The sequence below is a fragment of the Pipistrellus kuhlii genome, unplaced genomic scaffold, assembly GCF_014108245.1.
Source record: "Pipistrellus kuhlii isolate mPipKuh1 unplaced genomic scaffold, mPipKuh1.p scaffold_m20_p_2, whole genome shotgun sequence".
NCBI classification, from domain to species: Eukaryota; Metazoa; Chordata; class Mammalia; order Chiroptera; family Vespertilionidae; genus Pipistrellus; species Pipistrellus kuhlii.
This window is the reverse complement of record NW_023425515.1, coordinates 68088853-68160941: the sequence shown is the minus strand read 5'-3', so window position 1 is coordinate 68160941 and position 72089 is coordinate 68088853. Positions and strand designations below refer to the sequence as shown.

The window sequence follows — 72089 nt, the reverse complement described above, 5'->3', positions numbered from 1 at the left end:
CAGGCCAGCTTGGGAGAGGGGCCATGGGCAATTGGCTGGTGAGCCCCACCCCAAGTGGGGTGGTGGAGCTGATTGGGTGTGGAGCTGATTGGGGGAAAGGGCCATGGGCCGATCAGGATAGTGGGTGCTCATCAGGAATGGAGCCTGGCAAAGGGAGGGGCGGCAGGCAATTGCCTGGCTGGCCCTGCCCCTGATTGGGGTAGTGGGGGGGGGGCGATCTGGGGTGTGGCCAGGTGGTGGAAGAGGCTGCAGGAGGTTGGCTGGTTATCCCTGTTCCCTATTGTGGAGTTAGCTGGGAGGAAGGTCTGGGGGCCAATCAGGGTAGTGGGGGCGCATCAGAGGTGGGGATGGCCAGGGGTAAGGGCTGCGGGGGGTGGGGGGGCGCAGGGGGAGGTTGGCTGGCCAGCTCCACCCCTTGATTGGGCAGGTTCATTGGCTGAAATGGGCATCATAGGAACTGGTAGTTCTGGTCATTATGGCGTTCCATTAGCTGGCTTTTTATATATACAGATAGTCTTTTTCATGCTTATAAAATTTGAGAATATATATGAGGCAGTCTGAGGGTGGTCTTTGTATACTTCCCATAGATGAGAAAATAGAGACTGTTTCAAAAAGGTGATGGGAATGCAGAGAATATATATTTTGAATGTCTTGACTCACCAAAAATACAATAAACAAGTAGAGGTCAGGGACTCTGGCATTTACTTTCTTTTCTTCTCCATAGTGATGAGCACACTAACAGACATAATCAAATCTTGATAGAGTGTGAGTTATTTCATAACATTAAGAACTATTAAAGATCACCCTGACAAAGAAACAGAGGTTAAACCCTTAATAAAATAAAATTCCTTCCTTTATTTTTTTTTTTTTTAACTGATATCTTCTGCCTGTCTCTAGTGCCAGGAGACTGTTACAATATAAATTATCTTCACATAACAGTTGGAAATACTTTCACCATAACATTCAATATATTTTAGTGTGTGTGTGTTTGTGTGTGTGTGTGTTTTAACATAAATGAACATATATTATGAATAAATAGTGTATCACAATTAAAAATCTGAATTGAACAAGGTGAAAAAGATTAAGAAGTACAAATTGTCAGTTATAAAGATAATCATGGGGATGTAAAGTGCAGCATAGAAAATATAGTCAATTATATGTGTATATATATATATATATATATATATATATATATATATATATATATGCGTAAGCGACCAATCGATCAACCAGAATGACAGGTCACTATGATGCACACTGACCACCAGGGGGCAAATATTCAATGCAGGAGCTGTGCTTTCCCACAGTGGGAGCACCCATCCCAGGGGCCCACCAGCCCAGTGGTAACCACTCACTCCCTCAGTAGTCCTGCAAATCCAATCTCCAGAGAATGGGCCAGATACCAATGGACCAACATCGCCGGCATGATCCCTACAGCGCCTCTGGCCTCCTGGAACTCAGCCTAGGGCACCATGGCCATTTCTTCTCCCTAGATGCTCTGCAAGGAAGAAAAAATATAAGAGTGGCCACCAGGTTGCTTCCAACAACCAACACAAATGTCAGCGGGACTGATCTGGATCCCAGGCTGCAAGGGCACCCCACCTTCTGCCTGGAGGGCCAATCGCATCCTGGTCTACCCCCTTAGACCCCACCTGTGCACAAATTCATGCATTGGGCCTCTGGTATTGTAATAATTATGTGTGGTGTTAGGTGGGTACTAGACTTATTGGAGTGATCACTTCACAAGGAATGTAAATTTGAATCACTATGTTGCACCCATGAAACTAATATACTGTGTGTCAACTGTAATTGAAAAATAAATTTTTAAAAATCTGAATTGATAAAACAAAACAAAACAAAACAAAACAAAACACCTAACTATAAACCTCCCCAAAGAACCACAATTGAACTGGTTATCTAAATTGACCTGAGATCAACCAAAGGACTTGTATGCATGCATATAAGCATAACCAATGAACACAAAACTTTGGGGAGGGAGGGCATGTATGGGGGGAGGTAATTGGTAAGATATGTACATGTATAATACCTTAATAAAAAAAGTGAGGGGACAAATAATAAATTGACCTGGTCCTGGTCATTTTGTGTCTGGCCAAATGAAGAACAGTATATATCTCCCTTGAGGAGATGAAAGTAAATAAATCTGATACAATGACTAGGATACATTTCTCAAAGGGTGGTCCACAAACTATGGGCATTAGCCTTGCTTTGACAAGAGAAGGGATTAGGAATGCAGATTTTGGATTTCCATCCTGGACCTCAAAATTCTTATTAGAGAGTTTGGCATATTTCACAAGTTCCCTGCTGCACCCTGAAGTTTGAGGACATCTAGCCTTAAATGCTTAAAAGTTTAAATGCTTTCTCTAAGGTCCTAGAGAAAGGTAGTTATCTGGAAATTTTGTTTGTTGATATTTTTAAATGTATCTTTATTATTGAAAGTATTATAGATGTCCACTTTGTTTTTCCCCTCCCCCAATATGTTTTAAAATCAATTTTTAAAGAATGAATATGAATAACAAATCTAAGTCATATCTTACATCATCAATTATTTTGTTTGTGGGAACTTGGATGGTAGAGTTCATCTGGAACAGATGCTACCTTAACTTAGAAATTTTAAAATCTCATATAACCAGAAAATGAGATTGTTGCTTCATCTCAACAAGTATTTCTGGTCATGATGTCTAAAGAGTAAAACCCTAGCATGTGATCACCTTGGGGATGCAAGAAGCTAGTGTGGAGGTGGAAGCTGCGTTCAGAGCAGTAATACAATTCAGCAACAGAAGCAACGCAGAGTAAGGCTGTATGTCATTATCTTCTTCTTATGTGTACCTTACAGTCAATATAAGATATAGAATTAAAAAAAAAAACCTGCTTATTTCCACAAAACTGTGGATTTCAAGCTCAATTTTCAGTAGAATATGTGTCAATTGGAAAAGAAGTTCAACATACAATGGGAAAGCATTGTACAGCTGTCAAATGCAGATTTGTTTTATTCCATGTGACCCCTTTGCTCCTGAACTTGCCAATCCACATGATGCCATGATTAAATTTCATAAAGAGTTCAATTTAAATACTACATTAATGCAACATTAAGGTTGACATTTTAATCATTAATAATTCTAAGCCAAATAATTCAGAGTTACCTTTCACAGCCACTGTCACTAAGGCAAATTTATACCTCACTGATTTTGCTAATAAATTCAGCTCCAAAATTGAACATATGCACACAAACTAAAACAGTTTTTCTTCCCAAGAAGCATGTAATTACCAGGACTTTAAAAATATAGTACAAAGCAAAAGAATAATTTCACAATTATTAAGCTCATTTGATGAACATAGATAAATCCAAAAAGCAGATTTATGGGGACCTGGTTTTATTTCTTAAATTTAACATGTAATTAATAATATTTTCTTTATTTTATTATGGCAGAAGTACTTAGCCACAGTGACAGAGGTTAGCATCTCAGGTTTTGTTTAATTTACATTTGACTGGGTAGGGTAGTAAAATACATGTTTTTATATAAAAATAGAGATAGTTTGTATATGTTAATCACTATACTTTAAAAGCACTAGCTATAGAATAATGAGGCTACAGAATGATTCATATATTAGTTCTCTCTATTTAGTCATGAAGTGATTTTCAAGTTATTTAAAGCAAATTATTTTTAGTCATTTTATTGAATGTATAGGTTGCCTAACCATAAACTATTTTCCTCATAGTCCTACCTAAATAATCTGTTTTTCTTTGCATTCTTATTTCTCTCTCAATTGGCCTATATTCTTTAGACTCATGCTATGTTATAGAGTAGCCACTGGCTACATGTGCCTATTTGAATGTAAATTAATGGAAATTAAATAATGATATAAAGTATATGTCATGTGTCCAATAGCTACATGTGGCTAATAGCATATTTACAGGACAGAACACATTGCCATCACTATAAAAAGTTCCATTGACAATGTTGTTTTTAGATATTGCTGGTAGCTCCAAGGGGAAAAACACTAGATTGAATTAAATACATACACACATATATATATGATAGATAGATAGATGATAGATAGATAGATAAATAGATAGATAGATAGATAGATAGATAGATAGATAGATATAATAGATAGATAGATATTGCTGGCAGCTCATATATATCCCATTAATACCAATGTCAAGGTGAATTTTGTAATTCTTGAGAGAAATGCTAGAAAAGTAAAACTAAGTCCTTGACAATATCATTGAGCCTTCTGAATCAAGAAGCCCTGAAGCTATCCAACCTCTGTAGTTTCCAGATAGATGACTCAATTCCTAATAATTCAGGTTTGAATTTTGATTTTTTAAAATTTAATTCTTTGAGATGACATTGGTTAATAAGATTATAGAAGTCTCAAGTATATAGTTCTAGATATTGCATTGTGTGTCCACTATCAAAGTCAAATCTCCTTCCATCACCATATATCTGACCTGCTTTACCTTTATTTCCTTCTCATGACCCTTCCATCTGGTAACTACCAAATTTGTCTGTTTCTGTAAGCTTTTATTTTATTTTACTTTTATGTTTATTTGTTGCTTTCAGTTTTATGGTTTTTAAAATTACTTATTACATTACACATCCTAGTAGTACAGTCTACTTATATTTATTTAGTACCTAATTTTATTATCATTGTTGTAAGTAGTGATGAAAATTATAAATGTAAAATAGGCATAGATATACCCTCAAAATTTTCTCTTTATCTTCAGAAGAAAGATATATTACATAGATATTAAATCTATATAATAAGCTATGAGTATACTTAAAATACATAGAGAGGTCACTGAGGGCTAGAGTGTTCATGAATATCTAAAAATGGAACTGGGACTTGACTCAGCCTTGAAGGATGGCATGGGTTGACAGAGAGCAGAAAACTCATTTTAATCTACTCTCAGTTAGCAGTTCTGGCTAATAATAAAATGACCCGTGTTAGACTCCACTAACAAAATGCATTACTTCCACAACTCACTATCAGTTCAAATTTCAAAAATATGAAACATGTTATATTATTTTCACTTTCATATTAGAAGTGAAATTGTCATTAAACATTAAAACAGAAAGAGAATAAAGGTTTAGAAGAAAAAAAATATTTTTTTAATTTTACTTTACTGTCATAAATCCTAGTGTAGGCTGACAAGCATGCAATGTAATAACAACAGTAATAACACTAACAATAATGCCACTACTAGTAAAATTAGTACATACAAACATTTTTAAATAGTTCTCAATGCATAACCAACTTTATTTAATAATGAAAACATCTACAGTGAAATATTATAGAAAAGGAGACCAAAACTCAGAGTTTAGTAACTTGCCAGGGACTACACCACCAGTACCGGTAAGTGATGGAGTTAGTTTTAACCCATAGCTGTCTGCTCTTAAAGACAACATATTGAACTATGGTGCTATAAAATGCAGATATATCATTCATTTGTTCTGATGGTTAAAATGCACATATTAATGAAAAATAATGTTATTAGTAAAACTTCAAAATGTGGTATTTAGAACTTTTGTTTCTATTAAACATATGCTTGGGCAAAGATGATTTTATTGGTACTTCTCAGAAATGCAACTTCAAAAATTTATATTTTGGACTCCTAAAAGCTTCCCTGGTACTTTTACCTATCTTCCTATGGGAGACAGAGTCTAAATTAACAGCCTCAGTGATCCTGGCTTCCTGTCTCAGCCTCCCTATCAATTTGCTTCTAATTAACATTACACCAAAGGTGATTAAACATCACTCCTATGATTAGGTTATAAGAGTTGTCATTTCTGTCTTGTTGAATCTTTTTCTTTTTTGTTGGCTTTGATGAAGCAGCTGCCCTATGAAGAGGCCATTTATCGAGAAACTGAAGGGGTTTCCAGTCAACAAGGGGCAAGATTCTGGGGCCCTCAGTTCAACAATATGCAAGGAATGGAATCCTGCCAACAACCACATCAATTTGAATGCAGATTCTTCTCCACTTGAATCTTCAAATGAGGTATCAGCCCTAGGTGGTACTTTGATTGCAGTCTTATGACAGACATTGAAGTAGAGGACCCACTTGAGTCATGCCTAAATTCCTGGCCCACAGAAACTGAGAGATGATATATGAGTGTGTTGCTTTAAGCCGCTAAGTTTGCATTTATTCAATATTTAATAATAAATAACTAGTACCATCATCATATTTGATTATTAGAAAATCCGGTGAGATAGGTCAAGAGATGCTTTCATTTCTAATTAACAAAAGAGAAAAACAAGTCAGAGAAGTGATATTAATTGTCCAAGATGTCAAGGACAAGGATACGATTGAATCCAGAGCCATTTTTAATATTTTTTACTACTCTTGTCAATTAAGCAAGGCTTGAACCACACTTTCATGTTTAGAAAATAGAAAGGTACATTTCATCTAAGGTGGAAAACATAAGTATGTTGTATGATATAAATATAAATTCAAATGGTTTGATTTAAATATCTGATTTTGACTTTAAATTTTTTCATCATAGTCATTTATTTCAATGTCCAATATCAGTGTTCAGACATCCACATAGACACAGCTGCAGAATTTAAATATGGGTTATCAGATATTCCTGACTCTTCTCAATGCTTTTTTTCTACCTCAACACCTCAGGCAGCTAGCTAGCTTATGTAATAATAGACAAACATGTAAATTTGATAGGACCTCCACAATGCCCACAGCCAATCAGGAGTGAGTATGTAAATTAACCAGACAAAGATGGTGGATTGATTTGCATATGCAGGTGCTGAGTGGCTAGGAGGGGTGGGCTTCCTGCTATGAGGGGAAGGGTGATGGAGGGAGCTACAGGAGCAGTTCTCCAGTGAGGAGCCAGGACTTCCAGGCTCCCTGGTGGCCGGGAGTGAAGCCAGGGGAAGAAAAGCCTATTCTTACCTGAATATCATGCAAAGGGCCTCTAGTCCTCATTATAATGGATGCAAGCCCATTATTAAAAAAAAAAAAAAAAAAAAAATCATCATGAATTAACCCAAAATGGATGACATATTTGTTTGGTTATAAATAGAAAACCAAGGCTGATTATTTCATGTATATTTTCTTTTAGGAAATAGGCTCTAGCTAAGTGGTAGAGGAAGGAAAAGATCTTTTTCCTAGTAAAGCAAAACTGGGTAATTCACACTATGTACTGGTAACATAACTTGCAATCTAGCTTATCTAGTTTAGCCTTTGATTAGATCAAGTGGCTAGATAGCTACCTGTATAGTTTGCTTTTTGATGGTATTGGGGCATCATGCTATAACTTTGATGGTCAAACAATGTATTAGATGCATTTTTGGAAACTCACTTTTCTTGCTGATAATTTATTAGCATTGGTATTTAATATAGCACATGATACTATATGTAAAGCATGATTGAGAAAAATCTTGGCAATTATCTGATAAATATATATTTTTTAGATTTTTAATTTTGCAGATTAATTTGTACCCATTGTCAATGGGGTGGTCAAAAGCTAATGATTGCAATTTGAACTTGGAAATCATCCTACTGGAGCCTTGTGTTATCAGGTTCTGCCTGCAAAGGGGGGATATGAGTCTCATGTATCCATCCTTACTTTTACAGAGGGAAGGGGCACAAGGCTCTTTGAATTTTTAGTACAACCAGAATCAACCTATAACTTTATTTCAACTATATATATATATATAGTTGAAATACTATGTTACTATTAGTATATATATATATATATATATATATATAGAGAGAGAGAGAGAGAGAGAGAGAGAGAGAGAGAGAGAGAGAGAGAGAGAGAGAGAGTCTGTTATAGTAAAGACTCTGTCGAATTCGTATCGGTTCTAGACAGCTTGTGAGGACAATCATTAATATCAGTTAAAAAGAATGCTTTGACATCATATAACTTACCTGTATAACTTAAGTAATAAATATGATTATTCAGTTGGACAACAATACAATTAACACTCAGTTTTTCCCCCTAACTAAAATCTTAATCTTAGCAAAGAAATAAATGATTTCTCTTCTTCATTACTGTATACTAGTATGAACTTGTGCTTTCAGTTTTAACAATATGACAAAATAATATATTTAAATATTTTGTTTTTGTTTGTTTAAGAAGAGCTGAGTCAAATAGCAGCTCCATTTTTAATTTTTTTGAGGAAATCCCGTACTGTTTTCCACAGTGTCGGCACCAGTCTGTATTCCCACCAGCAGTTCATGAGGGTTTCTTTTTAAAGAGTGGATTAAAAAACTGTGGTACATCTACCACAATGGAATACTATGTTACTATTAGTATAAACAAGAAGGAACTTTTACTATTTACAATAGCTTGGATAGTCCTGGAAAGCATTATACTAAGCGAAATAAGCCAGTCAGAGAAATATAAATATCACAGGATCTCATTCAGATGTGGGATATAATGAACAACATAAACTGATGAACAAAAATAGATCCAGAGACAAAGAAATACCAAACAGACAGTCTAACCTCAGAGGAAAGGGTCTGAATCAGGTAAGAGATTCAACCAAAAGGACTTGCATGCATGCATATTAGCATAACCAATAGACACAGACTCTGGGGTGGTGGGGCATTTCCTGAGGGGTGGGAGTGGCCGAGGAGGAACTGATGGGGGAGAAAGGAAACATAGGTAGTAATTTAAACAATAAAAAAAGGAAAAGATGAAGAAGAGCTGAATAATTATGGTACCTTTTATTTTCTCTAATACCTATTCAGTGCTTTTATATGGCTTTTGAAATGCATTCACTAGATTCTACTTTCTTAAGGCCAACATTATATCACAATATCTCAATATTTTAAATTGGAGCAGAAAAGGCAGAAAAGCAGTATAATAATAAAGTTTTTCATAAAATTGAATAATATAAATGAAAAGGAAGTGAATTGTCATAATTATTTTTAGAAATATTACAATGAAAAGTAATAAAATAATAAAGTGGCCATTTCAGGAAAGGCAAATAGAGTTGTAGTTTTGAACTGATTCTATGAAATAAAATAACATTGTAGAGTTTATATCAGTGTACTAAGATACAAAGTTATAGCTACAAAAAATATAACGAGGGAACAAATTTGCAACTTTCTGATTAGAGCAATCAATCTAAAGTCACAAACTCCATTATTAATCTTTTTTGTTAATGAAACTGAGCAAGTAATTTTGAAATGCAAGGTTCATGTATGAGCTATTTTACATTGATATTCACATATAGTTCATGTTAATGTACACTGAGTGGCCAGATTATTATGCTATCTGAATGCATAATAATCTGGCCACTCAGTGTATATCCTATATAATAAAATGCTAATATGCAAATTGTCCCCTTGACCAGGAGTTCAACCAGCAGGCAGGCCGGCCAATTGCCCATGTCCCCTCCCTCTGGCCAGGTTGGCTGGACCCCACCCATGCACACAAATTCATACACCAGGCCTCTAACACACACACTGAGTGGCCAGATTATTATGCACTCAGAAATCATAATAATCTGGTCATTCAGTATATATATATATATATATATATATATATATATATATATATATGATTTAAATTTATAACACTTTACAGAGATGATTTCATTGGCTAAGTCCCCATTTAAGTATGTTCAATCAATTTAATTAACTCTTTGCCCCATAAATATTTGGACATGGAGCTATTGATTTCCTCTTCCTCATCATTGTGAATTATATTTGTTCTGTGTTAAGGACCTGTTAGATAAGTACCAGAAATTTCATTTTCAAAATTATTTGGATTCAGACAGATTAAAAAATATTGCAATGCATCTCAACTTGTTAGTTTGGTAGTAGTCATTTTGCTAAGCAACTTTTAATTCAGTAATTTTATATTTTCTGAGATATAGTTATTCACTATTATGCTCCTATTCTGAGTGCCTATTAGTGTTTAGGAATTTAGTACACAGTGAGGTTACTAGCTCCAATCTATGCAAGCAGAGAGTATATGATAAGTAAATAAAATGCACAGACAGGTTTCTCATATATAATTTTGACAATAATATCTTAGTCTAATAATTTAATTATATTGGAAAACTAAAAGCATTGAAAAAGCATATAATATGATTATAATTTTCCTCTTCATTACCAATTAAAATTATGTTATTTTCTTCCTCTGTGACTTATAAACAGTAGACAAAATCTTTTGGGATGAAATAGCATAAAATAATAAAAGCCTTTTCTGAATATAACAGCATTTGGGATGAATTGGCCTGATTTAGCCTCCTTCTAGTCCTAATGAATAACTAAGGCAGTAGTCTCCAGTAGTTTGAATTTTTTAAAAATGGTGAAAATTTTTGTTTGCAGGAAAGTTATTTTCTCATGTATTTTTGATTAAGTAAAAATGTTCTTTTACCCTCATTTCTCCATTGGCTCATATTGTATTTTTACATCATTTCAAGAAGAATAGAGCCCATGAATCCAGGCTAGATTTTTTTCAAGTGAACAAAACCGAACTGGACCAAAGACTGCTCATTGTGAAGCTTGTAAATATCCCTTCACTTCCCACATAGTTGAATTGCTTTCAAGTCATTTGGCAAGAGTTCTATATATACATGTATTAATTCCATATATGTATTTCTAAATATGTCTATAGCAGGAAAGACATCATTATAAAAAGTTTTTGGATTAAAGAAATAATAAGGGCCCTAGCCAGTTTGACTGTGGATATAGCGCCAGCCTGTGGACTGAAGGGTCCCAGGTTCAATTCCAGTCAAGAGTATGTACCTTGGTTGCAGGCACATCCCCAGTGGGGGTTGTGCAGGAGGTGCTGATGGATGTTTCTCTTTCATCGATGTTTCTTACTCTCTATCCCTCACCCTTCCTCTCTGTAAAAAATCAATTAAAAAAAATATACATATACAGTGGTGCCTCACACAACGAACTTAATTCGTTCCAGGAGCAAGTTTGTTATGCGAAAAGTTCGTTATGTGAAACGCGTTTTCCCATAACAATACGTTAAAAAAAAATAATCCGTTCTGTAGCATAAAATATGCTAAGATGACATAAAAAAAGATAAATTTTTTGTTATTATTTTTATTTAGATACATCTAAAAACATAATTAAAAAAATAATAATACAAAAAAATATTGAGTTTAACTTAAAAGGACGACTGCCGCGATACGTGCGTGATTTAATTCGTAATGAAGAATGATTGCCGCGATACGTGCTTAAGTTAAGCGCAGTGACTAACGACTGCCTGCAGTGCCTGCGCGGAAGGATGCAATACATCGGCAGAGATCGTGGAAGCTCGGGCGAAGCAGTCTTGGAAGCTCGGGCAACTTCGTTGTGTGAAACGAAGTTCGTTGTATGAATCATGAAATGAAGTTCGTTGAGTGTAGCGTTCGCTGTGCGAGGCGTTCTTTATGCGAGGCACCACCGTATTGAAAAACAAAATAAGAAGGTATCAGGCTTCTTATGTGACAATCTCCTATATATCACAGCTTTGGGAATTCACAAAGAGGCATTATTGGAGAAGTGTTAGGTATTAAAACAGCTTCATTATGTGACCAAGAGTTATTCAATTCTTTCCTTTAAGTGAAGTGAAGGGATGTTGATAGAATCTAAAATAAGGTTCTCACCCTGACTGATTTAGTGTGTGACTTGAAGGCTGCCATAGATTTGTTCAGTGGACCTTGATGGATGTTTCCAATCATTGTTTTTTTCTAGCTGTATCAAGGCCAAGGTCCACCAGATGTCAGTACAATATAAATAATCCAGATTCTTTTACTTAAAGCCAAATATAGAAAACAAAAAATGGTCATAAAACATAGCCATTTCTTTGAATCTTAAAAGATTTGCCTATACCAAATAGGATATATTAAATAATTGGTCAATATAATCTGCAATATGTTTTTTTGTAATTATTGTTCCCTAATAGCTTTCTCTGTTATTATTAATGTAAGATGATGAAGCTGATTTTGCATTTCTCCTTCCTATTTCATTATCATTCAGTTGTAGTAGTAACTTGTCAGATGACTTTTTTTATATTCACTGATAGTTTTATGTATTTACATTTCCCCTTTGTATTTTTCTCTTGATTATTTATTCCTGTCTAGAAAAAAGTCAAATCATAATAAAAGTGTATTCCCTGACATGTTTCTTAACTTTATCACAGTTAAGCTATATATTATTGTGTTTAACTCCTGCTGGCGATAACTTGAACTCTTGGCTATTTAGATATTCTAAAAACATTTCCCCCAGATATTTTTAAATTATAATTTTAGTTGATGAAAAAGTTGCTAGTATACACACACACACACACACACACACACACACACACACAATACCTAATAAAGAAAAATGAGATTCAGTAAGAATGAGAAAGAAAAATGCATAACCAAGACCATTTTTACCTCCATTTGCTTATGGGTTCTTTGTGTGGAAGGCCATAGGGAGGGTTTGCGCCAACTCCTCAGCATCAAAGGAGCTCTCCTCTCTGACTTGATTTCTTTCTTTCCAGTGGATGCCACTTAACACAATGTCTACTTCACCTTCTGGATAAGATATCTATGTCTAATATACCTAATGTGACTATTGAAAAAATATATATAGTGACAAAGTATGACACAGTAATATGAGAACCAGACAAAGTCATTCGTCCCTTTATTCTTGCAACCCTTAGGATAAGATTTTGCTTTTAGTTGCAATTGCAAAAGGATTTTTTTTTTAATTTCTTTTTCCAAATTTTTGTTGTTAGTTTAGCAGTGGTACTCAACTTTTTAATGCCACGACCCTTTAATACAGTTCCTCATGTTATGGTGATTCCCAACCATAAAATTATTTTTGTTGCTACTTCATAACTATAATTTTGCTACTGTTAATGTATCGTAATGGAAATATCTGTGTTTTCCAATGGTCCTAGGTGACCCTGCTAGTGGTTTTCAACCTGTGGGTTGCAACCCACAAGTTGAGAACTGCTGTTGTTTTAGCTACTGGTTTAGAGGAAGATGGTAAAATTTTGCATATTGATTTTGTATCCTGCAACTTGACTGTATTTGTTTATTGTTTCAAATTGATTTTTGGTGGAGTCTTTAGGGTTTTTTGTTGGTTTTATTTTATTTTTTTCAATTGCAACCCCAAAATAAAATACTTAGCAATAAATCTAACAAATAATGTGAAATACCTATATATTGAAAATTACAAAGCATTATTAAAAGATATTGAAAAGACACAACAAAATAAAAAAAAATAGCCTGTGTTCATGGACTGGAAGAATCAACACAGTTAAAATAGCCATATTACCCAAAGTAATATACAGACTTAATACAATCCCCATCAAATTCCCAATGTCATTTTTTAAAGAAATAAAATGGGAAATCATCACATTTATATGGAACCACATAGACCCTTTCTCAGCAATCCTGAGAAAAAGGATGAAGCTGGAGGTACCTTACTTCAAATTACATTACAGAGCTATGATAATCTAAACAGCATGGTATTAGCAGAGAAACAGATACACAGATCAGTGGAACAGCATAGAGAGCCCAACTATCAAATCACATGTATATGGACAGAAAATTTTCAACAAAGGAGCCAGAAACACAGATAAAGATAATCTCTTCAATAAATGGTGTTGGGAAAACTGTAAAGCCACTTGCAAATTGAATGAAATTGAATTATATTATAGTTTTGTCCCCATGTACAAAAAATAATTCAAAATGGATCAAAGATTTAAATAAAAGATTTTGCTAACTTGAGAATTATGTCATAGGTAGGATCTTCTGTTACTACTTCATCCTTGCTCTTTCAACAAAAGCCACTACTCAATTCCTTTAAGGAAATGGCTTTTGTCTAATATTTTGGTAATTGTTTTCTTCAAGCCTTTGAATATACTTAATCTATTTTTATATATCTTTTCACACAAAATATCTGTTTATTCTTTTGTTCAAATAAGTAGAGCCCCTGTTTATTTGTGTTATAGTTTGTGCATTTCAAGGGTTTATAATCTAGTTCATGGTCTGCAAACTGCGGCTCATGAGCCACATGTGGCACTTTGGCCCCTTGAGTGTGGCTCTTCCACAAAATACCATGGCCTTGGTGAGTCTATTTTGAAGAAGTGGTGTTAGAAGAAGTTTAAGTTTAAAGAATTTGGCTCACAAAAAAAATTTCAATCCTTGTACTGTTGATATTTGGTTCTGATGACTAATGAGTTTGCAGACCACTGATCTAGTCAAAGGGACTAGTCATATGAAGAAAGAAGTAAAAGAACATCCAGGAGCTGTTGGGACATAATTCTTTATGGGAAACAGTAAACTTGAAGAACACAAGTGGCTCAGATCTACCTAAGAAGACCAGTTAAGCTGGGCTGATCCCAACAAGGGCAAGAAAACTTAGAGCCCAGGCTCCTAAGAAATGAGGATCTGGATCTTATCAGTAAAATTGGCCAAACTGACCAAAGTGATGCCAAATGTAAAGAAGAGCCTCAAAATTATAAAGAAAATGTTAGTAAATAAAATGTATTAATCTACAGGGAAAAATAATAATAAATCTTGTTTTTAAAACACATCACATTTGTTTAAAGCAGAAAAATTATGTAATTTTAAAAATAAATTTTCACAATACATTTTGACATGATTTGACACTTATGACTTAAAAATTGATAACAAATAAAAGTTGATGGGAATTTCCTTAACTTAAAGAAAGGCAAAAACAAACAAACGTCCACAGAAGAGCTTCACATCCTTCCTCAAAGGTCAAAAAAAAGAAAAGGATATCTGGAATACCATGATGCCAGTTTCAAATCTGTACTGGAGATTTATTTCTATATGATTCTGACAGGAAGTATTCCGATTAGTCTTCTTCCCACCACTGCCTGCTATGTCACTTTCCCACCTTCAACATTTGCTCAATGGGTCACCATCATCTGGTTTCTTAACTCCATTGGCTGCACTGCTTTTCCCTGGATTAAGCTTTTGCCTGCTGTGACAGGAGTTCATTCCTAGGATAAAATTGGCTGGATCCATAGAAGTTCTAGCTCCCACTACCATGTTGGGATTCGTATGAAATATCAGAATGAGGGTACAGAATCTGGCTTCCCCCAAGGCTTCCTGTAAACATCTGGTAACAGAACAGTTTGGAAAAGTTAATGCCCTGTTGGGTATCATGACAAACACTTGGAGATGACAGATTAATGCTAATCCCTTCCTTCTGTAGAGAGGGTGCTCTAAGACCTGGCACTTACCTATAGTTTCTCATAATCAAAATTTTAATTTAATTTAATTTCACTTTCTCCATCACCATTTAACCCTTCTATACCCTCCTGTCATAGGAGTCAGTCTGATGTTTCCTTTGTTTGTTGTTTCAATACTGTTAAGAGCTAGGGTATATACTTTCTTATAATTACTTTCCTTCCTTTCTTGGAAGAAAATCACTTTTTTTTTTTTTCACTTTCAGGATTGCATTTCCCTTAAAATAAACCATCAGCCTAAATTTTTTGCCTCTATTTCTGCTTTCTAGAATAGTGTAACTAACAAATTTCTAGTCAATATAATGGAATAGGAAAAAAATTAAAAGGGACATAATTAAAAAAATAGAAATCAGACAGCCATTCAATTTTGACATAACTGTCTACATAAATAACCTAAAAGATCTGCAGATTTAGTATAAAATTTGGGGGGGGGAAAGTTTAGTGATGACTTTCAGGTATAAATGCAATATATCAAATGGTTGTTAGTAATAAAGTGAATACATTTTGAATACATAGGATACTCTATGACATTTTACATGATTAAACTGTTGTCTTAAGTATTTATAGACATCAAAATTCAAAATTGTCTGAAAAAATCAATTTATAGAAAAAATGTTGAAGTATATTTCCATTTGAATAATTTTCAAAAATGCAGAAATATACATACCTATTAACTTATTTAAACAGGTGTGTGTGTGTGTGTGTGTGTGTGTGTGTGTTAATATAATGAACAAAAACAAGGAAAAGGTCATGAGGCGAGTGTTACTTTTTGGGGCATGAGGGAAATGGATAGGATGAGGACAGTTTGCTATGGAGTTTCCAAGAAAATAATAACATTCTCTTAAAGTAAGTAGTGAGCGCAAAGAAGTCCATTTTATTCTCATCATAATTCTCTTCCATCTAAATCAAATGGATTTCCCAATATGATTTTGTCTGAAAAACTTCCATATACAGTCATTACGTATAATATATTCCACATTAAAATAGTCACTCTCTTTAGAATTTCTTTAAAAAAAAATCTAAATTATACCAATCTATTTTCTAGATATACTGAGTTACATTTTGAATAAGGAGGAGGAAATTGTAGTTCAGAAATCTATTTCAGTAAGCTTTAAAGGTAAATTCTGTTGCTCAGGTAGTTGTAGGAAGCACCAAGCAAAAAATAACAGAGCAATTTCACCTTCAGGTACAGTTTGATCTGATAAGCCAGCCTAGAGAATTGAGCACTTTATTGAATTTTCCTTTCCCCACCTTCAGTGAAAATGTGTTTTAAATCAAAATATTAACTTGATAACTTTTATTTTTTTATTTTTTATTTTTTTTAAATATATTTTATTGGTTTTACACAGAGAGGAATTGAGAGGGACAGATAGTTAGAAACGTCGATGAGAGAGAAACATCGACCAGCTGCCTCTTGCACACCCCCCACTGGGGATGTGCCCGCAACCAAGGTACATGCCCTTGACCAGAATCGAACCCGGGACCTTTCAGTCCGCAGGCCAACGCTCTATCCACTGAGCCAACCGGTCCCGGCTTAACTTGATAACTTTTAGAACACAACTCATGCATCCACCTGAAGCTATTGACAAAGAAAAATGTGCAAAACATTATTTTCATGAAGTTTCATTTGAATATATCAAAGCCCCTGCATTTGAAAGAATAAAGAAGTAAATAATACATGCTTGGGTGGACAAATGCAGATTTGAAGCTGGCAGTTCCTAAGGGTAGATTTATTATTAGGTGTCCCTCTGATATTTTAAAAAGACAATACCTTTCTTCCATCTCTTATAAGATTTGCTGATTACTATGTATCTTCTGTGTGGAAGATGAGGAGTTCAAGAACCTGAATATGGTATAGCAAAGAATTCAAAGCCTACCACATCTACCAAAATATCTGAATACATAAAGTAGAAAGTTTTAGGAACTGTGTTAGTGAAGTAGGTAGTGCTTCAGTCTCATAAAGAAGAAAACTGCCCCAATGGAAATAAAGAGAGAACACGGATAACAATGAAAAATACATAAGTGCACATTGCAAAGTGAGGATGTCTAAAACAATTCAAAAATTTTATTCTGGCCTTGTCTTAAATGCACAGCCCAAGTATTTACAATGTCTGATTTTCTTATTGCACCACATCTCCACTCAAATCTCTTTGATATTATCTGCTTTTCAAATTGGTATACATTTCCAAATATTAAGGCAAATCTTTTCCATCTAAAACAAATGGATTTCCAATTATGATTTTCTTTGAAAAAACTTCCTTATCTCCTGAAAATTTAAATCACAGAGTGGAAATTTTACATTGAGGAAATAATGGCCAACTGTGTTTATTATATCTGATGCCCTCTCCAGTTTTGCTCAGTGAGTAGAGCATTGGCCTGTGGACTGAAGGGTCTGGTGTCCAGTTCTGGTCAAAGGCACATCCCCGGGTTGCTGGCTTTATCCTCAGTAGGGGAAGTGCAAGAGGCAGCTCATCAATGATTCTCTCTCCTCCTTGATGTTTCTATTTCTCCCTTTCCCTTCCTCTCTGAAATCAATAAAAACATACTTTTGAAAAAAAAATGTATCTGAGTTAATGAAATGAGAATAGAGAAGGGAACTGAAGAGGAAAAATTAATAACAATCACAGGTATGCTGAATTGCTGAATGAGTCCTTAGGAAAAACATACACATACTGACACACACATAAATAAATAATAAAGCAAACAAATAAACAGACAAGCAACCTAACAACAGCTTCAGTTAGAGTGCTGTACTGGTAGCACTCTGAACTGTTAAAAGCTCCACTCTGCCCTTTACTCAGCAGGAACACATAATCACAGCAGCTAAAATTACAGGCAGAAAGAGTGAAATGGTTCAGGTCTTGGGAGCTGAATGAATACTAACAGCAGCTCTGACCTTTAAATCTCTAGTGACTGAATGAGCAGTAGTTCATCCAAGTACAATTGGTTTAAAAGATTAGTTATCAGTTTTTAAAAATATTATAGGTATCTGAATTGAGTAATCATTTGCAATTACAAAAGAAAAAGTCAAAAGTACTTGTATCCACCTGCTTGATAGACATCTTGTAAAGGGTTTGGTTAGATTAGAAATAGTATGTGGAAAGTGTTAAGCTTTTTACAGGGAAAAAACACACACGCATTTATTCCTATTTTACAATTACCATTTTCAAGCTTCTTTAACAATTTTTAAAAAGAAAACAGTGAAATGAAATAAATACAGGATGTGCATCAGGGGAGGTCCATCATAGTGACTGAAAAAGCACTATCAAGCTCTTGCTTCCTTTTCAGAGTAAATGTCTACATGAAACAATCCCTAGTAGCCAGCCAGCTGACATCAAAGGACTGCAATGCAGAATGAGCTGGGGTTATCAGGCCTGGAATAATCGAGGCTGAGGTATTTATGTGGATAAGCGTTATCAGGATGGAAGAGCATGAAACTTAAAACTGCTTTCTGCTATATAATGTATATTATGCATGCTGAATACAAGAATAGTAATACAACAGGGATATTAACAGTGAGGAACCTGGCTATCCTCCAGCACCAAAATCATGTAAGTGAAGGGTACCTAACTCTCCACAGTTGACAAGTTGTGTTGAAATGTAGAAACAAAATCAAATGGGAGACATAGTCTTTGGGGTTACTCTTGCTAATGTTCCTTTTAACCAGAAAGGCACACAGACTTTGAGGCATCCTATATATTGTAATAAAGAGCTAATATGCAAATGGTCATCATGCCCTCACATCATCAAGCCTTAAGGGCTCAGACTCTCAAGACTAGAGAGAGAAGAATGGGGACCAGCCAGGCACAACTGAGCTTGCAACAGAGGAATGGGGACCAGCCAGGCTGCAGCCCAGGAGAGGGACAAGCTGCCTGCCCTGTGGTCTTGGGTGCCTGCAGCTGTGACCCAAGTGAAGCTGCCCACCAAAAGTCCCCTGTGGCTGTGGCTGGCCTGGGCAACGCCAACCCGGGTCCTGGGTGATTTCAGCTGGCCAGAAGGAGGGAAGCCGGAGTCCCGAGTGCCTGTGACAAACTGGAAGAGAGAATCCTGGGTCCTGGGTGTGTGGTGAGGCATAGGTGGTTAGGGGCAATCAGGCTATCAAGGGAGCAGCTAGAGGCAATCAGGCAGGCAGGCGAGGTGGTTAGGGGTGATCATGCTGGCAGCCAGGAGAATGGTTAGATGTCAGTAGGCCTGGATTGTGAGTGGCAGTTGGACATCCCTTGAGGGGTTCCCAGATTGGAGAGGGTGCAGGCTGAGCTGAGGGACCTATCCCTGTGCCTGAATTTTGTTCACTGGGCCTCTAGTAATCTTAGCTAATAATAGAGAAACATGTAAATTGAGCATACCTTTGCTACACACACAGCCAATCAGAGTGAGATGCAAATTAACCCATAAAAAATGGCAGCTAATTTGCATACAACCTGGGTCCTGGGAACCTCCTCAGCTGCAGGTCACTCCCAGCCAGCCATCCAAGGGGCCAGACCTGCAATCAGAGAGGCGGGAGGGGGGTGGGCGCTTCCCAAACCTAAAGCCTGGGGAGGATGTTTTAGGCTTGGGAAGGGTCAGAGCCAGTAACCAAAGCAGACCATCTGGAAGTTAGCACTGAGTTGCCAGTTGCAGCCTAGTGACCCAGCACTGACTGTCCAGGTGGCTGAGACCCAGAAAGTGAGTCAGGGTCTAATCTGCAGCCTCAGTGGAAGCTGTTGATCAGTGTACTTACCTCTCTCTTTTTCTCCCTCTTTTTTTCTGATCTTCACCAGCAGCCAGGCTTTTCTTTCTCTCCCTGCCTCCGTGGGGGCTGCTGTTGAGCCCCGCCTCTTTGATCAGGCTCAGAGATAGGCCTGGAGATGTTGACTGGCATAGGAATCAACCAATCAAAACCAAAGGTGAGTGCTGTGGGGAACCAATGGCTGCCTAGGAGGCGGAGTTTTTGATGCTGGCATAGGAACTGACCAACAGAACCAAAATGGCCAGCAGAAGAAGGCAGTTGGCCAAGACATTAAGCCTGTAGGAGAGAGCAGTTAGGGGTCATCAGGTTGGAAGGCAGAAGCAGTTAGGGGCATTCAGTCAGGCAGGTGATCAGTTAGGAGCCAGTGGTCCCAGATTGTGAGAGGGATATCTGACTGCAGGTTTAGGCTCAATTCCTAGTATCAGGCCTAAAGTGGCAGACAGACATCCCACAAGGGATCCCCAATTGGAGAGGGTACAGGCTGAGTTGAGAGATTCCCCTCTCCCGGCAAAAATTTCATGCACCAGACCTCTAGTTTATAATAATACAAGTGAGACATAGTGAATCTATAAAGAATGAATGTCTCCTTTGTTATGTCAATTTTTGTGTCTTTTTTCCTAAATTTGGTTAATAAAGGGCCTTTTATAATAGCTCTTCGTTTATTATATTTACAGAATGATGGATAAACATTATCTTTGTTTGTTTTCTTTTTATAAATTAAGTACCAATATTTGGATTATCTGATAGCCATTCTAGGCAATTCAAAGATAGTTTGAGATGTAAAGGCTATATTAGTGACTTTGAGAAAATGAGCTTGAGAAAGGAAAGAGCCTGACCTGTGTCCTCACAGAACAGAAGCCCTCCAGGGGTGTCCAATTTATGGTTTAAGCCCGCCCTGGGGGAACAAGCCTAAGCCAGCAGTTGAACATCCATAGTGCTGCCTCAGAGGTGAAAGAGACTCTCTCCACAGCTGCTGCACTTGCCAGCAATGAGCTGGCTTGTGGCTGAGTGGCTCTCCCACTGTGGGAGTGCACTGACCACCAAGGGGGCAACTCCTGCACTGAGCATCTACCCCCTGGAAGTGAGTGCATGTCATAGAGATGGGTCAGTCCACCCTTTGGTAGATTTGCATATTAGCCTTTTGTTATATAGGATTTCACCAGAGAAACTTGAGCAGTCTTTCCTAGACCAACACCAGAAATTTTGTCTCTATAAGTTTGAGGTAAAGCCCAGAAATCTGAAAGTCTACACATATGCAGTATGATTCTGATGTTGAAATACTAACAGCATACTTTTTGAGATTACTTCCATGGATTTATGTGGGGAATACCTATATCTATGTAAACTATGTACACAGATATTAACTGATCAGTTGCAGACACATGTATAGGAGAATTAGAAGTGTAGGGTTGCCTTTAGATTCTCACTTTAAAATCATAAATGCACAGAATGTTCCAGATGATTATATGATGGCATGTTTTGAATAATTTAATGAATTGCTACATTGTAGGGGGGTTTATTATGCAAAGACAGTTTAAAATCGAACCAGGTGCCATGGCTTTCATGCTGGGATTTCTGTCCATTTTATTGATAGTTTATCACTGTGATATTAATATAGCTGACTTCACACATATATGTCCTTCAGAATCACTTCTGTACTTAGTGTTTTACCCTTGGTTTAAGTTGACTTAGAAACCATAAAAGGCCATATAAACATGAGGATGCTTATCAGAGTGGGGGTATGGATCATGGAAAAATCCTTTAGCTAATTTGAGGAGATGGGGGTAAGGATTGCTGTGGCTATTCAGGTTTTTTTTTTTTTTTTTTTTTTTATTCCAGATGAATTTTTGGAGATTTTTTTCTAGGTCTGTGAAATATGCGGTTGGTATTTGATGGGAATTGCATTGAATCTATAAATTGCTTTGGGTAGTATGGCCATCTTAATAATGCTGATTCTAACAATCCATGAACATGGTATGTTCTTCAATTTGTTTATGCCTTCCTCATTCTTTTCTTTCAATGTTCTATAGTTTTCTGAGTACAGTTTTTTTTACCTTCTTAGTTAAGTTTATTCCTAGGTATCTTATTTATTTATTTTTTGGTAAAATGGTAAATGGGATTATTTTTTGTTTGTTTTGTTTTGTTTTGTTTTGTTTCTCTTTCTGTGAATTTATTTTTGGTGTATAAAAAAGCCATATATTTCTGGATGTTAATTTTGAATCCTGCTACATTGCTACATTGCCAAATTTATTTATTAAGTCTAGTAGTTTTTTTTAGGGTTCTCTATGTACAATAGCCTGTCAACTGTGAATAATGACAGTTTTACTTCTTCCTTTCCAATCTGGATGCCTTATATTACTCCTTCTTGTCTGATCACTCTGACTAGCAAACATATTAGAAATATTATACTTTCCATTTATGTTTTCAGCCCCAGAAATAGATTTAAATAAAAACTCGTATGATAAAAGTCACTCTTCTAGTTTCACTGTCATAATGATGGGGAAAATGTAGCTGAAGACTGGTACTCATATAATACTAGTATCCTCAACCTGATCAGCATGACTCAGTGGTTGAGCATCGACCTATTAACCAGGAGGCCATGTTTTGACTTCAGGTCAGGGCACATATCCATGTTGTAGGCTCAATACCCAGTAAGGAGCGGGCAATAGGCAGCTGATCAATGATTCTCTCTCATCATTGATGTTTTTATTTTTCCCCTCTCCCTTCCTTTCTGAAATCAATCAAAAGTACTAGTATCCTCTAACCTACACAAAGGCATATAAGAATTCCTGGTTTTAAAAACTAGCAGCTGAGTCTGCTATGTCTCTCTTTATTTTTGTCAACAATTTTAAAATTCTTTAATCACAGGTTTATGGCACAGCTTCTTTTTTATACTTTACATATGCTAAGGAAAACCATATTAGAAATATTATCTTTCCATTTCAAGCTACAAAATTTCTTTTATATTTTGTTTTTCCTTTCTGTATTAAGTATAATTATGAAAAATAAGATTTCTATTTACTCAAAATTACATGTTTAGAAAAGAATTCTAGTCGTATTTAAAATAGTCTCCAATCCTTTTTTGTTCCCTCTCACTTCACATTTGTTATATTCAAAGAAACAAAATTATATATTATAATTTAGAGAAAATTACTTCCTTCAAATTTATATTCCATAAATGTAATTACAAAAAAACTGATTGATGCTTAAACGCAAATTAAAAGTGTATGTAGAAATGAGAATTACAATAATAGCTAATATATATTTGTATTCATTATGCAAGGGATTTTTTCTAAGTACTTCCCATATAGTAGTTCCTTTAACCTTCACAAAACCTGTATAAGTCAGATGTGATCAGGTATTTTAGATAAAACCAAGGCACATAGAATATAGTCACTTGTCCTAAAGTTATTCATTATATATATAAAGAAGATAGATCCCTGAACTACAATGTTAGGTAGAATACAAATAGAAATTTTAAACACTCCCTTTTTTTGTTTTAATTAATAAAAAACTACATACATGTTTACATACTTTGGGGCTTACTTATAAATTCCCAAAGGACCAAAATACAGAAAATCTAAGCAGAGGGTCTATGCATTATTTTCAAAAATGCTAAATTAATATTTCTATAATAGCTTATGAATAAATGTGCACTCTGAGGTACTATTTTTTCAGCCTGGATTGCTAGCACTCAATGGCTCTTTGAAATACAAGGACATTTGGGAACTAAAGAATAAACTGCCTGCATTGTGCAGATCTTTAAATATACTAATACCCCTAACAAGGGACAATTCTCAAAACACCAAATTGAATGTAAATTACATCAGATCCATCAGCCACTTATGTGGCTGTAATAACTGATATTAGGTAGTTACAATTATGAGAAACAAAATGTGTGTGTCTTCACCCTATGAAGATGATTTTATTCCCACTATTATCACATCAAGTGTAATAAGCAGGTAGAATATCTGGGAGGCCTGGCCCATGCATAAGGTCACCTGACTTTAAGCAAGGTTGCCACAGTTCCCAGAAGCAGACAAAATAAAACTAAAGAAAGAATGAAAATAAAATTCTAGACCAGAGACATGTAGATGGTCCAGGATTATTTTTAAGATCTAGAGAAAGTAGTCAATAAAAAAAAAAGTAAAGAAAGATGAGACTTAGAAACCATAAAAGGCCATATAAACATGAGGATGCTTATCAGAGTGGGGGTATGGATCATGGAAAAATCCTTTAGCTAATTTGAGGAGATGTTTTAATGGATTTCTGTTACCACTAATTGAGTATACCTAGAATCCATTATAAAGCAGAAGATTGAAAAGATTGGGGTGAGAGGTAGATTAATAGAAGCTCTATAACACTTTTTATTTCATTTATAAATCTTTATGTATAATGAAAGTGAAGTAAGTTATTACAATATCTCCTCACTTATGTTTCTTGTGTACATGGTGGCATCATGACTTGCTCTAAAAATATAAAATTTAATTGCCCGAAGGCCTAAGTCAAAGATGGAAAATTATTTAGTCAAAGAATATTTACTGAGCACTTATTCTGTGCCAGCACTGTTCTAGGACTATGATATAACAGTTATTCAAGGTGACAAAAATCCATCCTCTTAAATACTTTACATCAGTCCTAGCCTGTTTTAATCAGTGGATAGAGCATCAGCCTGTGGACTGAAGGGTCCCAGGTTCAATTTCAGTCAAGAGCACATACTTTGCTCCTGAAGGAAGCACTCAAAAGGCAACCAGTTGATGTGTCTCACATTGATGTTTCTCTCTTTGTGTCTCTCCTGCTCTGTACCACTCTCTCTAAAAATCAATGGAAAAAATATCCTTGGGTGAGGATTAACAACAACAAAAAGACCTTATATCAGTTTTGATTGGTTGAAGTGAGTGCTTGAAGATCTGTGCTAGGAAGAATCCTAAAGTACCATAGCTCTCCAAAGGGGATGAGCCATGATTGCTTAACAATATCAGCCTCTCACAGAAAGCATACTAGTGTGTCAACATTTCTGTGTGTGTATCATGTGTATGTTTTGCTGGGAGGTGGGCCTGACTTAGAGCTCATAATTAGCATTTGCTTATTAACATAGAGAATAAAAAAGTAAATAAATAAAAACTTGTGAATATTTTCCTCCCATTTGTCTTTACTTCCAAATATGTTACATTTTCCCCAGCTTCCAAAGCTGAAGCAAGGGAAATATTTTCTCCTAAAATATTATAAATCACTAATTTGTAAAGGCAAATTCTAAAAAGGCTAAACATAGGCTGACAAATTTTGACATACGAGATATTTGGAACTATTAGTTCACTCACTAACTAGCAAATGCAGAGAGCTAATTGTATGTTCTAATCAAACTCCTTCCAATCTGTGTCATCTCACTCCAATTTATCCCATAATGTATACAAATGTGGTCTCTTTTCTCTCCTGATTATATTTACCTAGATGATAATAATAGCAGTCAATGCTAAATAAATACTTATATACTCAGCACTTGTCCAAAAGGCTTTATCTGAATTAACCCACTTACTTTTTAAAATGATTCATGGGATAGGTACATGCTTTATAATTGCCCAATTATATAGACAAAGAAATTGGGATACATATAGGTTGTACAACTTTCCCAGGTTTGCACAGTTAGAAAGCCTGGGAGCCAGAATTTGAACCTAGCAAGGCTCTCTTCTGATCTTAGAGTCTGTGGCCTAAACACTACAAGCACATCCTGCCTTTTTTATTTTAACTATCTGTATTTATTTTATTTTAGTTTGAAATTTCTTTCTCTCTCCTGATATGCTGAAGATAAGTAGAAAATATAAAGAAAAATATGGCAGTTAAATTATTTACTTTATTCAACAAATATTTATTTTGTATCTACTATGTTGTGCTTGGGACATTTTTGGTACTTTAGATACAGTTGGGTGGGGGGATGGGATTTGGCAAGACACAAAACAAGCAAACCCAACACTACATTCCTGTTTATAAAGGATATAATTCCAGGAAACAAAACAAAAAAGGAGAAAATTTATATTTTTCCAGGTAATGAAAGTGTTCTGCATTAAAAACAACAACACTAAGGTAATTGAGTATGGAGATCCTTTCTGTGGTATGCAAAGTGAGGAAGCAGTTCATAAATATATCTGCAGAGTGTCTTGACAGAGGGAAAAAAGGTATTCAGGCTCTAAGGAGTAAAAAGGAGGATACTTTGCAAAGAGTAGACAGGGTAAGTTGATAGAACCTTGTGACAAAGAAATAGCCAGAAGTTACAAAAACATTGAGGCTTGTAGGGCATGACAAAACTCTGAGTGTCATTCACATATCAACCAAAGTCAAACAGAAAGGCTTCTACTATGAAGAGGTAGAACTTAAAAAAAAAATTGCTTGTGTGAAAGGCCATAGCCATGAGTTGAAGGTGGAAAGTTTTACTTACAGACTGCAGCTAGAGGTTAACTTGCCAGGTCCCCTTGTGATTTTGTAATCCAGTCTCATTGCTAGAGAATGTGCAGTCTTACTGTCTGAGAGCTTCAGTAAAGGAGTCTATTTTGGGTTTATCACAGCCCATGGGGCATGTGTTTGAAAGACAGGGAAGTAGACATGTTAAATTTGTACATATTAGATGTGAATAAGAGCCAACTTTGTTAAAACACCCATTGCTTTTCTTGGCCTTCATACCCTTCTTTTTTTCATAAACAACACTGTCCTAATTATCTGAACATACAGTAAAATTTTTGTAAATTGTCAGGAACGTGCCTATATGCCCCCACAAGGCAGAAAAGCAAACAAAAAGCCCACACACCTCTATTTTACTGTGATCTCTGAATGCCAAAGACAACTAGAAAGCAGTTGTCTTTTAAAGTGGTTATAGATAAAGTTACAATAAAGAGTTTGGAAAACCGCTAGCACTTTTTTCTTATATATATATATTCGCATTCTCGGGAAGTATTCATAAGAAATTATAAAAAGAAATATGCTATTGGGCTCCTGCCTCGGTTTTACCCTGCCCTAGTAAGTGTTTTTGCAATGACAAATCAGAAAATTAAAATATATAATTCTAATCTCTGAGCAGGGAAAATAATCTTTGATATCATACAACAGACCTCAATGTACTATTGAATTTGAATTATAAATTATATATATATATATATATATATATATATATATATATATATATATATATATTAACTCCTTGAATTTTTATTCAGAAACAACTGGAAAACACTATTCATTGTTAAAGAGACATTAACCAGTTCAAAGGTATTAGCAACTTTCTGTTTCACCAGAATATTTCCTGTGAGTGTTAGAACTAGAGTGGTTTACTAGCTACCTAGAAGCTATTACAATGCCATTGTTCATGCTGCTTAGGAAGAGGCCACATCAGAAATTTTTCTATAAACTTTTTTTTTCAGAGTTTTAGTGCTCTGGTCAAACAAAAAATGTAGGATAGGTAAACAGCTTCCAAAATCTTAGAGATAAAATCATGACTCCAGATCCTATTTCCTCTCTACACACATCTACAGCCAAAGAACAAAGGTTGCAGTGAATTTCAAACTAATCTTTGCATACCAATAGATGAAGCATAAAATCTGATTGCATATATAGCTTCAAAAATACGAATATGCCATCAGATCTAAAGTTAGGAATCATTTGTAACAACAGCAAAATATTTCTCTTTGATTGTTGAATGGATTCAGTCACCAAAACAAAGCTAATGAAGAGTCTCTAAATTTTGTATTTCATAAGATCTTCATTGCTGAGTCTTATGTGAGTTGCATAATTTTTGTTGGTATCTTTCATTTTTTTTTTTATGGTAAAAGGTAGCCATAAAAGAGACTTTTGCCAAAAGTAATACCATGAAAGGAAAGGAAAAAAGTCAACATAACCTTCATGTAGATCAATATGGTGTTAAGTTCTTTTATTTTATCACAGATATGATCTGAAAAAGCAATTCTCAAATAAAGCAGAAAACCCCCATGCACATATAACTGTTGAAAATACATTATGAAGTGGAACAGAAGCAAACGCCTTTTTTATTCCAGGTGATTATTAGTTTATGTCTAAAACCAATCTTAGCAAGTGAAACTGTAGATATTTTTACAAGATTGAGGGCATTCTCCCACTGTGTTTGTAAAATCTGGCCTAGTATTAAACATTTGAAGTGAATGTAAAGAGGTATGAAACATACACTTTACTAAAACATTTATTTATTATTTCTTTAAAAATGGGAAAACTACATGTCTGTCATATCAGATATATTAAGCTGAATATACTCTCACAAAGGCCTAGTGAAGGGCACTGTAAAAAACAAAATGAATGCCAACATAAGACACTGGTGCTGTATCTGTAATCCAGAGACAGAAAAACATGGATCAGACTGTCAAACATCAGAGGGAAGGTAGGAGAGGGTGGGAGTAAAGGGGAGAGAACAACCAAAGGACTTGTATGCATGCATATAAGCATAATCAATGGAAACAGACAACAGGAGTTTGAGAGCATGAGTGGGAGGGTGGTGGACAATGGAGGTATAAGGACACATATGTAATGCCTTAATAAAGAATTTAAAAAAAAATAAGGCACTGGTGCTGAGAAGCTTCAGCTATATGAAGTTTATTTTCATGATTTGCTTAGTTGTGTTCTGTAAAGTTTTGACGATTATCTGAATTAGTGAGTATTGAATCATTGCCCCTAGGGAAAATATAGGGGTACTTCACTTAGTCACAATATTTTGGTCAACTGATCAATACAAAACCTTGTTTTATGTGTTCTTCTGTTCAAAGACATTGTATCTTACTGATAAAATCCTAGGTGGTCCTCACACTGTCACAAGATGGCTGTGCACACAGCGGAGGCAGGGCCCAATGGCCGCTCCACAGGGCCTCTGCCAGGGTTCCCACAGTCACGTGCTCTCTGTGGAGGCGGAACACCCAGCTCTTTCCTGCCTCTTTAGGGCAATCCTTCAAGAAGCCTCAGATGGGTAGACAGGGCCTACCTCTTTGGGGCGATTGATCTCAGGGCTCCCACACTGTGAGAGGGCACATGCCAGACTTGGGAACTGCCCCCAAGTGCATGAATTTCATGCACCAGGATTCTAGTTTTAATATATTTTTGATAAACTAACATTGAACTTACAGCCAATAGCACTACAGTTTATGCCTGAAAGAGGCTTATCTCACATGAGTGATTTCTCTGTAAGGCATATTATAGCTTTCTTGAGCTTCAGAAATCTAGATAACATTTCAACACTATGCTTGAAAGGTACTGTAGACAGTGAAATGACTACAAAGTGCACCAAAATAAATGAAATGTAGCACTAAATAGACTACAGAAAGGACATAGTAGTGTGAGAGCTGACACAAGGACACAGAGCTTTGCCTTATTTTGCCTCAGACTTGCAAGGGCAACACAATTTTTTGCCATTCTATACATGTGTATGACTTCAAATGACCTTGAAAGAACCAAGAGCATTTTTGAAGTTAGAAATAAATTTTAGAGAGTGGGAAAATTCACAAATATGGAATTCAGAAACTTTGAGAATAAATTGTAATTCCAACTGATGAGTTTATTAGAAAAGAAGTTTGTAAAATTTATTCACAAGATCTAGCATCACTTTATTATTATAAAACCAATACTAATTTCAAATTTAATTGTTACATAGATTAAATTACATATATTCTTTAAAGTAACCCAAATTTGACTTCATTGACTTTGCATGTCCATTTTAAATATACTTATTATGTAAATTATCAGCTCAGGCTAGTTGTTGAATAATTAAAATCACTCTTATTAGTCCAGCAGAATAAAACAAATAATTGTACCATGTCCACATGTCATCTATAAATAACTTATTTTTTTAATCCTCACTTGAGGATATGTTTTTATTTATTTTTAGAAAGAGAGGAAAGAAGAGAAAGAGAGAAACATTGATGTGTGAGAAAAACATTGATCTATTGCCTCCAGGACATGCCCCAACCTGAGATCTAACAAGAAAACTAGGAATGAGCCCTGCCTGGGAATTAAAACAGAAAACTTTTGTGTACTGAATGATGCTATAACCAACTGAACCACCTGGCCAGGGCTATAAAAATATTTTAAATGAAGATAAGAACTTACAATATACACTCATGTAAGTACAATATATATTTTTTTAAATAACTTTTAAAAGTGACCTTTCTCTGACAGGCTTGAGATGGTACCACATTGTTGTTTTGATTTGCATCTCTCAGATAATTAGTGACTTTGAGCATGTTTTCATACGTCTCTTGCCTTCCTTCTGTCTTCTTTCAAGAAATATCTATTTAGGTCCTTTGCCCATTTTTTTTTTTTATTGCGTTCTTTATCTTCCTTTTATAAAGTTGTATGAATTCCCTGTAAATGTTGGAGATTAGACCCTTATTGGTGATTACACTGGTAAATATGTTCTCCCATGAAGTGGGCTTTCTTGTTGTTTTGTTGATGGTTTCTTTTGCTGTGCAAAAGCTTTTTATTTTGATGTAGTCCTGTTTGTTTATTTTCTCTTTAGTTTCTATTGTCCTAGGAGCTGTATCAGTGAAGAAATTGCTTTGACATATGTCTGAGATTTTTTCTTCCTGTGGATTCCTCTAGTATTTTTATGGTTTCCCATCTTTTGTTTAAGTTCTTGATCCATTTTGAGTTTATTTTTTGTGTATGGTGTAAGTTAGTGGTATAGTTTCATTTTTTTTGTATGTATATGTCCAATTTTCCCAACACCATTTACTGAAGAGACTGTCTTGACTCCACTGTATGTTCATGCTTCCTTAATTGAGTATTAATTGAGCATAGTGGTTTGGGACAGTTTCTGGGTTCTCTATTCTATTTCATCGGTCTATATGTCTGCTCTTGTGCCAATACCAGGCTGTTTTGAGAACAGTGGCTTTGATATCTGGTATTGAGATCCCTCCTACTCTGTTCTTCTTTCTCAGCATTGCTTCAGCTATTCTGGTCCTTTTTATTCCAGATGAATTTTGGGAAAGTTCATACTAGGTTTGTGAAATATGCCATTGGTATTTTAATGGAGAGTGCATTGAATCTATAGATTGCTTTGGGTAGTATGGACATTTTAATGATGTTAATTTTACCAATCCATGAACACAGTATATTCTTCCATCTGTTTATTTCTTCCTCTATCTATTTTTTCAGTGTCCTGTAGTTTTTCGGATACTGGTCTTTTACCTCATTAGTTAAGGTTATTCCTAAGTATCTTAATTTTTTGGTGTGATGGCAAATGGGATTGCTTTTTTAGTCTTTCTTTCTGTAAGTTCACTATTGGTGTATAGAAATGCCACAGATTTCCTGGCATTAATATTGTATCTTACTACATTGCAAAATTCATTTCTTAAGTCTAATACTTTTTTGATGGAGTCTTTAGGGCTTTCTATGCACAGTATCATGTCACCTGTGAATAAGGACAGAATAGCTATCATTAACAAATCAACAAATGACAATTACTGGCAAGGATGTGGAGAAAAAGGAACCTTTATGCACTGCTGGTGGGAATGCAGACTGGTGCAGCCACTGTGGAAAACAGTACAGAGTTTCTTCAATAAACTAAAAATGGAACTCCCATTTGACACAGTGATCCCACTTCCAAAACTATATCCGAGGAAATTAGAAACACAAATCAGAAAGGATATATGCACCCCTTTGTTCATAGCAGCACAATTCACCATAGCTAAGATTTGGAAATACTGTAGAATGTTCTGAACTGTAATTTGTTTAGATATATAATTAGTTATATATATAAAACTTGCATATAAGTAGTTGGGATTGGTGGGTGGAAGAAAACTTAGATCTATTGCCCTCATTTTTTATAATTTTTGCCAAAGCTGCCATAAATAAAATGATGTGCTTTATGGTTAGTTTATTTTTCTCAGTTTTTAATAAAGTAATAATAAAATATCTTTAGAAATGTTTCTATTTTTAAACTTATAGATACATATGTATATATGTTTATACGTTCTAAATAAAAATAATGTACTTTCCCATTTAAACATAGCTTAAAGATAAAAACCATACCTTTGCCCCAACCAGATTTCCAACTCAAAAAATAACATAAAAATTGTGAATAATTTATGAATTATCAGAAATTATGAGAGAAAGAGTGTGTGTTCATTTTTAAAGGAAGTGAGCACCAAAAAGTTTTCTTTAGCCAGAAGCGTGTGATAAATTAGAAACCATGATATAATTTTATGTAAGCTTTCAAAAATTGATTACAATGCGTATTATAGCCAGAGAAAATGTTATATGGTGGGACATCCTAAGTACATATTTAAGTCATGAAAGAAAAACAGTTTTGTTTTTTTTAAATAAAGCAGTCTCTACCACCTCATCCATCCAGTTACCACAAAGGAACAAAGAGAAAGTGAGAAAATTAAATAGAACTAATTATACTCTCAATTGGAAATTCAAGGTCATAGATAGAACTCTACTCTACTTTACATGGGAGCAGCCAACTGTCTTTCTACTGAGATTGGTTCACATTGACAATGCATCTTTAATTTAGATATGGCCCTCTAGAATTTGTTGGACAAAAAAAAACACACACAAAAACACACACACACAAACAAATAAACAACAACAACAACAAAAACACACTGCATCAATGGTCCTATCAAGATATTTAGTTCTAAACATAATGTGTACATTTACTTAGGGCAGAAAGAAGACATAGTATAAAAATAAGCCACAAGGCAGAAATCAATTCTAGGTGCTATAATAAGATTATATCTCAACCAAAATGTAATTTTGATACATATTATTCTGACATTAATCTCAATTTGCATTAAGTAGTAAATTATATTTTTAAACACCAACATTCCATTATCATTTATATCAATGTCAGCAATAACTATCTAGGGCTATATGAAGAAACCATCTCAAGAATATTTACTTCCTTGATGAAAACCTTTCTGCTCATAAGAAATGCCAAGCTAGTTGTCAAGGAGAGTTAGCAAATGAAAAGCTCAGGATACATAAAGGATATATAGTTGGGATGTTTTGTATAAAAGAGGACTTTCTGTTTCCAAAACACTTTTTGAACTACTATAACAAAGCTTCAATTTCACCTTTGGGAATTAATCATTTCTAAGAAATATTCATTATAATCTGAAGAATATTAACATATATAATATATGAAAACACAGGAAGATAACAAGCTAAGACTATCATTCTATGGGAGTGATATAAAGCATAGGTGCCTGGAGGGAATGGAGTGACAAAAGAATCTCCCTTAAAACTGTATGGACTTTTAATCCTTGCCTGAAGCTGCCTCAAAAGTCTGTGAACATTATTATTATTTTTTAATATGGCACCTGTATATGGAAGGGAGTTGATTTGATCATAAGAACGACTCTAAAGGGTATTCTAGGAAGGAAGGAGAAAAAGTCCATGCTATTTTTTTAAAGGTCTAAGGTATTAACTCCATTATTTTTTTAAATGTCTTTATTGATTCATATATTACATATGTGTCCTTATGTCCCCATTAACCATGTGAATTTTAGAATTAAATTTTAAGACCAAAACAACATTCCAAAACTATTTTGTTAAGTTATATCCATGTAATTTTATCTTCTCAATTACTTTTTAGTATCTCTGGAAATTTTTCTTCTCTACTAATAACTTAGGCTGAAACCATAAAAATAATTAGGCAGTAGGGCAGGAATGACCAAAATACTCTTCTTGGGTTTAAAAGATTGTACAGCTTCTTTTGCCCATATCACTAAGGGCAGAGAAGTGCATTGCTTAAAGAAAAAAAGTCAAATATCTCTCTGAAAATATTTTTACTCCTCTTTACTCAAGACAATTCTGGCCTTACCTATAATGAAAACAAGTGGATATTTAAGTAGAGAAGATATGCTGTGTTGGAGTATCACCTTACTTCCTTGTCATAAATCATCAGTAAGATGGATTGAAAACACACAAGCATCTAAGAGATAGTAAGTCTCTAAGGGTTAAAATGTTTTGCCTAATGTGACTTATTTCCTAAGTTAAATATATCCAGGAAAAAAAAATCAAGGATTCTGCCTTTCAGACCTATTCATTTTCTTCTGGTTGGGCCACTGTATTACATTATTTCATCCAGATATTCTTAAAGCACCTGAGATGTATCGTCTTTACTGGTTCTTCCTGCAGCCATAAGGTATCATTATTCCAATTTCTTTTCCCCCCCCAAGTGCTGAATCAATCATTATAAAGTAAGAGCCAATAGTAAGAAAAAGAGATTCAAATCCCACTCATCTTCACTGCATTGATACACTGCTTGATGAATACGCACCTGAGTCATAAGAAAAAGTTATAAGAAATAAAGGACAATTTAAATAAACAAAAGATCTCAGCAACAGGAATAAAAATGTATGGTTTAGGATTCACTCAAGGGAAATACTAATTTATTTATTTATTTATTTATTTTTTAAAATATATTTTATTGATTTTTTACAGAGAGTTAGAAACATCGATGAGAGAGAGTCATCGATCAGCTGCCTCTTGCACACCCCCTACTGAGGATATGCCTGCAACCAAGGTACATGCCCTTGATTGGAATCTAACCCAGGACCCTTCAGTCCCCAAGCCGATGCTCTATTCATTGAGCCAAACTGGTTTTGGCCAAAACTAGTTTATTTCTAATGATTTTTATGCTATTAAAAAATCCTTATTCTATTTAGCTGATCATTTAAATCCCATTCAATCAATTGAATAACAGGAAGTTGCCCAGAGTCACTGAAGATGAGATCAAAACACCCCTCCAAGGCAGCCTAGCTAAAAATATTTACAGTGAACTTGGATTTAGACTTGGTCCTATCTGATCCATGACCCTGGTTACTTGCACTGGATTCTGCCAAACATCCCCACCTCAGTTCTGCACATTGGCCAAAAATTACTCTTTTAAGTAACCTGAATCATTTGGCAAATCTCTATTTAATTGCTTCTTCTTTTTCTCAATAATAAATTTTATTAGGACCTAAATCAGAAATGAAAGAGGAAGAAAAAGATGCAGGTCACTGAAATTTGGAGATCAATAAGCTTGCTATTGATTCTCTCTGCTGAAGAAGAACTATTCACACAGGTAAAATTTAGGATTGATTTTGAGCTGATGAACACATACAGGGGAAGGAAAACTCCAGCATTCAATAGTATTGCTTAGTGCTATGATCTTTCTTACTGTTGAAGATTAATGTGGGTGCATATGCATACACACATTCACACACCTGAATAATATATATATATATATGGCCAACCGGCCAACTGACCAATGGGCTGACTGGCCAGCAGGTATGACACCCACTGGCCACCAGGGGGCAGACGCTCAACGAAAGAGCTGCTGAGCAATAGCAAACTTGTAGACTGCCCTCTCACACTCAGGGACACATCAGCGGATGTCGGAGAGCCACTTTAGGGCCCAATCCCTGCAGGCCAGGTGAGGGAACCCACCTGCTGGAAGGACTCCACTCACTCTGCCCCTTCTAGCCCCAGCACTGCCCCAGGTGCCATCAGCCAGGGAGGGACTGTTGGAGGTTGGCTCCAGGGCATGTCCAGCCCACCTCACCCAGTTCTACCCCTCTGGCAACCTTCTAATTAATTTCCTTTCAATGTGCATGAATCTGTGCACCGGGCCTCTAGTGTATGACTATATACAGCTTACACCATAGTAGTATCTTATTCTTTGAAAATTATATAACAAAACATTAAGTTTATATTATAAGCTCCTGCCTCCAGTTAGTTTGTCTCTGCTGTTTCCAGAATTACCTCCAAGATATCACTTTTTGTTATTGTTTAACGTTTACTCTACCCTAAATATGGGAATTTGGAAAGTCTAATTTTGAGTGATATAAAATTAAAATCAAACAGACAACAAAATAATTCAGGATCTGTTAATATCAGGTTTTTCAAGTTGTTTTGTTTACAAGGTGGATTCTTTCACTAAAGGGTAAACTTTCTCTAGGGCAACTTGTATTTTTTTAAATCTCTCAATCTGTGGATTTACCCTAAAACTGCAGGGTAAATCAGATTAAACACTGAAAAAATACTTCACAAAAACAAAACAAAACAAAAAGCAGTCAAACAATTCTCAAGTATTATAGTGATTCCTTTAGTTTTTGTCTTTGTCTTAGTTTGAATTTGAACTCTAAAAATTGAAACTGTGCTACTTTTAAAGTGTTGAACTGATGATAAAGCTGAGCGCGATACTACCATAGAAAAATATTCTTACCTGCCCCCTGTTGTGGTCAGTCTTTAAACATGGCTATCCTATTTAGGATAGAAACTGCTCCATATGAACCACTGAGGGAAAATATCTCTCTGACAAAATCATGCACTTCAATGTTGTAAAGATAGATCCTAGTGAGCTCATTTGGTATGCACTGAAAAAGTAGCAAGGCTCAGAAAACAAAATATTCTTAGTGTCTGTGGATCCCTGACTGCCTTTCTGCAGTGTGAATCAGAAAGTCTGAAGGTTTCCTCAATGTCATCAGAGAGCAAGAGCCAATCAAGTGAGTTTGTATTTTCTAAGAGGTATTCTGCTTTGGAAATGATACCAAGACCTGCCAATATTTTTAGTTCTGGCCTATTTTTTTTAAAGGTCAGCAAATGGTCCTGAATATATACTGATGAAGAATATGTGGGTTGACATTTTAAAATTCAGGCAGAATAGCTGTGCTATCATCTTAAATGATACTCAGTGTCTATAGGGCTTATTTTAAATGCCATTGGAATTATATTTCTCAGTGTCCTATGAGTCAGAATCAAGAAAATAAGCCACCAAAAATTTTATGCTAAACTAGTTCATGACAGAAGATTCCTTACAGATAGAAATGAATCTGCGTGATGGGAAAGCAAATTATATTTAATTCCAGTGTCTCTGTGATGTGGATAACATCCCTTTTACCTTTTTTATTGGCATAGATGGCCAATGTGACCCTTCTATTGCCCGATACCCTAAGTTTCATTATCAGAGTGAAGGTGATACTAAAAATTCAGTGATATTGCAATATTCCCTGATACTCAGCATTTTTGTAAAAAATACTTATACCCATATTTTAAACTGGTATCAACTCCAGCAGCCTAACATACTTTATTGTTCTTATTTTACAGAGAAGAAAAATAAGACTCAGCCTGGCTGGTGTGGCTCAGTGGTTAAATGTTAAACTATGAACCAGGAGGTCATGGTTTGAATCCTGGTCAGGGCACATGCCCAGGGTTGCAGTCTCAATCCCCAGTGTGAGGCAGCCAATCAATCATTCTCATGAGTATGTTTCTACCTCTCTATCCCTCTCCATTCTTCTCTGAAATCAATAAAGCATATTTTTTTTAAAAAAGGAAAAGAATTAGAGAATTTTACCAAGATAACTAGTGACTTATAACTGCAAACCCAATGCTTCATGCTAGGAATCTCTTCTGTATCTGTTTTATGTTTGTTCTTTTAAGGAAAGAACAATATACACCTCCAAAATGAAAGACCAAAGGACGTGCAAATTCCTTTCTTCTTGGGCATCCTTATGAATGAATGTTTAAAGGAATTCAAGTTGTGTTACAAAGTCACCAAAAAGGCATAGCATTAAAGAGATAAGCTATTCCATATGTTTTGGGGAAACATACTGAACTGCTTAGATCTTATAAGGAGAGCAGGAAGTTGTGATAGCACTTCCAACTCAACATCAAGCCCGGGCTAGTAGGAATTTTAACTGGGTGAGCAAATGTAATACACTGTGCACACATTCTATGTATTCTTCAAGTTCCTGCTTAAATTAAACATGTTAGGATAACAAAGAATTGTTTAAAGAAACAGATGCTGTGTTTTTAGTCCATGGTAAGTAAGGTTTATAAGGTATTAGAAAAGCGAATAAAATAGAAATTATGCTCTAGCCTATTTCAACCCTAGCTGAGATGATTTTTGAGGACATAGATTTATTTTAAACATGAAATGTTCTCCACAGACTTTTGTGGATGGATATTTTGTTCAAGCTCCTTAAAATGAGAGTATGGGAGAGGCAATCAGATAACTGCAAGTTTTAAAGGCTAGGACCACACTCACAACAAAACCAGGCTGTAAATTGCCTTACAGCCCCCAAATAACTTGGAAGGAAAAAATGTGTCACTATCTTTCAGGAAAATAATTTATAACTCAAATATTACTATAATAACAAAATTCACTTTTCCAGAATTTATAAAGACTTCTCATTAACGAATGGGATACTAAACTGCATTTAAATGATTTCTGGGTCTTTTTTAGTACCCTGTTTCCCTGAAAATAAGACAATGTCTTATATTAATTTTTTCTCCCAAAGTTGCATTAGGTCTTATTTTCAGGGGATGTCTTATCTCTCCATGTGCGAGGTCTTATTTTCGGAGGATGTCTTATTTTCGGGAAAACAGTAGCTGCATGTTCAGAACCTGAAAGCAAGGCCTCCACTTCAATTAATTTTAACTAGGTATGTTTACATAGACACAAAAACAATAAAAACAGATTTCCAAGAATAATATTGAACCATGCATTATATAGCAAATAATAATTTACAGTGCAAAGTGAGGGGAGTGATCATATCTTACAGGTCTCTCTTCTCAATACTTACCATGATTCTAATTTCTTGTTAGTGCCCACCCTCTCTAAAAAAACACCAGCCTATGTCCTTCCATGCTCACTGCTATAATTTTAACTGCTTTCAGTTAAACATCAAAAGTTCTTAACATCAAAAGTTAGTAATGTCTGATTGATGGATGGTTGCAAAATTGAAATAAGGTAGAGTAAAGCAAAAGAAAAACACAAGCAGCCTCCCCCATCCAAGTTCCCTGGCAAAGACTCATGCCCTTTCTATACTTCACACCACCTATGTCTCATACTGACATGACCACTGCAGCAGGACTGAATCTCTATAGTGCTGCCCCTGCCCTGTGCTTGCAGTTTCTTTCCTCTGCCATCTTTAAAAACAAAACAAAACAAAATTTTAAAAAAATAATCCAAGTTTCTTAAAACTCCTGAGATGAGTTCATTATGAAAGGATATATATATATATATATATATATATATATATATATATATATATATATTTTAAACCTCATCTAAGATATTTTCTCATTGATTTTTTTAGAGATCTTGGAAGGGAGTAGGAGAGACAGAGGGAGAGAAACAGATGGGTAAGAGATTGGTTGCCTCTGAGGTTAAAGCCTAGAACCCAGGTACAGGCCCTTAACCAGCATCAGCACAGGACTTTTCTGTCTGTGGGCCAAAGCTCTATCCACTGAGCCAAACTGGCTAGGGTGAAGAAAAATAATGTTTCACTGATAATATTTGTACTTGATTTGTGTGTGTATGTATTGTGTTGTTGTTGTTTTTTTTTCATTTCCCCCCCCCCCCAAACAAAGGGACTTTCTAAAAATAAATGACCTCCGATGGTGTACTTAAAAGAGAAATCTGTCATTTTGGATATCCATGTTTACCTTCATGATTTTTATACCCAATAATTTTAGTAACTCACTGAATATTCTGGGGAAACTGGCTGTCTATACTATACAAGAGAAAATAGATGTGACATATGGCAAGTTTTGTTTGAACATACAAACAAAAATCTTGAAATTTAATTTTTCTCAGTTAAAGTTCTAGATTTCTAGATTCTTTGGGGGGAAAGTAACAAACAGTTTATCTGTTAATGCTAGTTTTGAATTATAACATGGCAGCAATCTGATAGACATGAGTTTAGACTTAAAATTTTGTATCTGAACTTTAATTTCTCTACAATCCCATCTTACCTCCTCCATCTTACTTAATGCCTGGCTCTTGCAGACATTTGACTGCACTACCTCCACCCATTAATGAGACTATCAGAGGTCAGGAGTTGACTGTCAGGCTTAATTAGTTAGGAAAAAAATTGGTAATTTAAAATATAATTAATTAATTGTAATCCTCCTTTAATTATCCTTTTATAGAGAGAATAGATATTCATATCAATAGATATTCAACAGTAAATATAGCTAAAAGATTTCCAAAGAATTCAGTTATATAGCTGAAAATTAGTACTTTAACAACATGGCTTTCTTTTGGAAAGATATTTTCACTCAATATTTATTTTTATGTAGATATGACATTTTAAGATATATTTGTTTTTTCTTTGAAAATATATAAATCAGTAAAATATTTAGAAATCTCTATGTATGCTTTAGTTCACAATATACAGGGTGGACAAAAGTGGCTTACAGTTGTTCAAATGAAAAGTAATACAATAATTAATAAATAATAATACAAGAATAAACTATGTTTTGTGTACTCACAACTGTAAACCTACTTTTTCCCAGCCTATGTCCTTCCATGCTCACTGCTATAATATACTATTGTCATAGCTATTAATATGCTCATGAGCAATTTAAGTTTAAGCAATAATATCTTCAGTAATGTTCCTATACAGAGAGTAGTTATGTCTCCATAAATTATAGATGATAGATAGATAGATAGATAGATAGATAGATAGATAGATAGATGATATATAGATAAAGAGAGAGGAGATAGATATAAGAGAGAAGAGAGAAACACTACTTTATCCTTTGGCTATATAAATTGTATAAGAAGCCCGCAAAATATACCTGTTACATAAAGAAGTGAGTCAGAAACTTTTTAAATTCTTGCTCATACAATTTTCAACTGAGTATTATTTTACTGCTTCAAAAATTCAAGGGATACTAAATTTTATTTTAATTACAATGCTTTACCACAAATAAAATGTAACTGCCAGGGCTGACCAGCAGACCCGGAGTGATGGATGAATGGATTATTCTGACACACATTTCTCTGAAAGAGAGGCTAAGGGACTATTTGGCTATCGGAACCAAGTAACCCTGTTCACCTGCCTCTTTAAGCTTTTATTGTAACAACAGTTTGAATTAAAAGTAATCTCTAGCCGAAACCAATTTGGCTCAGTGGATAGAGTGTTGGCCTGCAGACTGAAAGGTCCCAAGTTAGATTCTGGTCAAGGGCATGTACCTTGGTTGCGGGCACATCCCCAGTAGGGGGTGTGCAAGAGGCAGCAGATTGATGTTTCTCTTTCATCAATGTTTCTAATTCTCTATCCCTCTCTCTTCCTCTCTGTAAAAAAAAAAATTATATATATATATATATATATATATATATATATATATATATATATATATTAAAGTAATCTCTAGATACAATCATCAGGATGAGTATCCTTGAGAAAGCACATGCTTCTACAATGTCAGATATAAAAACTAAACATAGAAATTCCAGTAAAATACCTGGGGCTCAGACTTATTTGGGAAAGTCAAGGCAGTGGCTGATACCTTCAGCAAAGTTCCTATAGAGGCCCCCAACCTTTCAGAGAATCCTCCTTACTGACTTTCCAATCACATTCCATGCTTCTCCATAGGTACCTAACTATTTCAAACACTCTCTTGAGGTGAGACATTTTTAAAAATTAAGTTATGATAAATTAAAATATGAAAAAAATATATAGATTATGTATGCATGCCCAATTATCCATTTCTTTTTCTCCAACACCTCTCTGTGTTTTCTCCAACACCTATCACCAGTTCAGGTCTGGATAAAAGAGCTAACTGAGGATAGATGAGATATCCTAAAGAGGACTGGCAGGAACATTTTAATAGATTTATAAACATTATTGAGTCTCTTAAAAATGTTCATAGGGACATCATTTCCCAATGTTCTATCATTTTTATCACCATTAGAGCCTGTGTTGGAAACATTTAAAAATTTAGGAAACTATGATGGGACAAATATATAATTTGTATTAATCGTGTAAGAGGCAACACATGTTCTTGTGACAATTTTTAATGAATAGTGCAATCTGATTATATTCCTCTTGTGTCTGAGTAATGCACTATCCATAAATCTGCCAAATTGAGTTTGAGATTTGCTTTATTTGTTTGAGCTATATGTTCATAATAACTCCTTAGCATGTTTGAGTCAAAGTATTATCTTTCAGGGAAATTTTATGAAATTAGTAATAGTCATTTGGAACAAAACACTAAAAAATAAGCAAATTATCTGAACTGATAAATCTGATTAAATGTACAATGCAAAATGAATTTAGACATGACAGGCATTCCCACAAAATTTGCAAATAAAATCCAGCTCTCCTATACACCGTATTAGGAGATTTAAAATGACAATTCATTTTATCGCTATCATTACAAATTCTGCTGTTTGGCTTGTGGCACATTCTTATGATGCTGTAAAATCCTGCTATTCAATTTATGTTACACAAATGCTAACATGCACAGAAATGGAGAAATGAAAGGTAAGTTCCAAATAATTAAATGAAAGAAGAGACAGTGATCAAAAGTGGGATGTTAACTTTAAATCTGCCTTTAGACAAAGTTGTACAGAAAATAACAAACACCTCTGGATGGGTCACTCAGTTGGTTAGAGCATCATCCCACTATACCAATATTGTGGGATTGATCCCTGGTCAGGGCACATACAAGAATCAATCAATGGATTCATAAATGAGTGGGGCAACAAATAAATGCTTCTCTCTCTTTCTTTTTCTCAAATCAGTCAATTAAAAAAAAAAAGAGCAGACATGCATTTAGCAGGATAGACAGTAATGTGGCTGAAGTATGAGATGTATTATCTGATTTTTTCTTCATTTTTATTATTGATTCTATCAGAGATGTCCCCAACTCCCCTTTTACCCCTCCACCCAGCCCTATGTCCCATCCCTCTGGCTATCACCACTCTACATCTGTGTCAATGAGTTATGCATATGATTTTTGATTAATCCCTTCATCTTCTTTCATCCAGTCCCCCCCTTCTCCCCTCAGACAGCTGTAAGACTATCTCATATATCCATGCTTCTAATTTGTTCATCAGTTTGTTTTGTTCATTGTATTCTGCATACACCTGAGATCATAAATATGTATCTTTCTTTGACTTGTTATTTCTCTTAGTATAAGTTCTCCAGGTCCATTAATGCAGTTACAAAAGGTAAGATTTCTTTCTTTCTTATGACCACATAGTATCTCACTATGTAAATCCACCACAGCTTTTTTATCCACTCATTTACTGAGGAGGACTTGGGCTGTTTCCAGATTGTAGCTATTGTAAATAATGATATATATAGTATATGTGCACACCTATATTTTTAACTGGTGCTTTGGGATCCTTAGAAGTAGAATCACTGCCTTGGATCACCTTTTTATTCTTATGATGCTATCAGAGTTCAGGTCATTATTACCTGGGATATTTTAATAGCTTTCCAACCCATATCCTTACCTGCAGTCACTTTTGACTCTGTTCATTTATCATACACTGAAAAACTCAACAACCTGAAAGATCTGTATTTATGGTTTATCCCAGCTCAAAAACTCTAGGGCTTGCTTCAGTTTCCCGCAATATTTTCCTACACCTTAGAATTGAAAACCATAAGCTGAATCAAGTTGCTTAATATACTACAAGTATACTTGTGTATTGATATTACTTTCCAGGCAAATGGAACTAATTGCTATTAAGTAATCACTTTTCCATTCATTATTGGAATGGCTTTATCTCCATCAAGACATGATATCATTTAGGGGCTATTTTTAGCCCATTTTAATAGATGTTGACCTGAGTACATCATAATGCACAACTGGGAAATATTTTTTGTTTTCTAAGCTCAATGAACCATTTCAAATATTTTTGATTATTTATATTTTGTGATAAGAATAAATAAAAAACTAAGTGCATTATCTTTGCGAGGGAGAACATATCAGAACAGAAAGTTACAAATACCTAATCATAGATACTGTATTTTATTATAATTAGCAACACAGTAGATCTTTAGGTCTACATTCCAATTAGCCTTACATATAACTATAACTAAATTGGAGTCATTACTATAATTGCAAGGTAATATAAAATTTTACCTTCAAAGTTATATATCTACACTAACAAAAGAAAAACATGCAAATTGAACATTACTCCACTACATTCACCAGTCAATCAGAGAGAATTTGAAAATTAACCTTGCAAGCTTCCTGGCTAACCCTGGCCTCTGCTCAAGGCTATAAAGTTTCAATGATAGAAGATAAATAAATCCCAACAAATATGGCAGCAGCCACAGACCTGGAGCAAGCTGGAGGCTTGGGTGCTCAGGCAATGGAGGAAGCCAAGCTTCTCGCCTCCGTGGCTTGCCTGGGCTTTTGCTCAAGGCTACAAAGTTTCAATTATAGAAAACAAATAAATCCCACAGACCAGGGCCTCCACTTGGGTTGCCTGGGGGCATGGCTGGCCTGAAAATCACTACAGGCCCCATGCTCCACACGCTGATCCAGGACACCCTTCAGGGAAAACCAGCTGGCCCCCACCAGTGCACCTGGCCTCTATCCTATCTAATCCTACCTAATAAAAGAGTAATATGCAAATTGACTGTTACTCCAACCTTCAATATGGCTGCCTTCATGTGGTCAAAGATGGCTGTCCCCATGTGAACACAAGATGGCTGCCACAAAATGGCCAGCAGGGGAGGGCAGTTGGGAGTGATCTAGCCTGCAGGGGAGGACAGTTAGAGGTGACCTGGCTTGCAGAGAAGGAAAGTTGGGGGCAACCAGGCCTGGAGGGAAGGGCAGTTAGAGGCAATCAGGCTGTCAGGGGAGCAGTTAGGCATCAATCAGGCTGGCAGGGGAGTGGTTAGGGGGTGATCAGTCTGGCAGGCAGAAGCAATTAGGGGCAATCAGGAAGGCCAGAAAGCAATCATTTGGGAGACTGCAGCCCTGGATTGTGAGAGGGATGTCCAATTGCCTGTTTAGGTCTCATCCTGGGATCAGGTCTAAACAAGCAGTCAGACATCCCTCAAGCGTCTCCTATTGGAGGGGGTGCGGGCTTGCCTGAGAGACACCCATCCCTGTACACGAATTTCATGTACTGGGCCTCTAGTTACTAAATAAGGTTTTAAAAGTTATTAAATATGTCAAGAGCTGTAATGAAAAAGTACTTAGCAAATAAGAATAGATGAATAGCCCTGGATGGATTGCTCATTTGTTTGGAGCATCGTTCCATACATAAAAGGGTTGTGGGTTTGATTCCTGTTTAGGGCACATATCGAGGTTGGGGGTTTGATCCAGGACCTGGTGTGTATAGGAGGTAACCAATCAATGTTTCTCTCTAATATTTCTTCCTCTTTCTCTATAATAATAATAATAATAACACATTATTATTATTACTCAGGTGAGTATTAAAGATAAAATAACAGATAGTTAATGAAAGCAGAAAAATGGAAACTCTAAGAAAGTGTGAAAAGGGAATTTAGGAATCAGACACTATAACAGAAATTAAGACTGCCCTTGATGGACTCAATAGACTGCAAAAGCCAAAGAACAAATTGGTGAATTTAAAAATGGGGAAGTATTGATAGAATTTTTCCAAACTAAAATGCAAAAAAGAAGAATCAACATGAATTTTTATAGCATAGTTTCCAGAATATGGTAGACAAAAATCTGTTTCCAAATAATTGTATGATGCTAGTATTTTATGGATACAAAATAAGACAAAGAAAATATTAGAAGAAGAAGAAAAGGAGGAGAAGTAGAAGGAGAAGAAGGGAAAATGCTAGCCAATATATTTTATGAAATTAAACACAAAATATAAACAACCCAAATGTAAAAAATATATATAAAACTAATTATCCAGCATAACAAAGATAGTTATGCAAGGTTGCTTCAAAATTTGAAAATAAATTAATACAATCCATCATATCAACAACTACATCAATTGAAACAGAAAGAACATTTGACAAACTCCAACACATATTCATGATAAAAGTTCTCAGAAAATTAGGAACTAAAAGAAACCTCCTTAACTTCATTAAAAAAAAAAAAAAAACCTACAGGATTATTACTTAAATAATAGTACTTAAGTAATAAATATTACTTAATATTTAATATTTACTGATAAACATACTTAAAAATGAATGATGGAATAATACCTTCTTGTAGTCAATGGGGGGAAATGGAAACATATGTAATACTTTAAACAATATATAGATATTTTTAAAGGTGAGAGTAAAACAAGGATGTCTGTCTCACCAAACTTACTCCACACAATAATGGAAATTGTAGACACAAACTAAGGAAGAATAAATAAGTAAATAAGAGCCATAATAATAGAAAAGGAAAAAAAATAAAACTTTCTATTTGCAGCTGAAACCTGTTTGGCTCAGTGGTAGAGCGTCTGTCTGCGGACTGAAAGGTCCCAGGTTCGATTCCGGTCAAGGGCATGTACATTGGTTGCGGGCACATCCCCGGTAGGGGGTGTGCAAGAGGCAGCTGGCTGATGTTTCTCTCTCATCGACTTTGCTGACTTTGGTAGCTCTCTATCCTCTCTTTCTCTCTGTGGAAAATCAATAAAATATATTTTGAAAAAATAAATAAAAAATATTCACTCTAAAAATAAATACTGAGGTACACACTCAGTAAATCATGTACATTGTATCTATGTGTAAATTATAAAATATTAAAGAATAAAGCAAAAATACTGAAATAAAAGGAGAATAAACCAAGTCCAAGTCCATGTATTAAAAGATTCAACATAGTAAAGATGACATTTTTTTCTAAATGGTGAAGGTTTAGTACGTAGAACAAAGTAAAATAATATAACAAGAAAAGATCAATACAAAAATACAAATATACTCAGCTAATTTTTTTTTTTTTTTTTTTTTTTTTTTACAAATTAGCGAACGTGATTCAATGAAATAAGGAAGCTTTTCAATGAGTGGGGTTCTGGGCAATTGAACAAGCACATGCAAATAAATAAATAAACTTTAACCCAAATCTTATAATTTGTACAAAAATTATTCAAAATGTATCACAGACTTCAATATAAAAGTAAAGCTATAAAATTTTTAGAAAGAAAAATAGATAAAAATATTTGGTATCTCTGGCTAAGCCAAGAGTGCTTAGACTTGATTAAAAAAAAAAACACATACACACATGTTCCCTAAGTTAAAAATTGATGAATTATACATAATTCATAAAAATTATGAACTTTTACTCTATGGAAAGCTATGAAAAGAATATGAAAAGACTGAAAGAAGTATTAGCAAACTGCATATCTGAAAGAAAACAAAAAACAAAAACTAATATCTAGAATATATAAAGAACTCTCAACATCTAACAGCTAAAAAAAATGCCAAATAGAAAATGAACAGAAGTCAAGAACAGACATTTCACTAAAGAGTTTATACAGATGGCAAATAAGCACATAAAAAGGTGTTCGACAGCCATTTGGGAAATGCAAATTTAACCCACAGAGGATATAACCACATACCTTTCAGAATGGCCAAATAAAAAATAATGACAACACCAAATGCTACCCAGAATGCAGAGAAAATGGATTATTTATACACTGCTGGTGGGAATATAAAATATTACAGCTTGTAAATGTTAAACTCTGAAAAATAGTTTGGTAGTTTCTAATAAAACTGAGCACACAATTATCATATGACAACAATTGCACTCTTGGACATTTATTCTAGAAAAATAAAAACTCATGTTTACACAAAAATTCTACATAAATGTTTTTAGTAGCTTTATATGTATTAACCAAAATCTAATCAGCTCAGAGGTACTTCAACAGTTAAATATTAAGAAACAGTGAAATTATATATTGTTGTATTAAATTCAGTAATCAAAAGGAATGGGCTATTGATACACTCAACTTTGGTGAATCTGCAGGGAATTATACTGAATGAGCACATCATTCACTAAGACACTAGCTTCACTGAGGTAATCAACTTCAGGCTCTAGTTTAAATATGAATATTTTTTAAACCACTAATTGACAGCAAATGCATAAGAAAGCTATAGTATTTAAATTTAGTTATATGATTAAAATCTGAATTTACAATTAGTATAAAATGTAATGTTAATAAAAAGTCTTAAGTCAAATATTTTATAGTGCCTTGCTATTCAAAAAAATAGTACTAGGACTAGATGTACCCATATTCTTATCTGAGTACTTGCTGTAAATGAAGAAACTCAGGCCTCAAACTAGTTAATATCTTCATTTTCTAAGATCCCTGTCCAGATATTAAATTTTGAGACTCATTGTTCTAGAGGAATGGAAAGCTGTATAATGAGTAATTGTGCAATACATTTAAAAAAAAAAAATCACTTAACTATGCAGTATTCTCACTGTATATAGGAGTTAACTACCATATAAATGTTAAACCCTTATACATCACAGAACAAAATCAATAAAATAAAAAGGGAAACTACTGAATGGGAGAAAATATTGAAATATCATTTACCTTTTAAGGGGCTGATATCCATAAAACACTTATTAGTCTGAGAGTTACAAAATGGTGGAGGAGTAAGTGGTAGCTACACTGATACTCTCCCAAGACTAAACTAGAATGACAATTAAAATAAAGAAAAAAAACAAAACAAAACAACATACTTAATAATGAAGTGAAGACTAACTGGAGAGAACCTTGATAACCAAAACTGAAAGTGGAGACTGCATAGAGGCTGGTAGAGAGTGCAGAGGTGCTACAGGGCTGGCCTGGCTCTCACAGAGAGCAGATGAAATTCTGGAGGGATATCTCAGCTATGGTGGGTTTCCATAGAGAACTCTGGGGTCTAAACCTCAAGCAGAGCTCCCCAGACCAAAGCACTGGAACTGAGAAAGGTGCCCATATAGTATCTGGCTGTGAAAATCAATGGGGGTTGCTATCTGTCAAGGAGAGACAACCAGAAATGCAGAAATCCTCTTAAAAGGATAAAACACAAAATTTCAAGTGCAGCTACTCACCATGGGCTCCAGCAGAAGGAGGGCAGAGTGGACTAGATTTGTGTGAGGAGAATCCAGAATTGGGGGTTAGAACTTGGAAGGCAGCCAACCTGGTTTCCTAGGATGATCCATTCCCTTCTACTTCAGAAGACATCTTTTTTGGGCGAACATTTACCATCCAGGCAGCTTTTGCCTGGGGGGAAGGAGCAATTGCCCCACCCTGTGGGAAAACCTCTTCTCCCACCCTGTGAAGGCAACACCTTGCTGTGGTCTATAGCCTGAAGCAAATTTAAGATTGAGATTAAAAGTCAGACTCCAGGTAGAGGTGGATCTCTGGAGGCTTTAAGTCTGCCTGATCTCCTTCTAGACTTGAGGCTAGGAAAAGCAGACATTAATTAACATCTAGGTCTTTCCTTAAGGCACTCAGCCCCAATTGGAGTCACAAGCTGTGAAATGCTGATAGCTCCAAACAGGATACTTAGGCCAGTTACAAATAGTGTCTTAAATTGCCCTAGAACAGACACTGGGAATCATAGCAAATATACCTAATTACATAGACAAACTAAAACAAGCAGCTAAAATGGGGAGACTAAAAACAAGCCCAGAATGAAAGAAAGAAGAAAGAAAGAAAGAAAGAAAGAAAGAAAGAAAGAAAGAAAGAAAGAAAGAAAGAAAGAAAGAAAGAGAAAAGAAAAAAAAAGTAGTATTAGTAGTAGTAGAAGAAGAAGAGCTAAATTATTGTAAATGGAGATAAATTTATCATATAGAGTTTAGAAAAAATGATTATAAGGACCCTCAATGCATGAGAAATATATAGAAACTGTGAAAAATGACCAGTCAGAAATGAAGAATAACATAACACTAATAAAGAACACATTAGAAGAAATACACAGATTAGGAAAAGTGGAGGATCAAATCAGTGAGTTAGAATACAAGGTAAAAAAAAAAAAATCACTCAATCAGAGAACCAAAAGAAGAAAACAAACAAACAAATAAACAAACAAACAAACAAAAACAATTAAAAAACAGAAAGACAGTTTAAGGGAGCTGTGGGACAACAAACAGAAAACTTGACAATAATCATATCAGAGGAGTTTCAAAAGATGAAAAAAGTGAGCAAAGGGTAGAGAACATCACTGAAAAACAATGGCAGAAAACAATGTGGCGAAGGAAAAAGTCAGTACAAGTTCAAGAGGCACAGAGAGTCCCACACAAGAAGAACCCAAACAGCCCACACCAAGACACATCACAATTAAAATGCCAAAAATTAAAGACAATGAGAGAATCTTCTTTTTTTTAAAAAAAAAAAAATATTTTATTGATTTTTTTACAGAGAGTAAGGAAGAGGGATAGAGTTAGAAACATTGATGAGAGAAAAATCATGGATTAGCTGCCTCTTGCACACCCCCTACTGTGGATGTGCCCTCAACCAAGGTGCATGCCCTTGACCAGAATCAAACCTGGGACAGTTCAGTCCACAGGCTGACACTCTATCCACTGAGCCACACCGGTCTTGACGACAATGAGAGAATCTTAAAGGCAGCAAGAGGAAAAAAAAAAAATATTACATACAAAGGAGCTCCCATAAAGATGTGAACTGATTTTTCATCAGAAACTCTACAGGCCAGAAAGGAATGGCATGAATTAATACAAGGCAAGTATCATCATCTATATTGAATCCAGCAAGGCTAGCATTCAAAATAGATGATGAAATAAAGAGCTTCCTAAGACCAAAAAAATAAATTAAAAAATTAAAATAAAATTTAAAAAAGACTAGAGCCAAAATGGCTTGGCTCAGTGGTAGAGCATCAGTCTGCGGACTGAAAGGTCCCAAGTTCGATTCCAGTCAGGGGCATGTATGTTGGTTGCAGGCACATCCCCAGTAGGGGGTGTGCAAGAGGCAGCTGGTCGATGTTTTTCTCTCATAAACGTTTCTAGCTCTCTGTCTCTCTCCCTTCCTCTTTGTAAAAATCAATAAAATATATTAAAAAGACTAGAGTTTATAACCACCAAATAGGTTTGCAAAAAGGCTTAAGGCACTGCTGTAATAATCCTACCTAATAAAGAGTAATATTCAAATTAACCATAACTCCACTATACTCAGAAGCCATGCCCACCAGCCAATCAGAACAAGTATGCAAATTAACCCCAACCAAGATGGTTGCCACCACAGAGAACAGAAGGGAGGCAAGGGTTTCCCTGGCAATGGGGGAAGCCAAGCTTTCCACACACCCAAAACATTAATCAAAGAGAATTTATGCACTCCTTTCCTCATAGTGGCACCATTTACAAAAGCTAAGATTGAGAAACAGCCCAAGTGCCAGTCAGTAGATGAGTGAATAAAAAACCTATTGTACTTTTTCACCATGGGATACCACTCAGGTGTATAAAGAAGAAAATATTATCTTTTGCAACATGAATGGAAATGATTATCATACTACATGAAATAAGTTCTTTAGAGAAAGATAAATGCCATATGATCTCACTCATTTGTGGAATCTAATGAACAAATAATTTAACAAATGGAAACAGAATTAGAGCTACATATAACTAACTGACAGCTGGGGACTTGCAGGGTTGGATGAAATGAGGTGAATGCTTAAGTGGGGAGATGGAAGTGGGCAAAGATGGGATAAATGGTGACAAAAGTGACTTTAGTTCAGGTGATGCAATGTGCAAATTATGCTTTACTGAGTTATACGACACTTGAAACCTATATTATTTTATTAACCAACTAGAGGCCCGATACACAAAATTCATGCAAGGGGGCGAGGAGGTGGGTATCCCTTAGCCCAGCCTGCACACTCTAATCTAGGACCCCTTGAGGGATGTCCAACTGGGTCTAAAGGAGAAGTCAGACATCTTTCTCACAATCCAGGACTGCTGGCCCCCAACTGCTCATCTCCCTGCTTCCTGATTGCCCCTAACTGCTTCTGTCTGCCAGCCTGATCATCCCCTAACCACTCCCATGCCAGCCTCATTGATGTCTAACTGCTCTCCTGCCAGCCTGTTTGCCCCCAACTTCCCTCCTCTGCCAGCCTTGTCACCCCAACTAACCTCCTCTGCAAGCTGGGTTACTCCCAACTGCCCTCCCCTGCTGTCCTGACTGCCCACAACTGCCCTCCTCTGCTGGCCATCTTACGGTGGCCATCTTGTGTCCACATGAAGGCAGCATCTTTGCCCAGATGGGGGCAACCATCTTGTGTGTTAGAGTGATGGTCAATCTGCATATTACTCTTCTATTAGAAGGACTAGTGGCCCAATGCATGAAATTTGTGCATGGCGAGGGGGGTATCTCTCAGCCTGGCCTGCATCCTCTTCAATATGAGACCCCTGTGGGATTGGGCCTAAACTGTCAGTTGGACAACTCTCTCGCAATCTGGGACTGCTAGCTCCTCACTGATCACCTGCCTGCCTGCTTGATCACCCCTAACCACTCTGCATGCTGGCCTGATTGCCCCCAACTGCACCCGCCTTCCATCCAGCTCACCCCAAACTGGTTCCCTCTGCTGGCCTGCTCACCTCCAACTGCCCTCCCCCCACCAGCCAGATCACCCCCAATTGCCTTCCCCTCCTGGCCTGATCACCCTAACCACCTCTGCCTCAGTTGGCCCTGCCACCATGGCCTTGTCCAGAAGGACTCCTGGAAGGTCTCATGGTCTAATTAGAATATTACCTTTTTATTAATATAGATAGGCTATGACATACTGCCATAACTATAACAGATGTACCAGTATTACTCTATGAGAATACATACTTCATGCAATAAAAAGGCATCTAATATGTTACATTGTATAAGTTGTAAGTAGTAGAAAATACTGTATTTATAGCAATAACATACACCCTGTGAATTCCCTTTCTCATTTGGGAATGGTTCCCCAGTTCTTTGAACATTTCCTGGGCCCTAATATATTTTTTTTTAAATTCAGTGTAACTTTATTTACTGTTTATTGCACATGATTTGAGGTCTTTAATTTCTAAATACCAAAGATTCAAAGGACTATTTTTCCCCATGAAGTTTAACATTAACATCAGTGAATTCATGTATTCATGTGTTTTTATTATAAGCATTTGAATCATTCACATTGTCATAGATCCTGAACTCATAAGCATGGACCATGCACAGGCTGGCAGCAAGCCAAGAAGCCACACTGCAAGCAAACAGATACTCTGCATAAAAAGAAAAGTCATAGCACAACATTTAATTTCCAACCTGAGTCACCTCAGAATGTTATATATTGTATAAATAGTATCCGAAACTCAACCGCTTGGTTGGCGACAGGGTTGACCTGGTTCCAGGAGGTATTCCTAAATAATTATAGAAAGGAGGGCTCAGTCTTTTCTTGGTTGCTTGCTCCTCCCCAGCACCTTCATCTTTCTCCTCATTCTCTGCTTCTTGGGCATCTTCTCCTTCACCTTCACCTCCTTATTCTTCCTCCTTTGCATCATCAAATTCTTCCTTGGCACTTCTTCCTCTTCCTCTCCTTCCTCTTCCTCAGCCTCTTCCTTCTCCTTCTCCTCCTCTTCAGCTTCTCCTTCAGAGGCGGGCTCATCTTTGGCTTCCTAATGGTCTTCTCCACCTAGATCTGCTCCTCCTGGACATTGCTGATGTATTAAGAAGGGAATGAACAAGCAAACATCAAACAGGAGCCAGTCTGTAAACCACCGTAGGCAGATCACCAAAGACCTGGGAACTCTGGGAGTAGCCACTGGCTATGCTTCCCACGCTGGTGAAACTGAGCTGGGTCTCCTCACCTTCTAAGAGTTTCCTGTAAGCTGCAATGCCAATGTCCAAAGCCACATTGAGGAGGTTCTAGTATTCTTTTAGATATCATGCCATTTCACTCTCTGTAGTTCTCAACTCATTTTCTAATTCGTTGATTGTGTCCTGTATAGCACTAACATTAGAGTTCTGCTCATCCTCCAGCTCTTGTAGCTGCTTTCCCAGAGCTTAGTTCCTGCCCAGGCATGCTTTGATCTCCAGGGTCTTGGCCTTGAGCAGGCGGTGGCTTTCAGACACTTCCTCCTTGGTGGTGCGCACCCTGTAGGTGTTCTTGGCAGTGCTCTAGGTCAGCATGGTGAGCATCTTTTGTACCATTCTTCTGCATTCTGCATGTCCTTGGCAGCCAGCTTCTCCTACTGGGCGACGATGTCCTTGAGCACTGCAGAGAGGTTGGACTTGGAGAACATGTCCATCTCCACGGAGATCTGAGCATACTGGATCTGCACCTACAGCTCGGTGATCATCTCTTCATGCACTTTCTTCAGAAAGGCTATTTAGTCCATCAGGCTGTCTGATGCGCTTTTCAAACTCAGCACCAGCAAGAGCCGCCTCCTCTGCACCTTTTCAAGCCTTTATCAGCCAGCCCTCTGCATCATCATGGTTCAACACCTCTTCCTGATAGCATGCCTGTAGGTTGCTTCCAGTCCCTTCCAAGCCCTGGTGCTTGCTAACTGCCTAGTGCCTTCTCCTCTCCAGGTACCAGCATGGTGGGGTGGGGCACAGGCATCCCATTTTCATTAAAATGTTCAACCCCAGCCTGCTTCACCTGTGACCACAGGAGGCCTGCAGCAGACAGTGATTCCAGAGACCCTGGCCACCCCTGCCTACCTGGGTCCCCGATGGCAGCTTCGACCTAGTGGACAGCATCAGGCTCAACCCGCCTGGCCTGCCCAGACCCAAGTGGCTGCCTGGACCCTGCGGACTGTGTCAGGCCCTTCCCCCCAGGCCTGCCCAATGGCTGCCTGGACCCAGCAGGAAGCATTAGGCACTGTCTGCCCAGCTTGCCTGAACCCCCGATGGCAACCTGGACCCTGCAGGTGGCGACAGGTGCTGCCCCCTAGGCCTGCCTGGTTACCAATGGTTGTCTGGACCCCATGGGCAGCTTCAGGCACTTTCTGCTTGGCTTGCCTGCACCCGAATGGCAACCTGGACCCCACAGCAGCATGAGGCACTGCCTGCCAAGCCGACTGGGTCCCCGATGGTGGCCTGGACTTTGAGAGCAGTATCAGGCACTGTCCGCCTGGCCTGCGCCATTATCGATGGCAGGCTGGACTCCGCAGGTGGTGTGAGTCGCTGCCCACCAGGCCTACAGGACCCCGATGGTGACCTGGAACCAGCAGCAGTGTCAGACACAGCTCGTTACTCCTGCATATGCAAATTATCCTCCATCTTTGTTGGCTATCACACCTAGGTGGCTGTGGGCATAGTGAAGGTACAGTCAATTAGCATCTTTCTATTAATATTTCATTAGTGCAGAGAGAGGTCTGGGTGCATGGGTGGGGGCCAGATGGTTTGCCCAGAAAGGTGTCCAGGATTAGGGTGTGGGTTCCCTTGGGATGTGGGGTGGCCTGGGCAAAGGGCCAGTGGTGGTTTGCAGGCCAGCCATGCCCTCCTGGTGACCCAAGCAGAGGCCCTGGTATATGGAATTTATTTATCTTTTACAATTGAAACTTTGTAGCCTGGAGCAGAGCCAAGCCTCCTTTTCGCTCTGTGGCAGCAGCCATTTCTGTTGGAATTTATGTATCTTCTATAATAGAAACTTTGTACCCTTGAATGGAGACCTGGGCCCACCAGTGTGTGTGGAAAGCTCGACTTCCTCCATTACCAGGGAAACCCAAGCCTCCCTCCTGCTCTCTGTGGCCGCAGCCAGGTTGGTTGGGATTAATTTATGTTCTCACTCTGATTGGCTGGTGGGCATGGCTGGTGGACATGGCTGGTGGACAATGCTGGTGGGTGTAGTGGAGTGATGATTAATTTGCATATTAGTCTTTTATTAGATAGGAGGAAAGAGGATGTCAATTTAATAAATTCAATAAAGAAACAAAACAAACAAAAAAACCTCATTTCTTCCTGGCAGGTGTGGCTCAGTATTTGAATGTGGACCTATGTATCAGGAGGTTACAGTTTGATTCCTGGTCAGGGCACATGCCCTGGTTGCAGACTAGATCCTTAGTGGGGTAGAGGGAGTACAGTAGGAAGCAGATCCATGATTCTCTCTCATCATTGATGTTTCCATCTCTCTATCCCTCTTCTTTTTCTCTGAAATCAATTAAAAATATGTTTTAAAAAATAGCTCTTTATTTGAGCCTTGATGAGTTCTTTGAATTTTCAAGTTTAAGAATAAAAAATAAGAAACTATTTCTAAGTCACTCATCCTTAAAACCTTTAAAACATACTATGCTATTAATAATTTTAAAATATACAATATAAAAATTACCAATAATTTAAAACAAAGGCACAACACTGTAATATGGGAAAATGTTTGACAGGGAACTCATTTTTTGAGTTGTAGAAATTTAAAAGCTATCCTTATTACACAAAACATAATTTGATACTCTAATCATTCTGTAGTATCCACTGTAGAAAATACTAGACTTAGAAAAAAATTTAATAGTAGGTATGATGGAATGAGGAAGAAAATGCAAGCAAGCACAGGGAGGATTTTGAATCTCAAAAGGATATATACTAGTACTATATACTAGTACATGTATTTTTTAGACAAATGGGTAAAACACAACAAAATATGTAGATATTAGAATTATTAGCCATGATCTAGAAAATAAGAAAAAAATAGTAAATGCCCAAAATCTAATTGGTAACATATAATAAATTTTATTCACTTTGCCCATTTAACAAAATTTCCCAGTAGAACAGATAAATATTAAGTTGCAATTATGTTCCAATACATGCTATATTAACAAACACCACTTTCATAGAAATTACAATCTTCATTATGCAAATTATAGTTTTTGTACTCTTTTGCAGCAAATATATATTCACGGACGGTATATGTGGGGCTGTACTAAAGTTGGATAGTGTGTAAGGCAATATCTGGGATGGTGTTATCTGCCTTATTCTCCCTCAGGAAAGTGGTAGATGGTATAAAAATGGGCTATCAGCTCGTATTGCTGGTATGGTTTAGAGGAGATATTGGTAGGTAAAAATATCGGACACTATATCTACTTAAAGTACTTTTTATTTAATTAAGTATACATACTACTACATGTGTATCCCTTGGTTTTTCAATATAAAATCAGTGGAATATGCTGTGTTGCTTTTTCAGTTATATAATTTGACAGATTAAAAAGGAAGAATGAGATGTTGAAGCCATAGTTTGCATCCTTTAAGGAACATTAGGTTACAAACAACAATAAAGGGCTAAGGCTTATTGAGGAAAAAGATCAAGAACTAATTGGAGAATTAATGTGAAGGTTTAGTTAGATTTAAAGTCACAGTTAAAACAGCCTGGTTTATCAAAAGAGAGGAATTGAAGCAAGTCTAGAGTGGCCCTGGAATTGATGACAAAGGGTAACTCACCACCAACATCATCACCTCACTCCCTCCCCCAATCTCTGGTCTGTTTTAATTTACCAATTCATTAGTACAGATTGGTCAAGTAAGGATGTTTATCCTTAGGTCCATTGATAAAAGGCAAGTAGAAAAGTAATTATTTACCCTCATATTTGGCCAGAAAATAGTTTCTTTTCAAAGGGAGAAGAAAAAAATACTAGTCAGATGAAACCAAAAGCAACTATAATCTCTTATTTAGCTTCTTTGAGCTTGTGGACAAAGAGGTGCATATACAGTTCTTATACATACATTTTCATGGGGAAGGATGGAGAAATGAACAGTTTCAAGATAATATGTGTATATACAGCTGTACAAAGTGTCATAGTGAAGTTTTAAGCTTTAATAAGTTCAGAAGGATAAACGCTATAAACTATGAAAAATTTTATGTTAAAGGGGAACTATTTTAATTTCCCTTCTCCTATATAGTTTTGTGAGTTTTTAATAATTATTTTTCAATTTTATTTTTTGTTTGTATATGAGCCTCAGCAGATGCCAGACACACAAAGAATAAAAAATGATCTTTGAAAATGAGTGAAGTGATATAAGTGTAAAAGCATGCAAATAATTAAACATGCAAATTGTTTTTCACAGGTTGGTAGCTTTTACCCTTCTAAAGTTATTAAGCTTAAATACTCACTATGACACTTTGGACACCTGTATATTATACATATCAGAAGAATTTGAAACTACTCATTTTGTGCTCCACCCTTCCCCAGGAATATGTATGTATAAGAAGTGAATATGCACCTGTGTGTCCACAGTAGAAGGTAAGGGGTGGATTATAGTTGCTTTTTGTTCCAACTATGCAGTACCTTATTCTCTCTCAATAATATCTGTCTTCAGGCCAAATAATTGTGCAGATGAATATGTTATAGGGAAATGTTGTATAGGAGTATACCTTCATTTAAAGAAATGGTTTTAGAAAAATATATAAAATTGTTTAAAGAGACCAATTTCATGGAAATATGGGAGTCAGTGCAGGGGAGGGGTATTAGGATCTGTACTATTAAATCCTATAGTGGCTACACTCTTTTGCATCAATCATGTGTTTATGGATGCTATATGTGTGGGTATAATCAATAGAGTAGGAAAGAGGGTAAGGCAGTATCTAGGATGGTGTGGTCTGCCTTCTGGTCCCTCAGTCTTAGACTTAAAAGCGGCTGTCTGCTCAGATTGGTGGTGTGGTCGTAGAGATGGTGGTGCTAGAAATGGAAAAAAGGTTGGATACTGTGTCTGCTGAGGGGAATGAAACCTCCTCATGGAGTCTAACCTGCTTCACTTCCTCTCTTTTAGGGGCTGAAAACAATCTGTTTAGATGTAGAAGTTTGTCTCTGTGTCAAATTATTTTTCCTCCTGGCAACTTAATGTTGCCTTCATTAATTTCTTCTTCTTACTCTTAAGCTTTTTGTATTTCAGATGGGCCATGGCTCGATGAAACACATGGCAGCTGAAGCCCTCCTGGACCCCATGCTCCACATGCTGCTGAAGGGCCTCTAGGCTAGCAAAGACGTGGCAGCAGGCCAGGCACCTGAACCCGCTGTCCAGCGGCCTCCGCAACTGGACCCTGCGACAGAACACCAGAGTTGAAGGTGCTGCACGACAGCCAGCCTTCTCCCTTTTCTCTTGGGCCGGACTGTCTACACTGGGCTCAGGGTCATTTAGGACATTCTCCCAGACGTGTTAGCGAAGGGGACATTTCTATGGACCTCTGTAGTATAGGTCATTTCTTCCATTTTGATCCTTTGTGAGGGAGGCTTCCATCCATCCTCTGTATGGCACATGACAGCCACACCCCTTTTCATTTGTACACGCATATAATAAATTTTCATGAGCCTGGGATCCTTATTACTAGCTGAAGAATTCGAGGTATATGAACTGACAGAGGAAGTCTTTGTTTGCACCAAGTCCTTGGGTACAGGTGTCTCCTTGATTCCTATGAAAGAAAATGTCAAACATTAAAAAAATTAGAATGGGTGTGTGACTGCTGTAGGAGCTACAAGGGCCATGATCTACGTGAGCAGGTAAAGTACATCTGTATGTGATATTTCAGAGTTTTGGGTGTAGTGAGCTTTATCTGAGGTATTTACATGGTATAACTATGTGGGAATAAGGATGTAGAATTATATGTATGTACTTTTGGAGGTGTACATATATTCTGGAACATATCTGGAAAGTATTTTTTGATGTTGTTAAAAGATGATGGCTAATGAGTGTGCATGTTTGTTACATGTTATGATAGCACAGGTGGGCAGTGCAAGCGTGGTACCGGGTATTACTATGAGATTGTGAGGCTGATAATGTTAGAGGAGGTGTGTATGAGCTCTCAGAATGTTCAGCTCATGAAGGTCTCAAGTGCTGGCAGCTGACGTGCCATACGGTTAGAGACACAGAAGAGGAAAATTAGTTTCCTTAAGGACATGAACACATTAAATGGTGAGTTTGGTGGATGTCAGTGGGAGTGAGTGTCTTGTATGCAACTTTTTAGTGATCTATATGGATTATCAAAAACTTAGAACCACACTTGAAGGAACTCAACATGCATATCAATTATATTTTCTAATAAAAATTGTACCAATAGGGGATATATGGTACAAGTTTAAGAAACATTCTGCATGCATATGTATCTATTTTTATGGATATCTATATTAAGTTATAGAAATGTAAAAAGATAAAATTTTAATTTTTAAGAAATTGACTCTTAATTATTATGTCACCATTCATTTTTCATTGTTACCAAAACTCAATACTCATTATTTAACTGTTTGAAATTATCATCATGTCTGATTAATGTATATGGTAAATATATTATTTCCATTTTTAGCATTATAATATAGTGAGTGTAATGGGCTTGGTGTTTAAGTTCATAATTTGTTGGTTAAATTTGGGTTAAGATTGAATAATGTGAGATTGATTTGTTTTCTGAAAATCTGAATATGGGATGAGTTTTGTGTGAATGAGGATAGTATCTGTACTTTGTGTCTCTGTGTTAGTTTAATACATGTTTATGTATGTAGATTGCTTTTCCTATCATTGTGGGTTTTTCGGTGTGTTTAATATGTCATGTAGTTTAGGTATGGTATGTTATTACTGAGAATATTCTCTGTGAGATTAGTGGAATAAGTGTATTTGAAAAATGCGAGGAAATGATTAAAGAATATGAGGATGTGAAAATCAAGATATATAAGAGAAAGAATACCTGGACTTTGGAAAGATGGCAGAGAGTGAGGAGAAGTGTGTTTAAATAAGCTGTGCAGTAATATGAGATTGCATTAGAAAGCAAATAGTGAAAAATTGAGTTATAAAGGGGCTAAAAACTGAATATGAAAACTCAGGCCTAGCAGACTAACTCTTAAGCATTCAACAATCAGAAATGTGTCCATGTTGAAAAAAACAATGTAACAGAATATTCAGGACATCAGTTTCTTTTCTTTTTTCATTTGTTGACTAATGGGCAGAACCACTCAGCTCAACTCTGGGTTCTCTCTACATCCCCACCAACTTTGTGTCCTATTCATGCTTCCTTTTAATATATTTTGTTGATGTTTTTACAGAGAGGAAGGGAAAGAGATAGAGAGCTAGGAACGTCGATGAGAGAGAGACATCGACTAGCCGCCACTTGCACACCCCCTACCGGGGATGTGCCCGCAACCAATGTACGTGTCCTTGACCGGAATCGAACCCGGGACCCTTCAGTCTGCAGACCAAAGCTCTACCCACTGAGCCAAACTGGTTTTGGCAGGACATCAGTTTCTTAAGTAATCCCAGACTCATAGAACCAAAAAGCTCAGAAAAGTATAATCAATTAAGAAATAATATTCATGCACTGGTATATGGAATGAGCAAACTAGCATCACATGCAATGTGAATAAATCACACAAATATAACAATGAGAGAAAGTGATCAGACACAAAGTATATATTGTACTCTTCTGTTTAATAAAACTTTAATACAAATGCCCACCTAGTGTATTAGGAGTCAGAGAAATTATAACTCCTTGTATGGTACAGTCAATAAGAGATCATGGAGAATGTATATGGACATAGAATACTATACTGTAAGGAAATGAATGATGGGGAGAATGAGTGCAAATGGGTCTGTCTGATAGGGATGTCTGTGAATAATAACTGGCTATGAAGGTATATGGATGTGATGAGGTATTTAATTGCACATGCCTGTACTCTTGCTCAAGTTAAGTTCTTGGGGATCCAACCACTTTTGGCCTGTTTTAAGTTAGTAGTGCTTCACAGGTTGACTGTAACATTACATGCCCTGTCTGACTCATAGAAACATATTATTAGACTAGAGACCCCGTGCAGGACATTCATGCACTAAGGGAGGGTCCCTTTGCTTGGCCTGTGCCCTTTCACAGTCCAGGAGCTTTCAGGGGATATCCAACTGACCACTTAGCCCTGTTTCCTTCAGGGAGTGGGTCTAAGCTGGCAGTTGTACATCCTTAGCTCCCACCACTATCACTGTGCTCGCCAGCAGTGAGCCTTGCTTCTGGCTGAGTAGTGCTCCCCTGTGGGAGCTCACTGACCACCAGGCGGAAGCTACTCTGTTGAGCGTCTGCCCCAGGTAGTTATTTCACATGATAGCAGCCAGTCATTTCGCCATTTGGTTGATTTGCATATTACCCTTTTGTTATATTGGGTTTTTCTCTGATAAAACTCTTATCCTAGAATGAGCATTTTAAAAAAGGTTATCTGTGTGATTGCATGTAAGTTATTTATGGATTTAATGTGTAATTGGGTGAGTGTAAATGAATTAAGGTAAGAGTGTAGTAAGGTAATGCTGTTAGAGAATTGGAAGACAGATGTGGAATGAAGGCCTGTAATTTGAGATTTGTCTACAAATCTGAATATGGAATAAGTTTTGTGTGACTGTGGATAGTATGTATACTTTGTACCTGTGTGTTAGGTAAGCACATATTTATGTGTGTGCATTGCTTTTTCTATATAGATAGACTTGTGTGGGTGTTTTCCTTTTGAAGGGAGTAGAATTAGTATCCTTGCAAAACGTAAGGAAATAATAAAAGAATCTGAGAATATGAAAGCCAAATTGGGTAAGAGAAATAATTCTGGGCTTTGAAAAGATGGCAGAGAGTGCAGAGAAGAGTGTGCAAATGAGATTGTCTTAGAAAGCAAATTGTGAAAAATTGAGTTCTGAAAGGGGATAAGACAGAATATGCAAGCTAAGACTAGCAGTCTAACTGTTAAATACTCACCACATAGAAATATCCTTCATGAAAGTATAAGTAATATAATGCTCAGAATATCACCTGTTCAAGTAATTCAAACTGAAAGCAACAAAATGCTCAGAAAAGTATGATCAATAAAGAAATTATATTCATGCCATGGTATACATAGAATGAAAAAAACTAAAGTCACATGCAACATGTATAAATGATACAAATGTAATGATGAGAGAGAAAAACCAGACACAAAGCATATATTGTACCCATTTTCTTACAAAAAAATTAAAAACATGGGTACTCATCTAGTGTGCTAAGAGTCAGGGAAATTTCTATGGTACAGACAAAATGGAGCATGGACAATTTGCAATCCCGTGGAAGACTATAAGGAAATGAATTATGGGAAGAATGAGTGCAAATGGGTTTGTCTGATAGGGATGCCTGTGAATGTAAACATTGGCTATGAAGGTATATAGATGTGATAGGGTATTTAATTGTACATGTCTCTGTACTCTTGCTCAAGTTAAGTTCTTGAGAACCCTACCAGTTTTTGCCTGTTTTAAGTTATTAGTGCTTCACAGGTTCACTATAACATAACATGCCCTTGACTGACTCATGGAAACATACTCTTAGATTTTTCTCTGATAAAACTCTCATCCATTTAAGTACTCTCCTAATATTTCCTCAAATAGAACACTGTTCTCCTCTGATCTCCTTGCACATGCTCTAGTCCTTTTCAGTATTTTCTCTTGGAATACATTACTTCCTCTGCTGATCACATTGAAGAAGTGTTTGTGTTTTTGCTCTTAGCAGCCATGTGTTGACTAATGGGCAGAACCACTCAGCTCAACTCTGGGTTCTCTCTACATCCCCACCAACTTTGTGTACTGTTCACCCTTCCTTCCCAGCACCAGTTAGCCTGTCTTTAGGAGAGATGGAGCATACATTGTCTGAAGAGGAGGCCTTCCATCTTTCAGGCCTTGAGTCAGGGCCACTGCCTTGTGTCTGTTCTGCAAAGTATCTTCTCTTAAATCCAACTTTGCTGAGCAATAAAATAAAAATAATCCAGATGGGGACCATGCTTGTTATCTGTGTATTTATCTGTCTATTAAACAAATAATAAGATTCTGCTATGTGATATCTTCAGTGAACACACACAGCCCTTTGTTCATGGAAAATGTAAAATGGTACTCATGGAAATATAAAATGCATAGAAATATGCATTGTGATAATATATGTCATGGATGAGTGGGTTTCCAAAAAGCATTATTTTTAAATGAAGAAGAGATTTCTGTCTCCTTTCTACCTGGACATACAATTACGTTAGAGTTATAAATTTCCCTTGAAGGTAGATCTCAACATGAGTTTACACTCATACAATGAAACAAGAATGAAAATCATATGCACCACTAACTGGCATCACCGTACACACCTCCTATGGTCCACTCCATGATCCGTTTCCATGCTGACTGTGACACAGGCATATTACTTCCCCCAAGATAAGGAACATTTTGTTGTAATTGATGGGATCCTAGGAAAGAAAGTTTCAGACATCAGAAAACTAGAATGTGTGTGTGTGTGTGTGGTCTGTGGGAGGTAAGATGGCCATGCCATATGGGATCATGTGAAAGGAGGACTATGTGCGCTATTTCAGAATTCTGTGTGTGGTATGCCTCACTTGAGGTGTTTATATGGTATAACAATGTGTGTGGTATGCTTTACTTGAGGAATTTATGTGGCTTAATTAAGAGGACATAGCATTATATGTAGGTTTGCTTAGATTTGTATGGATGCTCTGGGATATATCCCCATGAGTATTTTTTATATATATAGGTAAAAGGAAATGGTAAAACACTTGGTGGCTAAAGTTGCTTATGGATTAGAAAGATAATAGATCAAATTTCATCTCCTTTAAGGCATATGTGTTTTCAAGTATTTGGCCTAGAATGAACATGTTAAAACAGATTATCTGGGTGATATTTATGGATTTAGTGTGTAATTGGGTGAGTGTGAAGGAATCAAGGTAAGAGGGTACTTATGTAATACTACTAGAGAATGGGAAGACAGATGTGGAATGAAGGCCTGTGTATTTGACAGAAAAAGTTAAAAGGAGAAATGGGGAGTTACCTGGTATGAAGGAGTACAGGTGTGTGAGTGTATGAAGAGGATATCAGTTTTTGCTCTCCTGAGGGACAGGTTCTGAGTAAGCTTTGCCAACACATATCTGAATTGTCCTCTACCTCAGCCACAGCTGTCCCCGTGCTGTTATGTTGAAAATGTGTGCTGAGACATTTCGCCCTGTACTTAAGGCACACTCCCTACCTGTCCCTCTGCAGAATCCTTAGTACTAGTCTGTCTGCCCTGAATCCCTTTCCTGTTTCTGATGGGAAAGTGAAATCAGTAGAGAATGGGCTGAGAAGCTGAGCTGTATCTCTTGACCAGCCTCAGATCCTGCCTTTGTTTATTCCTTATCATCCTCATCATAACGTGGACGCTTGGGTGGGTAGGAGACATAGTTGAAATATTTAGAGGCAGATGCATTTTCTCCTACTGCTTTACTGCAGCATGGGGCCTCCATAAATGACTCAGGCTGAGGCACATCCTATTGAATGTTGTAGGTTCCTGGCAATGGAATAAAAAAGCACATTGAGATGAGGCATTATGTGTTAATTGAAAAATGACTTGTTGAGTGAACATTACACATCAGGCATTATTACCACATATAACGGTTCTCATACAAATGAAGATGGCTTTTCCATTTAAAATTTCATTTATTCTAAACTCTAAGTAAACACTAATTAAAACTGTGTTTGGTGGATGTCACAGTAAATGATATTTCTGTTGATGTGTATGGAATATCTTTGTATGTGATATTTCTGTTGTTTTGTATGAATTATCATATATTTAGAAGTATGCCTTAAAGACAGTATACATGAAATTAAATGTGGATATCAACTCAGTTTTCTCATGAAAAAACTGTACCATTAGGGAATATGTGGTGATAGTTTTTTTTTAATCATTTTGCCTGTATATCTATATATATTGATATCTATGTTGAGGCACATACATAAAAATATGTAAAAATATCATTTATATAAATTAACTATACATAGTTAATTTATTCAAAAAATCACTCTTCTTGTTTTATTGTTCTTCTTGCTCCGTCATCTATACTCATAAAAGAGAAATATGCAAATTGACTCTCCCTCTGCTACACCCAACAGCCAATCTGTAGCAAGTGCAAATTAACCCATTAAAGTTTGTGCTGGGCACAGAGCTGGAGTGAGCAGGAACTTGGGTGGTCCCCAGCTATGGAGGAAGCCAAACTTCTCAATCTCTCTGGCCTCTACTCAAGGAGTGGCTCTAGACCTGGGTCCCAGTAGGTGAACCAGGCTTCCAGCATGCCCTGGCTCCCACTGAAATAGTGGCTGGGAGGGGAGGGAAGAAAACAAAAATGAAAATGGCACTTAGCCCCTTACCCTGGGTGGCCACACCCCCATGGAGTAAAACCCCCCACTGGGTGGCCTGGTCAGCCTTCAAACAGCCATCAGCCCCTCACCCAGGTTTTCAGGCACCCAAATGGGTACATGCCACCCTGAAAGGGCTGTGGCCAGGCTGAAAATATCCCTCAGGCCCTTACCCTGCTTGGCCATGACCCCTTGGAGTAAGAATCCCAGATAGAGGGCATGGGCGGCTGTAAACAGCCATCACTCCTCACCCATTCTGGCCACAAACCCCAGTGTGGACCCTCACCCTATTGGAGAGTCGCCAGTTCACACACAACCACAGGTCCCTAGCCCATGCCACCCCGTGACCCAAGGGAACCCCACTCTAATCATGGATACTCTTCAGGGCGAACCAGCAGGCCTCCACCTGTGCACCAGGCCTCTATCTATACTAATAAAAGGATAACATGCTAATTAGACTGAGAGACTTTTCAGGAGATGTTCTGGACTTTCTTCAGGACAAAGCCATGTTGGCAGGGCCAAGGTGGAGGTGGTTAGAGGCCAAAGGAAGAGGGCAGTTGTGGTTGATTAGTCCAGGATGGGACAGCAGTTTTGGGTAATCAGGCATATGGAGGGGCCATTGGGGGCAATCAGGCCAAAGAGAGGGGCTAGTTGGTGGGGGGCAGGTCATCAGTGGGAGTCAGTTGTGAGTAATCAGGATAGTGGGGTGGCAGTTTGGAGTGAGCAGGTCAGCACGGGCTCAGTTAGGGACAAGCAGGCCAGCAGGCCAGCAGCAGAGTGGTTAGGGGCAATCAGGTAGGCAGGTAGGTGAGTGGATAGGAGCCAACAGTCCCAGAGCAAGATAGGGGTGTTCGACTGCCAGTTTAGGCCCGATCCCTATAAACTGGCAGTTGGACATCCTTTGAAGGGGTCCCAGATTGGAGAGGGTGAAGACCAGGCTGAGGAATACCCCTGCCATGCACAAATTCGATGCAAAAGACCACTAGTTGTTAATAACACTCAATGCCATTATATAACTGTTTAAGATTACCATCATCTCTTATGCATGTTTCTGGTAAATAATTTATTCACATTTTAGAAGTATGGTACAGTGAATGTGATGTGTTTGGTGTTTAAGTTCATAATTTGTTGGTTAAAATTGGGTTAAGATTAAATAATGTGTGACTGATTTGTCTTCAAATCTGAACATGGAGTAAGTTTTCTATGTGGACAGTATGTATACTTGGTATCTCTGTGTTAGGTAAGCACATATTTTTGTGTGTACATTGCTTTTTCTATACTGATGGATTAGTGTGTGTGTTTTACATACTTTGTTGTTTGGATATGGAATGTTATTACTGAGAATATTCCCTTTGAAGCTAGTGGAATTAGTATCCTTGGAAAACGTGAGGAAATTATTAAATAATGTGAGGATATGAAAAACAAGTTTTGTAAGTGAAAGAATCCTGGGCTTTGAAAAGACGGCAGGGAGTGCAGAGAAGAATATGCAAATTAGGTGTGCAGTAACATGAGATTGCCTTAAAAAGCAAAAAATTGAGTTCTGAAAGGGGCTAAGATAGAATATTCAAGCTAATCACTAGCAGTCTAATTGTTAAATACTCACCAAAAATAAATATCCTCATTGAAAGTACATGTAATTCAATGCCCAGAACATTACCTTTTCCATTAATTCAAACTTAAAGCAACCGAATGCTCAGAAAAGTATGATCAATAAAATCTATCTATCTATCTATCTATCTATCTATCTATCATCTATCTATCTATCTATCTATCTATCTTATGGTATACATAGAATAAACAAACTAGTCACATGTAACATGAATAAATAATAATGATGAGAGAAAGAAACCAGACACAAAGCATATATTGTGCTCTTCTGCTTACATAAAATTAAAAACATGGATACTCATCTAGTGTACTAAGAGCCAGGGAAATTTCTATGGTACAGACAAAATGGAGCATGGAAAATTTGGAAGCCTGTGGAAGACTATAAGGAAATGAATGATGGGGAGAATGAGTGCAAATGGGTCTGTCTGATAGGGATGCCTGTGAATGAAAATATTGGCTATGAAGGTATACGCATGTGAAGCTGCATTTAATTTTACATGTCTGTACTCTTGCTCAAGTTAAGTTCTTGAGGATACTACACTTTTGGCTTGTTTTAAGTTATTAGTGCTTCACAGGTTCACTATAACATAACATGCCCTTGACTGACTCATAGAAACACAACTCTTAGATTTTTCTCTGATAAAACTCTCATCCATTTAAGTCCTCTTATTATTTCCTCAAATAGAACACTGTTCTCTGATCTCCTTACACATGCTCTAGTTCTTTTCAGTGTTTTCCCTTGGAATACATTACTTCCTCTGCTGATCACAATGAAGATGATGCAGAAGTATTTGAGTTTTTTGCACTGAGCAGCCATGTGTTAACTAATGGGCAGAACCACTCAGTTCAACTCTGGGTTCTGTCTACATCCCCACCAAACTTTGTGTACTGTTCACCCTTCCTTCTCAGCACCAGTTAGCCTGTCTTTAGAAGAGATGGAGGATACATTGTCTGAAGAAGTGGCCTCCCATGCTTTCAGGCCTTGAGTCAGGGCCACTGCCTTGTATTTGTTCTGCAAAGTATCTTCTCTTACATTCAACATTGCTGAGCAATTAAGTAACAATAATGCAGATGTGGATCGTGCTTGTTTTCTGTGTATTTATCTGTCCATTGAACAAACCATAAGAATCTGCTATGTGATTTGTTCAGTGAACACACACAGTCCTCTCTTCATGAAATTGTAAAATGGGTCTCATAAAAATAATAAAATGCACAGAAATATGCATTGTGGTAATATGTGTCATGGATGAGTGGGTTTCCCAGGGTTTTTTGTTGTTGTTGTTTTTTGGTTTTTTTTATGGAACAGAGACTGCTTTCTCCTTTCTACCTGGACATACAATTAAAATAGAGTCATTATTTCCCTTGAAGGTAGTTCTCACCATGAGATTACATTCACACAATGGAAAAAGAATGGATATTACATACAAAGCTAACTGGTATCACCATACAAACCTCCTGTGTGCCCCTCCATGATCTTCCGTTTTCGTACCGACAGGGATACAGGCACTATTAAGTTCCCAAAATAGGGAAAACTTTTGTGTAATGTCGGAATCCTAGAAAGGGAAAGTTTCAAACATTAGAAAACTAGAATGTGTATTGGAGGGGTGTGGAAAAGTAAGAGGCCATGCCATATGAGATCATGTTGAGTGAAATTCCCAGAGAATTGAGAGGGGATGTTCGAGTGCCGTTTAAGCCCCATTCCTGTAAGGGTCAGTAGGATATTCCTTTGGAGGGGTCCTAGATTGGAGTGGTTGAAGACCAGGCTGAGGGAATACTCCCACATCCATGAATTTGGAACTCTTCCACTCTTGTCAATAAGCTCATTTCTTATCTAACCCATAAGATTCATCATTTCTTATTGGAATGTTTCTGGCAAATATTCACATTTTAGAAGTATGGTACAGTGAATGTAATGTGTTTGGTGTTTAATTTTATAACTTGTTGGTTAAAACTGGGTTAAGATTAACTAAAGCGTGACTGCTTTGTCCTTAAATCTGAATATGGAATATGTTTTGTGTGACTGTGGATAGTATGTATACTTTGTATCTCTGTGTTAGGTAAGCACACATTTATGTGTGTACCCTGCTTTTCCTATACTGATAGATTTGTGTGTGTCTTTTACATACTATTTTGTTTGGATATGGAATGTTATTACTGAAAATATACCCTTTGAAGCTAATAGAATTAGTGTTCTTGCAAAAGTGAGAAAATAATTAAAGAATGTGATGATATGAAAACCAAATTGGGTAAGGGAAAGAATCCTGGGCTTTGAAAAGATGGCAGAGAGTGCAGAGAAGAGTGTGCAAATTAGGTGTACAGTAACATGAGATCACTTCAGAGAGCAAATGGTAAAAAATGAGTCTGAAAGGGGCTAAGATAGAATATTCAAGCTAAGCACTAGCAGTCTAACTGTTAAAAATTCACCAAAAAGAAATATCCTCATTGAAAGTACATGTAATATAATGCCCAGATCATAACCTTTTCAAGTAATTCAAACTGGAAGCAACCAAATGCTCAGAAAAGTATGATAAATAAAGAAATTATATTCATGCTATGGTATACATAGAATGAACAACTTAAAGTCACATGCAACATGAATAAATGATACAAATATAATGATGAGAAAAAGCAACCAGAAGCAAAGCATATATTGTGCTCTTCTGCTTACATAAAATTAAAAACATAGATACTAATTTAGTGTGATGAGAGTCAGGGAAATTTCTATGGTACAGACAAAATGGAGCATGGAAAATTTGGAAGCCTGTGGAATACTATATAAAAAAATGAATGATGGGGAGAATGAGTGCAAATGGGTCTGTCTGATAGGGATGCCTGTGAATGAAATATTGGCTATGAAGGTATACGCATGTTAAGCTGCATTTAATTTTACATGTCTGTACTCTTGCTCAAGTTAAGTTCTGGAGGATACTACACTTTGGCTTGTTTTAAGTTATTAGTGCTTCACAGGTTCACTATAACATAACATGCCCTTGACTGACTCATAGAAAACACACTCTTAGATTTTTCTCTGATAAACTCTCATCCATTTAAGTCCTCTTCTATTATTTCCTCAAATAGAACACTGTTCTCCTCTGATCTCCTTGCACATGCTCTAGTCCTTTTCAGTGTTTTCCCTTGGAATACATTACTTCCTCTGCTTACCACACTGAAGATGATGCAGAAGTGTTTGTGTTTTTGCTCTTAGCAGCCATGTGTTGACTAATGGGCAGAATCACTCAGTTCAACTCTGGATTCTGTCTACATCCCTACCAACTTTGTGTACTGTTCACCCTTCCTTCCCAGCACCAGTTAGCCTGTCTTTAGAAGTGATGGAGAATACATTATCTAAATAAGAAGCCTTTCATGCTTTCAGGCCTTGAGTCAGGGCCACTGCCTTGTGTCTGTTCTGCAAAGTATCTTCTCTTAAATTCAACTTTGCTGAGCAATTAAATAAAAATAACACAGATATGTACCATGGTTGTTATCTGTGTATTCATCTGTCAGATAAATAAACAGTAAGAGTTCAATGCGGCATGTTCAGTGAACACACACAGCCATGTCTTCATGGAAAGTATAAAATGGTTACCATGAAAATATAAAATGCACAAAAATATTCATTGTGTCAATATATGTCATGGATGAGTGGGTTTCCAAAAAATATTATTTTTAAATGGAACAGAGACTGTTATCTCCTTTCTACCCGGACACACAATTACATCAGAGTTATCAATTTCCCTTGAAGGCAGTTCTCACCATGAGATTACATTCATACAATGAAACAAGAATGGAAATTACATGCATCACTAACTGGCATTACCATACAAACCTCCTGTGGTCCATGATCTTCTGTGTCCATGCTGACTGTGACACAGGCAAACTACATTCCTTAAGATCGGGGACATTTTGTTTTAATTGATGGGATCCTAGGAAAGAAAGTTTCAAATATAAAATTAGAATGTGTGTTGGAGGGCCGTTAGAGCTAAGATGGCCATCTCATATGGGACCATGTAGAGTAAAGAATGTCTCTGTGTGATATTTCAGAATTTTGTGTGTGGTATGCCTCACTCGTGATGTTTACATGGTGTAACAACATGTGTGGTATTCTTTTTTTGAGCATTTTTTTTGGTATTATTTTGAGGATATAGCATTGTATGTATATTTGTGTGGAGTTGTATGGTGTTCTGGGATATATATCCCATGAGTAAAAGGGAATGATAAAAGACATGGTGGTTGAAGTGGCTTATGGATTAGAAAGATAATAGATCAATGTTCATTTCCTTTAAGGCATATGAGTTTTCAACTGTTTGGCCTAGAAGGAGGGATTTAAAACAAATTATCTGTCTGATTGCTTACAAATATCTATAGACTTAGTGTGTAATTAGGTGAGTGTGAAGGAATCAAGGTAAGAGTGTACCTTGCAGAGAATGGGAAGACAGATGTAGAATGAAGGCCTGTGTATTTGACTGAAAAAAGTTAAAAGGAGAAATGGGGAGTTACCTTGTATGAAGGAGCACAGATGTGTGAGTGTATGAAGAGGATATCAGTGTGTGTTCACCTGAGGGGCAGGTTCTAAGGAAATTTGCCAACACATATCAGCACTGTCCACTACCTCAGCCACAGCTGTCCCTGTGCTGTTATGTTGGAAATGTGTGCTGAGCGATCTTGCTCTGTACTTGAAGGCACACTCCCTACCTGTCCCTCTGCAGAATCCTTAGTACTAGTCTGTCTGCCCTGAATCCCTTTCCTGTTTCTGATGGGAAAGTGAAATCAGTAGAGACTGGGCTGAGAA

The 72089-nt window shown here is 36.7% G+C and overlaps 1 pseudogene; it reads right to left on the bottom strand.

Annotated features, from left to right (window-relative positions):
- Positions 1 to 52912: 52912 nt before the first annotated feature.
- Positions 52913 to 54718, bottom strand: LOC118722964 (annotated as a pseudogene).
- Positions 54719 to 72089: the final 17371 nt, after the last annotated feature.